General features: G+C 37.4%; 7 protein-coding genes, 1 long non-coding RNA gene and 1 pseudogene across 11 annotated transcripts in view; 4 read left to right on the top strand and 5 right to left on the bottom strand.

Annotated features, from left to right (window-relative positions):
- Positions 1-31,958: 31,958 nt before the first annotated feature.
- Positions 31,959-35,563, bottom strand: LOC148297836 (uncharacterized). 2 transcript variants are annotated; one of them, XR_015835671.1, is made up of 7 exons: positions 34,798-35,563; positions 34,404-34,491; positions 34,020-34,146; positions 33,816-33,915; positions 33,451-33,528; positions 33,249-33,310; positions 31,959-32,194 (listed from the first exon to the last, which is right to left on the bottom strand). It is a non-coding gene; the product is annotated as an uncharacterized LOC148297836 (long non-coding RNA). The 2 variants fall into 2 exon arrangements; XR_015835655.1 differs by having other exon boundaries at positions 33,816-34,146.
- A 5,950-nt stretch (positions 35,564-41,513) lies between these two features.
- Positions 41,514-43,642, top strand: LOC110751422 (uncharacterized; annotated as a pseudogene). The gene is made up of 4 exons (XR_015833706.1): positions 41,514-41,558; positions 41,643-42,085; positions 42,180-42,785; positions 42,891-43,642. The product of XR_015833706.1 is annotated as an uncharacterized LOC110751422 (transcript).
- LOC110751385 (protein IQ-DOMAIN 29) lies at positions 43,571-48,298 on the bottom strand. Its single transcript, XM_021951843.1, has 7 exons — positions 48,119-48,298; positions 47,482-47,609; positions 46,671-46,976; positions 46,321-46,509; positions 46,096-46,164; positions 44,426-45,608; positions 43,571-43,946 (listed from the first exon to the last, which is right to left on the bottom strand). Exons 2-7 carry the CDS (start codon positions 47,563-47,565, stop codon positions 43,915-43,917), a joined length of 1,863 nt encoding a protein of 620 aa, XP_021807535.1. The 5' UTR covers positions 47,566-47,609; positions 48,119-48,298; the 3' UTR covers positions 43,571-43,914.
- A 2,663-nt stretch (positions 48,299-50,961) lies between these two features.
- LOC110751379 (Leucine-rich repeat protein kinase family protein) lies at positions 50,962-54,493 on the top strand. Its single transcript, XM_021951836.2, has 7 exons — positions 50,962-52,771; positions 52,919-53,052; positions 53,166-53,409; positions 53,501-53,694; positions 53,782-53,843; positions 53,922-54,030; positions 54,143-54,493. Exons 1-7 carry the CDS (start codon positions 51,529-51,531, stop codon positions 54,374-54,376), a joined length of 2,220 nt encoding a protein of 739 aa, XP_021807528.1. The 5' UTR covers positions 50,962-51,528; the 3' UTR covers positions 54,377-54,493.
- Positions 54,494-54,851: 358 nt separating this feature from the next.
- LOC110751382 (ubiquitin-conjugating enzyme E2 2) lies at positions 54,852-58,257 on the bottom strand. 2 transcript variants are annotated; one of them, XM_021951841.2, is made up of 6 exons: positions 58,017-58,257; positions 57,123-57,286; positions 56,981-57,006; positions 56,793-56,882; positions 56,284-56,372; positions 54,852-55,194 (listed from the first exon to the last, which is right to left on the bottom strand). In XM_021951841.2, the coding sequence occupies exons 2-6, from the start codon at positions 57,245-57,247 to the stop codon at positions 55,066-55,068; spliced, it is 459 nt and encodes a 152-aa protein (XP_021807533.1). In that variant the 5' UTR covers positions 57,248-57,286; positions 58,017-58,257; the 3' UTR covers positions 54,852-55,065. The 2 variants fall into 2 exon arrangements, with proteins under 2 accessions (XP_021807533.1, XP_021807532.1); XM_021951840.2 differs by having other exon boundaries at positions 57,123-57,256; positions 58,017-58,256.
- A 2,236-nt stretch (positions 58,258-60,493) lies between these two features.
- On the top strand, positions 60,494-62,614 carry LOC110751380 (Pentatricopeptide repeat (PPR) superfamily protein). The gene has a single exon (XM_021951837.2). It carries the CDS (start codon positions 60,755-60,757, stop codon positions 62,612-62,614), a length of 1,860 nt encoding a protein of 619 aa, XP_021807529.1. The 5' UTR covers positions 60,494-60,754.
- Positions 62,553-64,861, bottom strand: LOC110751381 (SNF1-related protein kinase regulatory subunit gamma-1-like). Its single transcript, XM_021951839.2, has 5 exons — positions 64,684-64,861; positions 64,149-64,591; positions 63,625-63,891; positions 63,364-63,536; positions 62,553-63,003 (listed from the first exon to the last, which is right to left on the bottom strand). The coding sequence occupies exons 1-5, from the start codon at positions 64,859-64,861 to the stop codon at positions 62,724-62,726; spliced, it is 1,341 nt and encodes a 446-aa protein (XP_021807531.2). The 3' UTR covers positions 62,553-62,723.
- A 1,100-nt stretch (positions 64,862-65,961) lies between these two features.
- LOC110751437 (SNF1-related protein kinase regulatory subunit gamma-1-like) lies at positions 65,962-68,469 on the bottom strand. The gene is made up of 7 exons (XM_088247458.1): positions 68,385-68,469; positions 68,003-68,191; positions 67,575-67,919; positions 67,184-67,293; positions 66,849-67,115; positions 66,590-66,762; positions 65,962-66,361 (listed from the first exon to the last, which is right to left on the bottom strand). The coding sequence occupies exons 2-7, from the start codon at positions 68,178-68,180 to the stop codon at positions 66,088-66,090; spliced, it is 1,347 nt and encodes a 448-aa protein (XP_088103584.1). The 5' UTR covers positions 68,181-68,191; positions 68,385-68,469; the 3' UTR covers positions 65,962-66,087.
- A 1,555-nt stretch (positions 68,470-70,024) lies between these two features.
- LOC148297835 (F-box/FBD/LRR-repeat protein At5g22700-like) overlaps positions 70,025-70,521 on the top strand; it is a 1,930-nt gene continuing 1,433 nt past the window's right edge. Inside the window, exon 1 of the mRNA XM_088252540.1 lies at positions 70,025-70,521. This exon is cut by the window's right edge and continues 505 nt beyond it. Within this exon, the coding sequence (XP_088108666.1) occupies positions 70,040-70,521 (482 nt within the window). The 5' untranslated portion in view covers positions 70,025-70,039.

Genomic DNA, 70,521 nt, shown 5'->3' with positions numbered 1-70,521 from the left:
CAATCTGATAGATTTCCTTGAGAATAAGTGTGGGCCAGGTAATTAATTTCAACCCTTCTTTTATTTGTGCCTGTGTGATTGAGTGTATATACCAGAATCTAGTAAGTACTAGTGCTTGTGTATATGACTCATATAATATGAGTTGAAAACGCTGAAAAGGAAAGGCTTCTCTCATGGAGAAAAATGCATGTGAACAGAGGATAGAATGGCACATGACAACCACCTCAATATTATTCCTTTCTTCCATCTAGCCTCCAATGTCGTCTAGGTTCATTACTCAAAGATCGATTTCGTCCTCTGATTTTCTTCCTATTGAACAAGGACAAGGAAATAAGGAACAAGCAATGCAACATAAACACAACCAAATGCAAAGAGGGCCAGACACTATATATATAGCAGAGGTAGTTGCAACTCATAACCAACAAACCAAAACAAGCTTTGAAAGTAGTAGAAAGAAAGAAGTAGGAACTTTGTTAGGTGTCACCTAGAGTTCCCTTGACCACTTCATTGGGAAATAGTCTTCTTGTCACTATACATCCTACTGAAGTGTTTGGGGGAACTTCAGGTGGCATTTGATTTTACAAAGAATAATGAAGGGGCCTATCTGTCACAATGTACTTATCATGGTAGCTCTAACAAAGGACGAATGTTGTCAGGTGTCACCGAGAGTTCCCTTACTCACTTCATTGGGAAACAATTATTTCTGATCAATTATATATCCTACTGAAGTGTTTGGGGGAACTCCTGGTGGCATTTGATTTTACAAAGAACAAAAGGGCTTATTCGTTGCAATGTACTTATTGTAGAAGCTGTGATGAAGAAAGAGGAAATATTGTCAGGTGTCACCGAGAGTTCCCTCGACCACTTCATTGGGAAATAATTTGTTCTAATCAAATATATATCCCACTGAAGTGTTTGGGGGAACTCCTGGCGGCATTTGATTTTACAAAGAAGAACAAAGCACTTACAAGCCTTCCACATTTCCACCACCATGGATTTCGAGTTTTAGTCCCCCATCGAAATGTACTTGGTGTTTGAAGCTCTGGTAATGATCTAGTTTGCTACATTTCTCTTTTTGCAGCTAATCTTAAACTGTATGCACACACACTTTTTTTTTCTTCATGAATTGATCAGCATGGAATAACATTGGACAGTTTTGCGACAACAGTAGCAGCGGTAGCACAATAAGGAGTTATTCTCAGCAATGTCATACAATAACTGGTTCTTATATTTTCTTCAGTTTTGCCTTTCTTTTCAAAAACTCCAATAATCATTTGCTTTTTCAATTTTGTTTTGTTTGCCACAAGATATCAACAACAGGACAAAACCAAATCAAGATAGACAGTTGCAGGCAGAGCAGTGCAAGAATGGACGAACCTGTCAAAGCGAAGTTTGTGCCTTAAACCTGGGACTGAGGACCATAGGACTTATTGGCCGCCTTTGTATTGCCCACTAGGCCATTAAATCTATGGCCAAGTACTTGGTTGGATCCAATTCCATAAAACCTTGATACTATTGGAATCTCACATCGGTGGGGTGAAAGACAAATGGGTTTAAATAGAATTACCACACTCTAACTAATATCGAGGCCTTTTGTGGTAAAACCCCACACCTGAAGGATTGGGCAGGTGGTAAAGTGGGGACAGTATCGATATTATTGGAGTGGGACCCATCGGGCAGATCCAAAAACTTCAACATGGTATCAGAGCTAAGGCCCGTACAAGCTAACGAAGCTTGTCACCGAGAAGGAGAAACAAGTCGGACTCTTAAAAATTTTAAAATAAAATAATAAAAAAATAAAAAATAAAATAGAAATTAAAAAAAAGCCCAACGAATAGTAGAAGCAAAAGTGGAAATGGAAATGTCAGCCAGCTACAGAATCGTAGAAGCAAAAGTGGAAATGTCAGCCACTAGATTTACAGACAACAAAGCAAATTAAGGAAAACAAGTTATATTATGTTTAAGTTTCAATGTTTCATGTTGTCTACTACATATCATACAAGACAGAGCTATTAGCTATTTTCATGCCTTGTCTGGGCGATCAAATAGAGAAATTGAGGGAGTAACTTTGAGTTTAAAGTTCGCAGTTAAAGATCCAATTTTTTCCCCAATTCCTCCAAAGCCAAAGTATAAATTAGGGTGTCATGATGGAGAGAGAGGAAAGAGAAAGAACCATACCACCCCATTTAGAGAGTTGATTGACAAAATGAATGGGCCCAATGTTAAGATTTAACATCCAAAAGCACTATGGCCCCAACAGAAAAAATATCCAAATGAAGCTGTTCCAGTTGAAATGATATGGGCCCCGGAGGTGGTGGTCCAAAACAAAACACTTTCACGCAATCACCCAAAATAATCAGAGCTCTATTATGTTATTTTGTTTTTAAAAAATACTAGTCATACAACATTGTTTATTATCTCTCTAATAGAGATGGGCCCCATTATATTGGTGGGCTCCACCAGGTATGCCTAGCATTGCTCTTTATTGTTTTTCGTCAAAGAGAGCTGTTATGCTATTGGAACCTAAAATCGTGATTTTACCCTTAAAAGAAATGGGTGTTGTTAAACGAACCCTAAAATTAACTGAGTACACCCTATGATCTAAGTACACGCTAATATTTAAATCAAAATGTAAAACTAAGTAAGTACACCCTATTTAACTACCAAAAATACCCCCGGTATAATACACTATCACACAACACCAAATACGTTCGAGAGCTGGCTGCCGAACACTATCAAACCACCAAACATGAGCAATTGAATGCAATTTGGATCTTGGATTCTTCCAAAGTGCAATATCGAACTTGTTAATGGACTGGAAGCCGATTATGGAAGTATAACTTTACTGAACATCTACCAAATTTATATAATAAATAAATCATATACATCAGAATTTATGGAATCCATGTTGTATGCGATGCTTCAGGTTTTTCAGCATAAGACATTCAGTTACAAAGCATAAGGAGCTTCGATGTGAACCCTGCCCATTCCAGGTACGGTGTTTTTAAGGTGCCTCTCTCTTTATCTCATCTTCCCCTTCTCTACTACTAGAAATGGCGGACTACTATTCGGGAGATGAAGCTGAAGTGGATGAAGTTCTATATATCTTCTTTGAAGACAAAGTGGAGCTGGATGAAACAATTGAGGAAAAAATTGCCCTGGTAGGTTTGCTGGTAGCTGACCAGGAGCCACCTTTGGCCACGGTGAAGGAGATCTTACGAGTTCTTTGGACCAATATGGGGGTGGTCAAGATATGTAAAGCAAAAGACAATGTTTACTCTATCACGGTAGGTGATGAAACTGTTGCTCGTAGGCTGCTGGATGGAAACCGTTGGCTTATCAAGGGTACGTGTTCACAGTCAAGCCCTTACCGTTATACCATTCCAATGATGATATTCAGTCGGACCGAGCCATCTTTTGGGTCCAGGCGCATGGAATCCCAAGGAACCAACGCACAGCCAAGAATGCCCGCATGCTGGGACCGAGGATTGGTGCAGTGATGGAAGTTGAGGAGAGTGAAGAGATTGGTTTTAGAGGCTTTATGCGAATCCGTGTGGATCTGGACTCCTCCAAACCCTTGCCTGCGGGATTTATCATGCCGTGTCCTATTCAAGGCAAAAGAACAATCCGCCTTCGATACGAGGGTCTACGTGATTTCTGTTTTGCTTGTGGCTGCCTTGGTCACTCGAGGGGTTGTAGTGCCAATACCAACCAGAGGCTTCTTGCCCTGAACTTGCGATATGATGAATCACTCCGAGCTCCACCAACCTCTTGAGCCTCCACTCGCCTTTTTCCGGCAAGCGGTGGAGCTCGCCCTGATAAGTCCTGCTGGTGGAAAAGAAAGCCGGACACTGCTGATTCCAGTGGTCGGGGAGGGTATGGTGGGAATTTCCCACTAGTCAAACGACAGACCATTCATACAGACAATACCGCTGCGGCCCTATCTGCACCTCTGCAACAACCTGCAATGCTGCAAAGTAAGACAAAGGGGGTTGCTCAGTCTGTTTCGCTATTGCATCCTGCCACGTTGCAACATGGGACTGATGCCGCATGTCCCTCGAGACGTATGCCTATCATTGCATACTATGATAAGCAGTGGGATCCTGAGAGCTATGGGACCCAGTTTTATAATGGCACTTTGTCGGTAGCTATCAGTGGCCTCTCGTTGGATAAGAACTGGTGCGACCCTCTTCGTGTACCTCCTTGGGCCCTGGCAAAAGTTAATGGGCCAATGAGGTTCACATACAGAGAGAATACCACGGATTTGGGCCTCACACATGAAGGCCGGGAGAGCGATTTACCCCATTCAGTTCCAGTTGGTAATGCAGGTTCGGGACTCTTAAATTCGATTCAAAATGAGGCCTTATCAAGGGATGGGCTTGATTCGGATAGCAGGCTAAGTATTGAGGAAATTCTTTTGACCCCATCCCCTGCTGCTGAGGCCCAAGGCAAGAGGAAACTTGTTGATGCAGGGCCTGCTAAATGTGAGAAGCTGCCCAACCCTTTTGCCCAACCATCGAAGAAGACTAGGGCCTCTTTTAGCCCCACTCCTGGTTGTTCCCTTCGACTGTCTAACAGAGGCGGTAGGGGAATGCGAGGTCGTAACAGAGGAGTTTGGGGCCGTCATGCTGGGACCAGACCTGGTGCCACAGTTCAAATGGTTTCTATCTCTGAGGGGCATAGTTCTGAATTATGTGAAGTCCAAGTTAGCCCCTCAAAGGAATTGGCAGCATGGGAAGCCAAGAGGAAAGTTAAGGGAAAGGTGGAAATGCTCCCCCTCCAGGGTGGTGGCGGCTGGCCCAAAATAGCCGCACGCCAGTTATGATACAACTCTCTTGGAACTGTCAAGGGTTGGGGAACCCCTTGACAGTTCTGTATCTGAAAGAGCTCATTAGCTCTAAAAAACCCACTGTGGTGTTTCTTATGGAGGCAAAACAGAACCACCATAGAATCAATGCTTTGCGTCGTCAATGTGGGTTCTATAAGGGCTTCTCGGTGGGTCCTGATGGACTGGCAGGAGGCTTGAGTGTTTGGTGGAAACCAAATATTGAGGTTAATATCCTCGATTCCTCAAAATACTGGATCGATGCTATAATTCGTGTGGAGGCTGAAAATTTGTCAGCAAGATTTACGTGGCTATACAGAACCCCTTACAGTAGTGAAAAATCTGCCTTTTGGGATAATCTGCATACCTTTGGTGACATGGGTAACCTACCATGGGTCATTATTGGTGATCTAAATGAAATCTGCTGGGAATCAGAAAAAGAAGGGGGGAGTGGTTGGAATGTAAATCGCAGACGTTACTTACGGGATTTCATGGACCATCTTGGGCTTGTGGACCTTGGCTTTGTTGGCCAAGCCTTTACATGGGTACGCAGAATTGGCAATGTTACCCATCTTAGGGAACGGTTAGATAGGGGTCTGTTTAATCTTCAGTGGCTGGAAAGGTGGCCTAACTCTTGTGTCTCCCACTGCGCTCGATTTGGCTCTGATCACTGCCCAATTCTCCTTGATAATAGTCCGAATTTTACCAAAGGTAAGAAACTCTTTAAATTCAAAGCTCAATGGGCTAAGGACTCTTCTTGCTTGGAGGTTATATCAAATTGTTGGAGGAGTGACCTAAACGGCTCTCCTTTAAGTCGATGGACCCGGAATCTGGCCTATTGTAAAAGGGGACTTATCCAATGGAGCAAGGATCGCCACCCTAACAATAAAGTTCATATTCAGCAGCTTCTTGGGTCTCTTGAAGTTGATCAAATTGCTCACCCTCTTGGTGAACCTAATGTGACCAATGACTCTATTCAAAGGGAGATGGCCCAACTTTGGAAAAATGAAGCTCTTTATTGGAGTCAAAGGTCTAGGCTGAAATGGCTAAAAGTGGGCGATTCAAACTCTAAGTTCTTCCACATTTCAACCATCCAACGTCGTCAGCAAAATCGGGTGCTCAAAATTAAAAATGTCCATGGCGACTGGTTAAATGGAGAGAAGCATGTTCGTGTCGAGTTTCATAACTACTTTACCAGTCTTTTTACCTCAAGTGGCCCTAGAGACTGGGGAAATATTTTGGATACCATCCCTCAGCTGGTAAGCCCTGAGATGAACACTGCTCTTGTGGCCCCTTTTTCGGAAGTGGAGATTCGGGAGGCAGCCAACCAACTTGGAGCCCTTAAAGCTCCTGGACCGGATGGGTTTCCAGCCTTATTTTATCAATGGTACTAGCAAATTGCCAAATCCATTATTCTTGATACTGCTGATGAGTTTGCTGGAGGGAATCTCTCTCTCCAGAAAATCAATGGTACTCATTTAGCCCTGATTCCCAAGGTGCAGTTGCCTGAGTACACCTCCCAGTTCAGGCCTATCAGCTTGTGCAATACTTCCTATAAAATCCTTTCCAAGGTTCTTGCCAATAGGATGAAGGTTCTCATGCCGATGTTGGTTTCTGACCATCAAAATGCCTTTCTTGAAGAGCGACAAATACAGGATAACATTATTATAGCCCATGAGGCTTTCCATTACTTGAAGCTAAAGAAAACCGGCAACAAATTTGAAGTGGGTTTAAAGGTGGACATGAACAAGGCCTATGACAGAGTTGAGTGGGACTTTTTGGAAGCCATCTTGGTAAAAATGGGGTTCTGTAATGGCTGGGTTCGTCTTGTCATGACCTGTGTGAACTCTGTCTCTTTTGCTATCTTGTTAAATGGAAAACCTGGGCCTTCCTTCAAGCCAACCAGGGGCCTGAGGCAGGGTGACCCCATGTCCCCGTATCTGTTCCTTTTGGTGTGTGAGGTCCTTTCACGCAATCTATCCAAGCATGTGATGAATGGATACATTCAAGGGATTAAGCTCTCTCGCCGAAGCCCCATGTTGTCCCACCTGTTCTTTGCAGATGACTCGTTATTTTTTGCTAAGGCAGACGTAACAAATTGTGGGAAGCTTAAAGAGGTCCTTGAGAAGTATTGCTTTGCTTCGGGTCAGCTAATCAATTTTGAAAAGTCTAGCTTGGTCTTCAGTGCTAATACCCCCGAGATGACTAGAGCGGCTATCGGCTCCCTTTTCTCCGTTTAGTGCTCGATCGACCATGGTTCTTATCTTGGTCTACCTTCTGCGTGGGGGAGATCTAAAAAGAGCGCTATGAGCTTTATCCGTGATAGAGTTAAAAAAAAGGGTAGCAGGCTGGAAAAATGGTGTCTTGTCTCAAGCAGGTAAAGAAGTGCTCATCAAGGCGGTTGCTATGGCTGTCCCAGCTTATCCTATGATGTGCTTCAAACTTCCCCTGTCCTCATGCAAGGAAATCAATGGGGATATAGCCCGGTTTTGGTGGAGCAATCCTGATAGGGATTCTCAGATCCATTGGAAGTCTTGGAACGCTCTGTGCCTTGCTAAAACGGATGGTGGGCTTGGTTTCAGGGATCTTGCTGATTTTAATCTAGCCTTGCTTGCCAAGCAAAGCTGGAGGATTCTTCTGAACCCCAACTCTTTGTGGGTCAAAATTCTGAAAGGGCGCTATTTTCCCGATTGCGGTTTCTTACACGTAGAGTTGGGTTCTCGACCCTCTTGGATCTGGTCGAGCTTGTTGGAGGGCAGAAATTCCATCCTTTGTCATGCCCGTAAGCAGGTGCTATCTGGTGATCAGACCAGTATTTGGAGGGATAACTGGATTCAAGATATTGGTGTAATTCGGCCCATTGCTCCCATTGCGCCCACTGCCCCACAGTTGGTTCGTGATATAGTGGACTCTGAGAACAATTCTTGGAGAGTGGACTCTATCTGAGATTTTATTGATTGGAAGACCGCTAGAGCGATCCTTGCTATGCCTATCGGGAGTTCTATCCTTCCTGATAAGTTCATCTGGCAGTGGACTTCCAACGGGATCTATTCGGTTAAGTCTGGGTATCACTGTCTCCACTCTGTTAATCGGTGGAGCCTTACTGGAAGCTCTCACTCCTCTGTTTCCACTCCTGGTCCAATTTGGAAAGCCTTGTGGAAAATCCGTACCCTCCCAAAAATTAAAAACTTCCTTTGGCGGGTTGTGCCCAATGCTATTCCAACCAGACTTAACCTTTACAGAAGGAAAATTGTCTATGACCCTCGCTGTCCCCTCTGTGAGAGCTATGAAGAATCTATTGAGCACACTCTCTTTCTGTGCCCCTGGACTAAGTTGGTGTGGTTTGCCTCTCCCCTCACCTATAAGGTTGATCTTCAGAGGTTTACTATTGTTGCCTGCTGGTTAAATGAGTTGTTTGGCTATCAAGGATGGAGCAAAGTCAACAGGAACTGGGCTCTTACTTTGGTCAGTTTCATTACTTGGGAGATCTGGAAAGCCCGATGCAATGCGGTCTTCGAAGGAGGTGCTCTTCAACCCCTTGCTATTTTGGCAAAAGCTGATCGGGCAGCCAAAGAGTTTTTGGAAGCTATTGCTCCCCCCCCTTCCAATCATCCCAGGCCTCCCCCTCTGGGACTGGATCCTCGGTGGCTCCCCCCCCATCAGGGGTATGTAAAAGTAAACACTGATGGTTCTTGGAAACCAGGCTCTACAAAGGCAGGTTTGGAGGTTGTAATTCGGAATGCGAGCGGCCTCTTCTGTGCTGGTTTGGCCTGTCCCTACTGGAGTAATTCTGCTCTTCAAGCTGAAGCGGCGGCTGTGATTAAGGGCCTTCGCCTTGCATCCCAAGGCAGATATCTAGATATCGAGATGGAAACTGACTCTAAAGTCCTTGTGGATGGTATTAATGGTCGTGCAAGCAACCAGGTCTGGAGCATTCTGCCCCTTTTGGAAGATATTCAAAGTCTTTGCCAATCCTTCCGCGAAGTCCGTTGGAGGTGGGTCGCTAGGATCGCAAATTGTGCTGCCCACAAGGCAGCGTCGATAGGTTTCGGGTCTGTGGAACTGGAAAGTTGGGCCTATCGGCCACCGCAATCCCTGGTGCATGTCTTGGTCTCGGATGGGCTGCCTTGCCCTCCTAGTAACTCTTTGTAAGGTCTCAGACTGAGTAGGGAAAAGCTTTATGCTGGTCTCTTTTGAGTCTTGTCTTGTTTTTCCTTTTTCAATCTGTGTTATGTGTAGCTTAGCCTTGCTTTTGTACTGGTGGTCTATTCTTGGATTCCTGTTTCAATGAAATTACCACCTTTTCGACCAAAAAAAAAACACAATGAAGAATATGGTCGGAAGTAAATAAAAACTTATGAATTTAAATCATGTAAAATTCATAGTCTAAACAATCTTCTAAGAAGAGTTCCAGCATGAAATTGCTTCAATACATTAACTGTGCGAATGTGTAGTTAATCAAGCCATGTCTTCATCATCATAGTCCAAGCGGTCTGCAAACACACATTAGCTATCAAAATCAAAAACCAGAACAGAAAACCAACAAGTGTTAGACTTATAACATATATGTTAAAAAGTAATGCATCATCTATGGTTTAAATTTAGAAAATAAAATTATCAGTTGTATCTTTTTCTACATGTTTCTTATGAAGAGTTGTATCTCTTGACTATATGAGAAGTTATATCTTTTAGATGAGATTTTCTATTTAAACCCCACACTTCTCTTAGTTCACCCCATGTTCTAAGTTCACTCCATCTTTTAATTTAAATTTTCACAATTTCTAAGAAAACCCCACTATTTTCCCAAACTAACCTTAAATACACCCCAAACTGAAAAAATAAGAAATAAAAGAGATTTTCTATTTAAATCCCACAATTTTCTTTGTTCCCAACAGAAAAAAAAAACACAAACAAATAGAACCCTAAACCCGAAATTTAATACTTTCTATAGAAAGAGAACAACTTTACCTCTCTCCAAGAACTGTAACTGGAATTCCAACACTTGGGTATTGTTGAGTTGATAATCAACAAGCTTTTCCATCAACTCCCACGCATATTTAAAGAGGTAGGCTCATCAATTTTCTATGTCTTTCAAAGAGAAGAGTAATCTGGCAATAGGATGTAGAGAAGTTTGTATTTTTCTAAAACTTGATATCAAGAGTGGTGGGGTGTGTGGGGTGTGGGGTGTGGGGTGTGTGTATAGATGTACTAGGGTTAATTATTAAGTTGGATGACCTTTTTTGTCTTTTTACACAATAATAAAACTTACAACTTAATGATTTAAGTATTGGGGTGAACAAAGAGAAGTGCGGGGTTTAAATAGAACATCTCTATCAAAAATTGTATCTGTATCTCTTAGAATTAATTCACGAGTCGTGTCTTATTATGTAAAGGTGTAAATGCAATTATAAATAGCCAATGTTATATAGGCTGTTGTTGTATCGAAGAAAGTTAATAAAATCAGTTTGTCTAATTCTCTGTTTTACAAACACTCTCTGCCTTACTTTATATTTATATCATATTCTTCAGTTTTGTGATCATTCCCCCCAACAAATTTGGTACCAAAGCAATATTTGATCTTATTGCTACCACTGTTATTAGCAATGACATCAAGTTCAAATTCATCAACCATTGGGAATATCCATAATCTAATGCTTATTTTTAATGGTGAGAATTATGAGTATTGGAGTGTTCAAAAGAAGACTCTATTTATCTCTCACGATCTTTAGGATATTGTAGAAGATGGGTATGCGGAACACGAAACATCAAAAGCAGGAAAGGAAACACAAGAAAGGCAGCATACTTATAAGGAAAATAAGAAAAAAGATGCCAACGCGTTGTTCCTAATTCAACAAGTAAGCAGAAATCTCTTTCCAAGATTACTTTCAGCAACAACATCAAAGAAGGCTTGGGAATTCTCAAAATTGAGTTCAAAGGTTCAAAAAAAGTGATATCCATCAAACTGCAATCCTTACGGTGGGAATTTGATAACTTACTTATGAAAGACAATGAATCCATTCAAGCATTCTTCACAAATGTTTCTAGGATTGTGAACCAAATCATATGTTATGGGGATACAATTCCAGACAAGAAAATCATAGAGAAAACTTTACGAAGTCTACTGCCAAAATATGATCATGTCGCTGCCGCAATAGAAGAATCAAAAGATTTATCTACACTTTCTTTACATGAACTAATTGGTTCATTGGAAGCGTACATGAAAAAATAATCAGCAGATCCACAAAACAATCAGTGGAGCAAGCTTTCCAGTCCAAGGTGAATTCGAAGAAGAAAGAAGACAAACAAAAAGGAGGACAATTCCAGAAATCTCAAAATGGGAGAACCAAAAAATTTGGGCGTAGAAATTCCAACAAAGGAGGCAACAGTTTCAATAATCAACAAGGAAGCAGTAGTCCCAATCATCAACACGGAAGCAACATTTCCAATAATCAACAAGGAAGAAAAAATTCAAATAATCAAAACGGAAGATCATCCCTTCAATGCTATGTTTGCAACAAATATGGGCATAAAAGTGCAAATTGCTAATACAAATGTACCCGGTGCAGGATACCCAACCATTCACAAAGAAACTGGAGATATCATAAAAACAATGAAGCGAATTTTACAAAGAACAATGACTCTCAAGAGCAATTATTTTATATATGTTTCAGTTCTCATCAAGATTCACAAGATGTTTGGTACGTGGATAGTGGATGCAGTAATCATATGAAAGGAAATAAGCAATGCTTTGTCAAGTTAGAAGAAAAAGTGAACTCACAAGTCAAGCTTAGTGATGGAAAACTACACAACGTGGAAGGCAATGGTATCATTTCAAAGCAAACAAAAGGAGGTACTTCAAAACTTATCCATGATGTGTTGTATGTTCCTAAGTGTGGCTCAAAATTTACTAAGTGTGGGACAACTTTTGCAAAGAGGATTCTTGGTGAAATTTGAAGATGATTGTTGTGTTATTTCTAATAAAAAGAATAACACTCTGATAGCAAAGATAAAAATGACAACAAGCAAAGTTTTTCCGTTGTTCATGACATCAAAAGAAAACTATGCTTTGGAAGCAGAGAAAGTTGATGGTTTGTTATTATGGCATCTAAGATATGGACATTTGAATCAAAGAAACATGCAACTATTACACCCAAAAAATATGGTGGTTGGACTTTCGTCTATTCACTATGAAAAGGAGATATGTTAAGGTTGTATTTTTGCGGACCAACTCGTACACCATACTTCAATAACAAAAGGTACTTCATTCTATTCGTAGATGATTTCTCCAGGATGATGTGGGTATATTTCTTAGAACAAAAGTCATAAGCATTTTCTATTTTCAAGCAATTCAAAGCTTTTGGAGAAAATCAGAGTGGTCACAATCTAAAGGTGTTAAGAACAAATCGTGGTGGAGAGTTTACATCAAATGAAATTTTTGAATATTGCAAAAACAATGGTATTAAAAGAGAGTTGACAACTGTGAGAATATGAAGGAAAAGAGTCTCACATTGGAAAGTTGAGAAACCTAGCAAGGGCTTATAAGGAGTTGGGCTACTCCCCCCATTGCCAATTGGTTTTGGGGTGGAACTTCAACTTCCTTCATGGTATCAGAGCGGGTTAGCCCACGTGTGAAAGCCCAACAGCCACACGTGCTTCACGTCACCCAATATGTGTTGTCCACGTGTTAGGCTTGAAAATTCGTCACACGTGCCGGGGCGTGTGAGAATGTGAAGGAAAAGAGTCCCACATTGGAGGCAAAAGGTCTGCCGAATGCATTTTGGGTTGAAGCAATTCATACAGCTGTGTTTATTCTTAATCGGTCTCCAACCAAGGCAGGCAAAGATAAGACTCCTTTTGAAGCATGGCATCATTTTAAACCAAAGGTGGATTTCTTCAAGATTTTTGGTTGCATTGCATATACACATATCCCTTCTCAAAAGAGAGAAAAATTTGATGAGAAAGGTGAGAAATACATTTTTGCGGGATATAGTGATCAGTCCAAAGCATATAGATTAATTGATCCAAGAACCAATAGTCTGGTAATTTCTAGAGATGTTATTTTTTATGAACTCAAGGCTTGCAAATGGGAGAATGATGATACTGAAGTGCCAAGATTTTTTAGGAACCAAATTCATCACATTCAGAAGAAACTAAGATGCTTCAAAGTCCAATATCAAGTACAAGAACACGTTCATCCAGTTCTAGTTCCTCTAAAAGAACATCACTTTCAAGCGCAAGGATAATTGAGAAAATACGTTTAATGGAGGATATATATGAGTCCACTGATGAAGTTGTTTTGAGTGTTATTGAACCTCAAAAATTCGAAGATGTTGTAAAAGAAAATATTTGGCAAGATGCAATGGATGAGGAAACAAGAATTATCAAGAAAAATAGAACATGGGAACTTGTTGATTGACCCAAATCAAAAGATATCATTGGACTTAAATGGGTCTACAAGACAAAGTTTAATGAAGATGGCTCAATCCAAAACTATAAGGTTCGCTTGGTTGCAAAAGGATATTCTCAACAACCATGAATTGATTTTAATGAGACGTTTGCTCCGGTAGTTTGAATGGAGCCTATAAGGACTGTTTTGGCTTTGGTTGCACAACTGAAGACAAAGGTTGTCAAATCTGCATTTTTAAATGGAGAACTTGAAGAAGAGGTTTATGTGGAGCAACCTCAAGGTTATGTTGAGAAAGGGTGGGAAGATAAAGTTTATCACCTCCGTAAAGCCTTATATGGCTTAAAGCAAGCGCCAAGAGCCTGGAACAATAAAATTGATCACTATTTTCAGCAAGCTAGATTTACAAGAAGCTTAAGTGAGCCATCACTTTATCTCAAGAAAGAAGGTACACATGATTTTCTGATTTTGTGCATTTATGTTGACGATTTGATATACAAGCACAAATCCAAGGTTGGCAAAAGTTTTCGAGAACATGATGAAGGAATATGAAATGACATATATGGGCACTATGAGATATTTTCTTAGTATATGGGTTCAACAATCAGATGAGGGGATATTTATTTCTCAAGAGAAGTATGCTGAAAATTTGTTGAAAAAATTCAATATGTTGAAGAGCAAACCAATGGATACTCCAATGGCAATTAATCTGAAGCTTACAAGTAACGATGGAGCACCTAAGGTTGATGCATCCATATATAAAAGTGTGGTTGGTTCATTAATTTGTCTTACAAATACAAGGCCAAATATTGTTCATGCCATAAGTGTGGTATCTAGATTCATGAGTGACCCAAGTAATCACCATTTTGCTATAGTAAAAAGAATACCCGGGTATATACAAGGAATCAAGGGATATGGAATTAGATATACACAAGAGAAGGAAGCACAGTTGGTTGGCTACACAGACAATGACTGGGCAAGTGCAATTGATGATAGAAAGAGCACCTCTGGACATGTGTTTTTCTTAGGAAACAAAGCTTTATCATGGTCATCAAAGAAGCAAAGTATTGTGACACTATCATCAACTATTTGATATGTTGCTTTGCTAACTAATAATTTCTCAGTTTGTTCGTAATTAACTATCCAAACTCTCATACATGCTGAAAATGTGACTTTTTCTCTCTAACCCTAGCCCCTCCTTTGAAAACACTTGCAGCGTCGCTTTGGGGGAGGAAGCCTTAGCTCCTCCTCCCTTCTCCTCTCCTCCTTCCCACTTCCTCCTTCCCACTTCTTCCTTCTCCTATTTCTCTCTCTCTCTCTCTCTCTCTCTCTCTCTCTCTCTCTCTCTCTCTCTCTCTCTCTCTCTCTCTCTCTCTCTCTCTCTCTCTCTCCTTTTTGAGAGTCTTCTCTCTCCTCTGTGAGAGTTCTTCCTCTCCTCTATGAGAGTTTAAGTTACTTTCTATTTGTTTGTTTTTGCTCCTCATCTCTCTGAATCTCCTCTCCAACTCCTTCACATCCTTCTGATCTCCCTCATCTCTGACTCATTGTGTCTCCAAACTCCCCCATCTATCTATTACATGTCCCTCAAGTTCTCCTCTTCCCCTTTCCCTATGTTTGACTTTCTCTACTATTTTCTCTTCACCCTCACCTTAAATTTCCCTAAATCATGCCCAAATCTGGAAAACCCACATCTGCACTTCCACTCACCTCTTTCTTCCCCACCCATAAATTTTGTTCTTCAATCTACACTTCTCACCTCTACATCCCTTGCCCCTTCTCTGTTATGGTGTCGTCCACACATTCCCTCCGACTATGTCCTGACCCGAGATCTCAACCACCAGCCACTGCTCCTCGGCTCCATGGATGAGGATGCTTCAAAAGTGCTCTTTGCACTTGCTTCTAGGATTATGGTAGCGCTCTTTGTGTGGGTGGTTTGTCCACCACCATTCTCCGTTCTAAGCAATGGTTTGTATGGTTACTGGTTACCCATCTCTAGCGATTGTGGATTTGCGACAGCGGCGTGACAAGGGGAAAGTGGCGGTTGTAGCTTCTCAAATTTAGGGTTCTCTCTTTGTGTTTGTATTGGGCTAGACGTTTGTTTTAGGGTTTTCCTTTATGTGGCCTTTTTTATTTCTGTTGGGCTGAGGCCTTGTATTTATCAGTGTTGGGCTGGGTATTATTTTTGCATTTTCTGACTATGTAATCCTTTTCATCTTTATGAAATGAATTACCTTGACCCAAAAAAAAAAAAAAACTATCCAAACTCACTAAATTAAGACTCGACTAACTTGGGCAAAATCAAAGTTATTGGGAATGCCATGTACAGTGTATGTATGCATTTGCTCAAAGTCCAGATCTTCTGTCCCCAAACTCCATGTCCCCTCCCTATTACTTACTTCTGTCCACGAACTTAACGGAAGACAAACTCTGTTAATACTCTTGGTCCTTTCATCTTCTTCTCATCACTACTGCAATTTCATTGATTTATCTATTGTCAGTAAACAGTGGACAAAAACCCACAATTTCATCCATCTTGTTTTTCTAAATTTTTTTCCTATCCATTTTTCCCCTTAGCAAAAAGAAATCCCAACTTCGAAGCTCCTTCCTGACTTCTGAATCCTAACTTCTAGCAATTGCCCTTTTTAGAAATTTCACTTAACCCATAAGCCCATCTAACATTATCAGCATGTTGGAATTTTTTGGTAATACAAGTAGCAAATCACTCAAGAGATTATGCAAAGATAAGAGAAAAAGAATTTTGGAATTGGAACTCATAGGTCTAGCTTCAAATAGAAGTCTAGACTTGTTTCTCTTTTCTTTTCTTTTTTTTTCTTATCAATCGATTCATAATGAGAGCAACTCACTCTACAAAATATCTATTACAAGCTTAATTGCCCACTTGGTGGTTAGCTTACCTACCAAAATGAAAGGCTAGAAATAGCCAATTCACATACCACATATGGGGCCTCCTAATAGCCATACAAACAAAAACATCAATATTAAAGTTTCTCGCAAAATTGACTCAAACTGTTTTTTCAGAGAATTACCACTAGAGTTTCCCACAAACATGGCTCAATCTTTTTTCTTTTTTTTTTCAAAGAATTACAACAAGAGTATTACTCAAGTTTAACACTCCCCGTTAATGCCTTCTTGTTGAACTCCTATCGAAGCTCTCAAGTATTGAAACTTGTCCTTTGGTAATGCCTTGGTGAAGATGTCAGCAACTTGGTCCTCTGTCCTGCAGTAGACAACATCAACATCCTTCTCTTCAATAGCATCTCTGATGAAGTGATGCTTGATTGCAATGTGCTTGGTTCTTCCATGGAAGACTGGATTCTTGGCCATTGCAATTGCTGATTTACTGTCACAAAGAATAGGAGTTGGCCCTCTTGCTTCTCACCAAGATCTTCTAAAATCTTCCTCAGCCATATAGCTTGAGAAGTTGCCAAAGCCGCTGATACATATTCAGCTTCTGCAATAGATTGAGCAACAGTTTGTTGCTTCTTGGATGCCTATGAAAATACAACATAACCCAAAGAATATGCATATCCCGATGTGCTCTTCATGTCATCTATGCTGCCACCCCAATCACTATCACAAAATCCAAATAGCTTTGGCTCAATCTTCCTTACATACATAATGCCAAAATCTAATGAACCTTGTATGTACCTCATAATTCTCTTAGCATTCCCCAGATGAATCTGAGTTGGTTTGTTCATAAACCTCGATAGCAAGGAAGTAGCATACATAATATCTGGCCTTGTAGCCGTCAAATACATCAAGCTCCCAACAATGCTTCTAAAATTTGAGGCATCTACCTCATCACTTCCATCTTTTTTTTTGTAGCTTTTCATTAGCCACTAGAGGTGTAGCAACAAACTTACATCCTCTCATTCCAAACTTCTCAATGAGACCTTTAGCATACTTTTCTTCAGACATAAAAATGCTGTCATTACGTTGACGCACACGAATCCCCAAAAAATGATGCAACAATCCTAAATCACTCATTGCATAATTTTTCATCATATCTCCCTTGAATTCAGAAATCATTTTTTCACAACACAACTTCCAGTAAACACCAAATCATCAACATAAATGGAGACAAGAAGGATTTTTGAATTAACTTCAGTCCTGGTGTACAAAGTAGCCTCACTCTTGCTTCTTTGAAAACCATTGTTGATGAAGTAAGCATCTATCTTCCCATACCATGCACGAGGTACTTGCTTCAACCCATAAAGTGCTTTCTTTGACTTGTACACTTTCATTTCTTCTTCATTCAAAACCCCATTTAGAAATGCTGACTTCACATCAAGTTGGTGCAAAAACCAACACTTCTAAGCCGCCAATGTAATCACAATTAAAATTGTGTCAACTCTTGCCATTGGTGCAAAGGTTTCATGAAAAATCTACCCCTGGTTTTTTTTAGTAGCCTTTTGCAACTAGCCTTGCCTTGTTCTTTTGGATAGAACCATACAAATTCAACTTTTTCTTGTAAATCCACTTCACACCAATGACGTCTTTGTCACTAGGTTTATCCACCAATTCCCAAGTGGAATTCTTCTTTATCATAGTAATTTCTTCCTCCATAGCTTTGTTCCAAGCTACATCATTCACAGCTTCTTCAAAACTCTCTGGTTCAATAACACAGAAGTTACACCTAGCAAACACACCACTGAGATTCCTTCCTTATCTTCATTGGAATTGAACTAGGCGAAGAAGTTCGTGATGTTGAAGAACTTGCTACTTGATGAGATTGAGGTGTTGATGGACTTGAAACTTATGGAGATTATGGTGGAGTGTGCAGTCCTTCCTCTTCATTCTGTTCTACTTCAATGTCATTATTAACATGAAGTGGAAAACGTTGGACTGATTTGTTCTTCTAATCCCAGCATGCTTCTTCATTGAAGATAACATCTCTAGAAATGATCACTTTCTTTTTCTTCAAGAAATAGAGCCTATAGCCCTTTGTATGACTACTGTACACCACAAAGATACACTTCTCACTATTTTCTTCAAGTTTGTGTCACACCCCAAATCCGAGGGTCAAAGGAAACCCCACACCTGGTGAGCAAGAAAATAAAAAGTAAAATAAAATAAAAAGAAAGCCGAAACATAAAATAAACTTTTCTTATAAAAATAGCTCCCAAAATCTTACAACTTTACAATTAATAAATAAAGCTCTATCACTCTCATCTAATTCAGCCTCAATTAGTTTAGTCCTTGTTTTGCCCACTAATTCATCTGAAAAATTAAACAGGTTGAGGGGTGAGCAACCACCGCTCAGTAGGGACATGAGACCTTACCACAGTAGATTGATATAACTAAATTAAGTGACATGCAATCACACAGCCAAATATCACATTAATAATATTAATGCATGAATGTTCTTCATCTACTCCCATTAATTCATATAACTGGACAAACAGATCTGCACGTCCCATACCATGCTTATACCACTTGGTCCCAAGTGCCCATTTATATGAACTAACACCCATTTCAATCATTCCATAATTCTACTTTTGTTAGTCATCTTGTCTAACTCCCTGTCACCAGTCCTGAATCACCCAATAAAAACCATGTGCCCTGTGAGATCCCTGAGACCTGGTACTTGCCAAGAGTTAGACTCAACTACACAAAAGATCATTCCCATTACCCTCTTTTCCACCATTATTTTCTCAACCCAAGAACTCCAAATAATTTCCATGACATGATATATAGTTCTTCTTTTCACGTATCTCATAAAAACAATGTTATCATTTAAATATCACAAATGTACATATAATCATGCCAACATTAATTAAATAATTAACAACACGTAAACACCCAATATCAAGCACATTATAATATCAAGAACATCCATCAAATTATAATATCACGCATAATATAGTACTCACAAAATTTAATTAAATCAATCCTCGTAAAGGGCCCCCAAGAAATCTCTACCTCAATTCCAAAGCATTGCTCCAAGTTAAGAAAATACAAGCTAAGCCCGATATCTCTTCCAAGAATTTCATCATATATATATATATCTCTCTCTCTCTCTCTCTCTCACGTTGCATGCTATCTCTTCCTTTCATTAACACTCCTATTTATAGGTGGTGAGATGGCAGTAACAATGGAGAGGATAATAACAAAGGCCATTAACTTATCTATATAAAAAGATAACTTGGTTGCCACTCTTTTATATAAGCTGCTATGTGTCAATGCCAGGAGATTTATTTTCAAAGGCTGTGACACCTATTGAACTTACACTACTACAAAAAGGGCAAAAGACGACCAGAAAAAGACGACGGAAGAACAAAACACCGTCGTTGTTTTTAAAAAGACGACGGTAACAAAAAACCGTCGTGGATAAGTGACTTAAACAACTAAAAAATGGAGATACTGTTGAGAATTTTTTTATAACGACGCACACAAATAAAAAAGCGTCGTCTTATTAAAAAGCTTTTCTTCATAGTTAAAATCTGACCAAAAAACAACGACAGCAGGTATGACAAGCGTCGTCTTTTAAAAATCAAGTGTCCTTTTTTTGGTAAAGACATGGTTGTTTTGAAAGAACTGCCGTCTATTATATGTAAAGACGACGGTTTTTTTTATAAAAGGGTCGTCTATTATATGTAAAGACGACCCTTTTTATGAAAAGGGTCGTCTATTATATGTAAAGACGACGGTTTTTTTTATAAAAGGGTCGTCTATTATATGTAAAGACGACGGTTTTTTTATGAAAGGGTCGTCTATTATATGTAAAGACGACGGTTTTTTTTATAAAAAGGGTCGTCTATTATATGTAAAGACGACGGTTTTTTTTATAATAGGGTCGTCTATTATATGTAAATACGACGGTTTTTTTATAAAAAGGGTCGTCTATTATTAAGTAAAGACGACGGTTTTTTTATAAAAGGGTCGTCTATTATATGTAAAGACGACGGTTTTTTTATAAAAAGGGTCGTCTATTATTAAGTAAAGACGACCCTTGTTATATGAAAATGGTCGTCTATTATGAATTAAAGACGACCCTTTTCATATAAAAAGGGTTGTCTATTATGTAAAGACGACAGTTTTTTTATAAAAAGGGTCGTCTATTATTAAGTAAAGACGACACTTTTTATATGAAAAGGGTCGTCTATTATGAAGTAAATACGACACTTTTCATATAAAAGGGTCGTCTATTATATGTAAAGACGACGGTTTTTTATAAAAAAAGGTCGTCTATTATTAAGTAAAGACGACCCTTTTTATATGAAAAGGGTCGTCTATTATGAAGTAAAGATGACGGTTTTTTAAAAAAGGGTCGTCTATTATATGTAAAGATGACGGTTTGTTTTTAAAAAGGGTCATCTATTGTGAAGTAAAGATAACGGTTTTTTAAAAACAAGATTTAACGGTTATTTCAACTCTGATTTCGATCGTCAATTTAAAATATTTACACTAGTGGATACCACAAAATCTTATGTTATGTTTAATGAAAGTATAAATAAACTCTTAATTGTTAGTGAATATATTGTTTTGATGGCATACGCATTCTATGAAACTAGTTTCAATGATCCAACCGTCAAACTTGTTTGTTTACACATCGTGATCATATACGCTAAAAATCGGGAAAAAAAATAAATCAAAGATCAAGTAACGGGACAAAACATTTCGACGGTTATAAACGAAAAATCAAGATTTAACGGTTATTTCAATTCTGATTTTGATAATTTTTTACAGCTACACTCCTTGACCCTATATGAATACAATGACTGCATTCGATCATCAATTTAAAATATTTACACTAGTGGATACCACAAAATCTTATGTTATATTTAATGAAAGTATAAATAAACTCTTAATTGTTAGTGAATATATTGTTTTGATGGCATACGCATTCTATGAAACTAGTTTCAACGATCCAACCGTTAAACTTGTTTGTTTACACATTGTGATCATATACGCCAAAAATCGGGAAAGAAAATAAATCAGAGATCAAGTAATGGGACAAAACATTTCGACGGTTATAAACGAAAAATCAATATTTATCGGTTATTTTAACTCCGATTTTGATGATTTTTTACAGCTACACTCCTTGACCCTATATGAATACAATGACTCAATTTGATCTTCAATTTAAAATATTTACACTAGTGGATACCACAAAATCTTATGTTGTATTTAATGAAAGTATAAATAAAAAGGGTCGTCTATTATATGTAAAGACGACGGTTTTTTTATAAAAGGGTCGTCTATTATATGTAAAGACGACGGTTTTTTTATGAAAGGGTCGTCTATTATATGTAAAGACGACGGTTTTTTATGAAAGGGTCGTCTATTATATGTAAAGACGACGGTTTTTTTATAAAAGGGTCGTCTATTATATGTAAAGACGACGGTTTTTTTATAAAAAGGGTCGTCTATTATTAAGTAAAGACGACGATTTTTGATAAAAAGGGTCGTCTTTTAAAACACGCGAAAAAATGGCCGCTTAAGTGAATTCGCGCTTGACAAATTTTCAAATTTTCACCCGTCTTTGAAAACCTTATCTCTCATTAACAAGCGTCGTCTTTTAAAACACGCTAAAAAAAGGCTACTTAAGTGAATTCGCGCTCGACAAATTTTTAGATTTTCCCCCGTCTCTGAAAACCTTATCTCTCCCTCCTTGAAACCCTCCTGCACTCTCTAAAACACCCTCATGAAACTCTCTACAAAATCATCAAAAAATCGATATCAATGAAGGAGTTGAGAGATTGAGGTCTTCGCAAATCCATAAGATGTAGAGGGAGGTTCTGTATTTGAGAATCAAAGCTGGTTGAAAGGTTTGATTTGAAAGATCTCGACCTTCACTTTCTTCAAAGAAGATCTCGCTCTCAGGCACTCAACTCGCTCATCAAACTCAGCAACTAGATCTAGAAAGACTTATGGAAATCGGTCTATATATATATATATATATATATATATGTTTGTTCATGTATTGTGCTAATTTCGTGGGATTTAAGTGAGTTTCTCATTTGGGTTTTTTATAAATATGCACAGCCGTCCCACAAGGCCTTCGTAATCAAGAAGAAGCTGACGAAGAAGATGAGGCAAAACATACCCATCCCTCACTAGATCCGTTTGTTTTTGGACCGACAACATCATCAGGTCCAAAATACTTTTTGTTTTTGTTGTTTACTTTAATTATTTTGGAATTTCATTGTTAATTTTCTGAATCTCTGATTTTTCATTTGTTATGGTGCCACCACAAGAACAGGTACTTTGCCAATTATGCCAATTGTGTTCTGTTGTCATTCTAGAGCTGCATAGATCTTTTTGCTAAGGTTAGGTTACTGCTAAACAAGTTTATGTTTAAGAGTATTGGGGTCTCTTTCGTGCAGGTCTTTCCTTTTCCGACACCAACAACTTGGAAAATGTGCAAGAAGGCAGAGCTAAGTCAACCCAAGAACAAATTGATGAAGTTAAAATCAAATTAGTAGAATTTGTGAGCTCCGTTATTTCTAATTATAGGTAGGAAGTATGTATGTAATAGAATAAAGATTGGTTGACTATGTAATAACTATTGACTCTTCAAAAAACTAAAGATAATAAAACGATGGTTTTATTGGAAAAACCGTCATCTGTATATATTATCAATGACCTCTTTTAACACCATAACGTCTTTTTATATACAATCAACGACGGTTTTACTAAAAAATCGTTGTTTTAGAGTTAATAGACAACAATATTTCAAGAAATCGTCGTCTTCACATTTAATAGATGATGGCTTTTTAACAAAACCGACGTCTTTTGATATAATAAAACATAGTTCTTTACTTAATAATAGACGACCCTTTTTATAAAAAACCATCGTCTTTACATATAATAGACGACCCTTTTTATATGAAAAGGGTCGTCTTTAATTCATAATATACGACCATTTTCATATAAAAAGGGTCGTCTTTACATATAATAGACGACCCTTTTTATAAAAAAACCGTCGTCTTTACATATAATAGACGACCCCTTTTATAAAAAAAAACCGTCGTCTTTACATATAATAGACGACCCCTTTTATAAAAAAACCGTCGTCTTTATATATTATAGACGACCCTTTTTATAAAAAAACCGTCGTCTTTACATATAATAGACGACCCTTTTTATAAAAAAAACCGTCGTCTTTACATATAATAGACGACCCCTTTTATAAAAAAAAAACCGTCGTCTTTACATATAATAGACGACCCTTTTTATAAAAAAACCGTCGTCTTTACATATAATAGACGACCCCTTTTATAAAAAAACCGCCGTCTTTATATATTATAGACGACCCTTTTTATAAAAAACCGTCATCTTTACTTAATAATAGATTACCCTTTTTATTAAAAAACCGTCGTCTTTAAAAATAATAGACGACGGGGATTTACCGTCGTGGTTTTATGCATGAAAAGACGTCGCTCGATTTTACGACGGTTGAAAAACCGAATACACGACGGTGGATTACCGTCGTCTATTTCGATTTTTGTAGTAGTGTTATAAACTCCTCCTCGAGCTAAGATAAAGCCTAGTCACCAAATTGTAAGCATGAGTTGTCCAAATGCATGTGGTAATGCATCAACTAATTTAATGGAAAAAGCCACCTCTAGCATCCAAATTAAGATAAGAGAGAACAGTGGCGGATCTAGGAATTTTTCAGGGAAGGGGCAATGTTAAAAGGCTAAAACATCAGAAAAAAAATAATAATAACCAAATAACCTTACAATTTAAACAATACTAATATTATTCATAATTAAAATAAATAAGAGTTTTACGTCTAAGCCTAATCGACTATAGTCTATTTTCTATACAAATTAAATGCACAAAATTCATGTTACACAATTATTTACCAAAATTAATATCAAATATGAACAAAATGCATGTCAATTACACAATTAGTCTATCAAAATTCATATGAAATCATCCATTAATCTAACCAAAATCAATACCAATTAATCTAACCCAAAGTACATGTGATTTGGAGGTCACAAGATAAAAGTAGATGTGATTATGAGTTTGGGGTATTTTTCGGTGAATTTTTTGGAGCACATATGAATTTTTAATGAATTTCTAAATTTGGTCTAATTAAAATTTGACACATGGCGCCCTGATAGTGGACCACATTAAAAAGGAATGCAAGTTGAGAAGCACAGGATTCTAACTACAAACAAGAGTCATCTTCTTCTTCGACTGGTTGTGTCTGCAACTTAAGTGAAATTTTTTCAAAATCTTCTAAAATCTAAAACTTTGGTTGTGGAGGTCCAATTGACGAACCGTTTTCTCCTACGTGATCGTGAGATCGAGCTCAACAATCTAAGGTAAATATTCAGGATTTCACACAGCCGCAACAAAACAGCCTCTTTGAGGCTTTTAATCGAACACTTGGTGGGCACAAGCAAAGGGGCAATTCCTGCATCTCCAATGCATTTTCCGGCGAGAGGAGGTGCACCTGCACCTCCTTGCGCCTCTGTGGGTCCGCCACTGAGAGAGAACAACCTTTCTCTCCAAGAAAACAATGTAAGGATGCCACGTCTAACCTCTTAATCCATGTTATTAATATATATATATATAGCACTCAATAACCATCTAATGGCATCCCAAGAAATAATGAACAATTATATAATTTAACCCTTTTTATTCAAAAGAACACATGTATATATAAATATTTAATGAAATAATATACATATAACTATTGAAATGGTATTATAAACGTAAAACAATTATAAATATACATTTCCTTCTTACCAAGATAATTACTTAAGAATATATAATAACATTTATTTTTCTTTAATTAACATTTAAGAAACGAACTCTCACAGTTTGTGCCTGAGGTTCTTGGGAACATGAACATAACATATTGATCCAAACACCCTCAAATGACTCATAGATGGTTTTCTACCACCGTATGCATCAAATGGTGTCAAATCCTTCACAGCTTTAGTAGGACAACGATTCAATAAATACACAGCTGTATAAGCTGCTTCTCCCCAAAACACATAGGGTAGTCCCTTCTCATGTAACACATAGGCTATTCTCTTCTTCCTCTCTGCTACTCCATTTTGTTATGAAGTATAAGCTGGAGTTAGTTGCCTCTCAAGTATTCTCACAAAAATTTCTAAACTCATTTGAAGTGTGCACACCACCTCTATCACTCAGAGTTTTGATTTTCAAACCTCTTTGATTCTCCACCATCGCCTTAAACTTCTTGAAAACGGAGAACACCTCTGATTTTTGCCTTAGGAAATATATCCATGTCATTCTTGAAAAATCATCTACAAAAATCAAAAGTATCTATTACCTCCATGGGTGGCGGTCTTCATTGGTCCACACACATCCGAGTGGATGAGCTCCAAAGGCTTAGATGCTCTCCATGCTCCTTCACTTGGAAATGAGTCTTGATGTTGGTTCCCCTTCGCACACCCTTCACATGCTTCTTTTGCTTCTTGGATTGAGGGTAAACCAATCACCATATCGTGTTGCTGAAGAATTTTCAGACTTTGGAAAGTGAGATGCCCCATCCTTTTATGCCTCAATCAAGATGGTTCAACTGCATCCACCTTCATTGCAACCTAATTAGAATAATTCATTTGAAGTCGAAAGCTTCTATTTCCTTTCCTTCCAACCCTTGCAATAACCTGACTTTTGTCCTCTTTATCAAATATGTCACAGAAGTCGTCTCGAAAGTACACATGAGATGACCATTCTCATTCAGTTGGCCAATACTTAGCAAATTTTGATCAAGATCCGGAACAAGCATCACATCCCTGATGAATCTTCTTCATTCCCTTCTTTGTTTCAATTGCTACCGTGCCCATTCCAATCACATCTACCCACAATTCAACTCCCGTCTTCTTTTACTCATCAAAGTCAAAACACAGGTTCTTGTTGCTTGTCACGTAATTACTACAACCATTATAAAAAAAAACCACACATTATCTTCTTTCTTCTCAATTGTAGCTGTCTGGCACGCATAGAAAAGGTTGCCTTCATTGCTTTTCTTTTCAAAAACTCCATTAATCATTTCCTTTTTCGATTTTGTTTTATTTGCAGCAAGATATCAACAACAGGACAAAACCAAATCAAGATAGACAGTTGCAGGCAGAGCAATGCAAGAACGGACGAACCTGTCAAAGCGAAGTTTGTGCCTTAAACCAGGGACTAAGGACCATAGGACTTATTGGCCGCCTTTGTATTGTCCACTAGGCCATTAAATCTATGGCCAAGACCTTGGTTGGATCCAATTCCATAAAACCTTGAATGCTACAGAATAGTAGAAGCAAAAGTGGAAATGTCAGCCAGTGGATTTACAGAAAACAAAGCAAATTAAGGAAAACAAGTTATATTATGTTTAAGTTTCAATGTTTCATGTTGTCTACTAAATATCATACAATACAGAGCTATTAGCTATTTTCATGCCTTGTCTGGGCGATCAAATAGAGAAATTGAGGGAGTACCTTTGAGTTTAAAGTTCACAATTAAAGATCTAATTTTTGCCTCAATTCCTCCAAAGCCAAAGCATAAATTAGGGTTCCATGCTGGAGAGAGAGGACAGAGAAAGAATCATATGACCTCGTTTAAGGAGTTGATTGACAAAAGGAATGGGCCCAATGTTAAGATTTAACATCCAAGCACTATGGCCCCAATAGAAAAAAGGGCTATTCTCTGGTGGGAACTTCTTTTTGCAAACTTCTTCTTGAGAACACCGTTGGATCAAATCTAACGGCTGCTCAAAAGCAATTGTAACTGAACATGTCTAAAACTGTTCCACTAGAACGCGCCCTCCTCCCTCCAAAACAGATGTATTGTGCTCTTGAAGACCACAATATCTCCCTCCAAAAAAAGTTTGTTCTCTTTGTCTGTTTGTGTCTCTCTTCGTCACTCTGTCAAAGAACCTGGTTTTCTTCTTTTTTCTGGTTTGATATTCTATTTCTGGAAAAACAGTGAACACATCTACCCCTCCAAAACAGCTGTTCATTTTTCTGGTTTGGTCATTCAAAGCATACAAAGCAAGGTATTATCTTGAAGAGCACATGTAGCACTGTATTTCTTATTTCTGTTTTTATTTTTCTGGTTTGATGATTGTGTTCTGCACTCTTGTGAAGCCTTGAGGACCCATCTAGTTACCAAAAAACTAGTGAGCGTGACACCTTGTTAGAATCGTTGAGCACAGTCGAAACTGGCGTTGACTTCGAATACTTGAGGATTTGAGACCCTCTGGTTCTAGAGTTGTCGGTTTAAAGTGTTGGAGCAAACGGGAAACTAGAGTTGAGTTTGAATCGTTGAGGAGAGGAAGGTTGAATTTTTTGGGGTAGATGTTTCGCTCTAAATGGACGACATTATTATATTTGTTGAAATTTCAAAACTCAAAATCAGTTACAAGGTAAGCGATATCCTGTGTTTGTTAATTTCAATATACTTGAAAAAATGTTTTGACCAAGTATATTGTCATAATTTACGCTAGTTTAGATATAGGTTGTTTAAGGTTTCACTAAAGACTCCAAACGACCTCGTAGGTGTAGCATTTATATTCACTAATGGGTTCATAGATTATTTTGTTGCAGACTCCATTATTTAATAATGTTGCATAGTCTATTTGATATTTGTGGAAAGTTTGAAGATCAAAATCACTTATAAGGTAATTAATATCTTGTAATTGTTAATTTCAGTATCCTAGAGGAATTGTTTTTACCAAATATATTTGCATAATTTACGTTATTTTGGATGTCGGTTGTTTAATATTTCACTAGAAACTCCAAAAGGCTTCGTAGATATAGCACTTGTATTCACTAATGGTTCATAGCTTATTTCGTTTTAGACTTCATTATTAACTAATGTTTGATAGTCTATTTGATATTTGGTGAAAATTTGAAGATCAAAATCACTTACGAGGTAACTGATATCCAGTAATTGTTAATTTGAGTATATGGACATAATTTACGCTAGTTTGGATGTAGGTTGTTTAAGGTTTCACTAGTGACTCCAAACAGCTTCGTAGGTGAAGCACGTGCATGCACTAATGGTTCATAGCTTATTTCGTTTCAGACTCGATTATTTACTAATGTTTGATAGTCTATTTGATATTTGTTGAAATTTTGATATTTCTGTGTTTATAGTATTGTGGTTAATATACATTTGAATTCTCTTTAAACGCATGTGGCAATATTATTATGATGATGATATGATTTTCAAGGTTAAATTGCAAGAATTGTGAAATGGAGTCTGAAGCAGAGGTGAAACAGGAAGTTAGTGTGGAGTTCAAACCAAAACTAGGACTTGAATTTGATTCCCTTGAGGATGCGTTGAAGCTGTATGATCTGTATGCACTAAAAGCAGGATAATATTCACTCAGAAACTCTTTTGTATCATGGCATCATTGTGTATCATGCTTGTTGCATATTTCAGGCTGTCTATGGGGATTATGTATCATTATGGTTATCGTTATGCACCCTACAACACATATTCAACATCACTGTATCAAAACATTGTTTAGAAGATTGGATTTTCCGAAGAGCAAAGAAGAAGGCGGAGAAGATGAGGAGTTGGAGAGATTTGTGTGGGGTTTTAGGGATATATCTGGCACATGCCCCACCCTAAAAAATGTCAAAATAGTATCAGGAGAGTATCACAAAGGTATCATAAGAAAGGTTTCTGGTTTCGACAGAATAAGTGAGAAATGTCGAGAATGAGAACAGCACAAAGATGTTTTCTGGTTTTCTTTCTTGTTATTACTTTCTATTTCTCATGATACATTTATACAAGTGTTGCCTGACATTAATTACACAACTTCTACCTGGGATTCCTCCATGAAACAAGGTCTCCATTAGACAAGGAGAGAAAGTCTTCCATGAAACAAGTATTCCATGAGACAAGGAGAAAAGGTGTAGGGAAAGTGTCCTCCATGAATTAAGGAGGGAAAGGTTTGGTCAAGTGTAGGGACTTACGTTTGGGAAAAGGTGTAGGGAAAGTGTCCTCCATGAATTAAGGAGGGAAAGGTTTGGTCAAGTGTAGGGACTTACGTTTGGTCTTGGTGTTTCACATGATGACAACTCACATGATGACAACTCATAAGTCATAGGATTCTTCATATGCTAACAAAAAAAAGGGAATTATGAATTTTATGAAAACAAATATAATCATAATCATATTACACGTGGCACAACAAGAGATTAAAATCAAATCATATCAGTGTTTGTGACATTATATGTACATTAAAATTCCAAAACATGATAAACTGTTGATAATCTTTTGAGTCATTTATGACACTTTACATTTTTACTAAGGAGAATCTAGGGAGAAAATTAAGTAAAATTACATTTATGACACTCTACACTTTCCAAAACATGATTATCTTCAAATAATACTCGAAAATATAGGGAGAAATTTTACTGTGTTTTTTTAAATCATTTTTTGTGAATTTTGTCAGTTAAACAAAAAAAAAGAACATATGATGACATGTGGTGCTGCAAGAGGAAGAAAATTGAAACTTTGATAAACTATTTGAATTTTTTTATGTGTAAAAATTATATTTTAAAGCTTAAAAGATAAAGAAAATGTCATAATGAGTTTGTGAGAATTTATGGTGACTGTGATTTTTGAAACTTAAACTATGAGGTGTGAAAACAAGATTTTGACTTTGGGAAATTTGAAGTAATAATTAGAGGAATAGTTGTTGTAAAGTAGTGATCAATACTTTGTAAAACACTTTTTGGACTTGGGATACGAAGTATTGATGTTGAGAAATATGTATGTAATTTTTTTTTTGGTAAATTTTCCATTTATTTTAATATTTTAAACAATTTTACAACAAAATATGATTAAAATATAACAAACGTAACACATGTCAGCACAAGGAGAGCCTAGCATCCCATCCATTTCCATGTGTCGGCAAGGTAAACCGCCACCTGGCATCTCATCCAATTAACTATTTCTTTTTACTTCAAAATTGATTTAAAAATCGTTTATAATTCAAAAAATTCCCAAAATATAATGTCGGGATTGGTATGACATTTTCTTCGAGCACGTACGTCAAATTTCGCCAGTGCATTCAAATTTTGATCTGATCCTTATGTGATCAAACAAACAATAGCTTAGGGTTTACAAAATGTAGTTATGTTTTTATTTGCATCATTCACATTTAGGGATGACCCCCAAATTTTAATTTTAAAACAATTGTAAACCACTTTTTGGACTTGGGATACAAGTATTGGTGCTGAGAAATATGTATGTATTTTTTTTGTATTTTTTTCATTTATTTTTATATTTTAAACAATTTTACAACAAAATATGATTAAAATATAACAAATATGACATGTGTCAGCAAAAGGTGATCCCAACATCCCATCCACTTCCACGTGTCAGCAAGGGACGCCGCCACCTGGCATCTCATGCAATTAACTATTTCTTTTTACTTTAAAATTGATTTAAAATGGTAGAGTTTAGTGGTTAGGGGTTAGGGTTTGGGGTTTAGGGTTAGAGTTTGTGGGTAAAGAGTATTATGGAAAGCGTTTTCATATGACAAACTTTTCATGCTATATATATGTGTGTGTTTTTATGCTATCAAAACATAATAACTTGGGATGGGTATTAAATAATATTCTGAATGTTTGTTGTAATTTTCTAATTTTTAATTTATTTATTGTGAATTTTAGAAGTTAAATCATATAAAAAGAGTGTATGTGATAGAATGTTTTGATTTGTCTGTGAACAAAGTTGAGTTTTTATCATTGTGCTTGTATTTTTATAATTCAAAATTAGAATTTTGGAGCTTTAAGGAGAAGAGAATATATGAATTTTCGGTGTATTTTTATGATTTTTAATTTTTTATTATGAATTTTAGAGCACCCTGTGAGTATTTCTCATGTGTGGCCTTATAAGATGATAACACGTGTCATGTTTTTGTAATTTATTGTGTTTTATCTTAAACAATTCTTAAAAAATTATATAAAAATCAGAAAAATATACTAAAAATTGCTACAAATTTCTTATGACACAACATTCGATGGAGATCTAAAATTATGATTTCATATATTTAAATGAATGAGAATCATTTGATCAAAGAAACAAGAGTGTATGTGAAAGAATGTTTTGATTTATATCTATGAACAAAGTTGAGTTCTTATTATTGATTTGTATTTTTATAATTTAGAATTAGCATTTTGGAGCTTTAAGGAGAAGAGAATATCACAAGATGTTCATAGGAATTTTCTGTGTTTTAAAAAAAAAAAAATTATCTATGAACATAATGGTTGTTGCATCCAAGTTTTTCCATGAACCAAGAACACATGCATGAATGCAAGATAAGGGTTTTGTAGCATGAAAACAACTTGTGAGAGCACATTGTTTAATATGGAGCACAGCGTGATTCCCAACTATTGCTTTAGGTGTGAATTCCCAACTTAGCACGGAATGAATGTCTCCATCCGCTTTGGGTGTCTCCATTTTTTGAGCATCGTATTACACTATTAGAAATGCATTTTCGTTTTTTTCTACAAGCTTAAAAATGGAGGCAAATCCTCCACCACATGTACATCAACTGTTAGATCCAAATTTTCATAACCAAGATTGGAGCTTAATGAAGCATAATGGAACAACTGACTGACACAGCAGAATGCCGGTTGATACTCTATTGACTGCGTTCGACTTCAAAAAATGGTTTCAGCTTCTCAAATTACTTTGGAGCATGTTTGAGTGTGTTTATTTGTTTCCCAATGGATTCACTATGGCTTCAACACAAGTACAGGCTAGTTTATGTCAATTTTAGATTAACCTTCAGTATCAGATATGAACATACATAAGTCTCACAAACGATTCAGACCCAAAAAAAAAAGTCTCACAAACGATTGATTAAAACTCAACAATCATGTGAAAATGTAACGATAACTACTCAAATGCAGGGTCCGTGCAGTAAATCAAAGTAATACGTTCACTATTCTGCGTCTTCTACGTAGGGTGCATATTCTCAGCAACTGAAGCAGCCACATCTGTTTCAAAAGATGATGAGCTACAACAACGACACAATATGTATAAACAATAAAGTCAAATCGTTAAAATCCTATGAATTCCTTGTGGCATTTTGTTATCTTTTAAGTTGAAAATATAATTTTTAAATATAAAAAATTCAAATAATTTCTGAAAGTTCTATACTAACAATAATACTATGTTGAACATCATTACTCTCCCTTACAACAACTCTTTCTCCAATTATTACTTCAAATTTCCCAACTTCAAAATTTTATTTTCACACATCATAGTCGAAGATAATGTGCCATGGTGATGGCTTCCCTTACTAGTAAAGGAACTGGAAGGGAGGTGCTATCAGTACTGCTCTCGTTATCATTGGCAGATATCAATAAGTTTCTATAAATTTTTGGTGCATTTTTCTGATTTTTCATCATTTTTTTGTGTGAATTTTTGAAGTTTAAGATACAAAATTGAACCTGTGATGACACGTATTGCTACATGATACTGACACATGTCAAAAACTCTGATGATGCACCAATCTGACGCTGCCATGTGTCATTCTCTTTAATTTATTAGTATTTTCCAATGCTTTAACTTCCAAAAATCATAATAAATTCATACAAAATTAGACACATTCACCAAAAAATCCTACAAACTTCTAATCACATTTCCTTCATCTTTTAAGCCTTAAAATATAATTTTGACATATAAATTTCAAATAATTTCTCAAAGTCAAGTTTATTTCTATACTACCAATACTACTATGTTGACCACCATTACTCTCCCTTACAACAACTCTTCCTCCAATTATTACTTCAAATTTCCCAAAGTTAAAATTTTATTTTCACACATCATAGTTGAAGCTACCTTTTAGGATACTTATGAATGCCAAGAAGCCATCAATAATTTGTCAACAACAGGTGAATAGATTATCACTCTAGTCTATTTTATCAGTAATAACACGTGCATAATTTGTCAATATTGTATCAGTAACCCATCAATAGTGCATCAGAAACCATTAGATTTATTAATCCAACTCCAACTGTACTAAAGGCTATAATGGAGCACGCTAACCATTTTGAGCTCAAAGTGAAGGACCAAAAGAAGGAGAGTTTGCAGTAGGAGGGCCTTGACCTCTGTGACAATACAAATAAAAGAAACGTAGGATCAACTGTTAACCTTATATCCAAAATCACCAGTATCCACAAACATACATGTACCCAAAAAAATTAGCATAAAATTTATGAAAAAACAATCAATAAGGAGAGGGACATACATTGCAGCAAAGGAATCAGCCGATTTGAGAAAAGATGTGCCAAAGTCTCTGTTCTATTTTTTTAAGAAAACAGAAAACCTGTACACATCACAGTTTTAGATTGAGGCTTAAACTAGAAATAGAAAAACTCAAACACTATCCAAACATGAACAATATATCAAAATTACATAACAAACTGAATTAACAATTAGAAAACTAAAGGGATATGGTGGTGGTGGAGACAGCTTAGGTGGTCAAACCTGTTAAAACTTAAAACTGAATACAGATACAAAGTCATCAAATTGATGGAGAAACAAAACGTAAAAATGGCATAATTCACATTTTGCCAATACTTTTGTGCTAAGTTAGAGATAGTGTTTTCTCACCTTACAGCCATGTTTCTTAAGCTTTGAATTATCAGCAAAATATTGCATATTTATCTCATAATACTGCCCCATATCAACAAAATGCCCTTATTCATCTCATCTGTTGCCCAAGTCACATCGATAGTGAATAATTAAATGCATTTCCTGGCAGATACAAAGGAAACGGAGAAAAAGCAAAAAAGAAATATTGGTTCAGAAACTTACACAGAGCATTCTCTTTGTTGCCAAGTTTCAATCAAATGGGTTTCTGTAATTTCCATTAACATAATACAGTTGGTAGGAAGTTGGAAGGTAAAGTCATCACAAACACCAAGAGATCTGATTCTCATCTCTTGTTACAACAACAAATCACAAACAACAGGACATCTGATTTAGAATCTCATAAACAATTGAGGAACAAACGCATATCCACATATAATCACTAATATTTCTATGTAAATCGAAAATATATAGAAAAAGATAATGATTTCGCATATAATTTACAATTAAATACACAAATATTTTAACCCTAAATCAAATTAGGGATATATAAATTGATTTTTCAAAAATTATAGAAATAATTCTAGGAGGACGAAGGACATTTGTTACCTATGGAATAGAGGAAGGTTTGACGGAGAGAGAGACCAGTCGAAAGAGAGAGCCGGCGAGAGAGAGATGGAGAGACAGTCAGTGTTTCCTAAATGTGAATGATGAAATTGCACGGGTAAAACTCAGTGTAGGTTCGCATTAAAAAACCAACAACTGAACTGAAAAGTGCCTAATTTGATCAAAAAAATGGAACTTCAAGGGAATTTGACAGTCATAATTTACAGATAATTATACAATTAAATACCGAAAATATATACAAAAAAATAATGATTTTCACAGATAATTTACAATTAAATACCCAAACATTTTAACCCTAAATCAAATTAGGGGCATAGAAATTGAATTTTCAAAAAACATAGAAAATAATAATAAGAGAAGGAAGGACAGTTGTTACCTATGGATCCATGGAGGAAGGGAGGCTCCCATGGAGAGAGAGCGCGAGACCGAGCGAACCAGAGAGAGAGAGAGAGAGAGAGAGAGAGAGAGAGACATCAAGAAAGAGAGCGCCGGCGAGAAAGAGAGCCGTCGAGGCCAAAACTAGTCTACGGAAAAACATCTTACGATCCCAAACAACAACAAAAGCTCACTGAAACAGCAAAATAGAGTAACAGATCCAAGTAACAGGGAAACAGGCCCAAGACAGAGCCAAGGCCCCTCACTTTACCTCCTACACTGGCGGGCAAGGAAGGCAGTCGTGAGAGAGAATGAACACAAAAAATTAAAATTAGGATTTTATGAAATATATTTGAAGGTTAGAATTCTAAAAACTTAAAGATTTTCTTGGGATTCATAGATGTCTGAGGGAGGCGATGTCGGTGTATGGGTACTATGTGCGTGGAGGAGGTGAAGGAGATGGGAAAAACGTGAACAGTAACTGTTATCAACCCTAACCTAATCGCCACTCACAGAGAGAATAAACAGGTGAGAGAGAGAGGAGAATTTGTCTGAGAGGAAAAAGAGGGAGTCCGAAAAAAATAGGCGCGATTGGATGGAAAAAGGCGGGATTTGAAAAGGCGTGCCAGGATACGTGCCTTAAGGGGAATTGCAGCGTACCCATTTCTATTGTAAGCTCTCTTTTTCTTTCCAGCCGTTGAGATTACTTTGATGGCTGAGATGAAGCAGCAAATAGGGGTTCGCAAAAAGGAGTTCCCACCTGAGCCGCGGCGATAGAAAAAATATCCAAACAAAGTTGTTCTAGTAGAAATGATATGGGCCTTGGAGGAGGTGGTCCAAAACAAAACACTTTCACGCAATCACCCAAAATAATCAAAGAGCTATTATATTATTTTATTTTTCAAAAATGCTAGTCATACAACATTGTATATCACCTATCTAACAGAGACGAGCCCCACTATATTGGTGGGCTCCACATGATATTCCGAGCATTGCTTTTTATTGTTTTTCGTCAAAGAGAGCAGTTATGTTATTGGAACCTAAAATCATGATTTTACCCTTAAAAGAAATAGGTGTTGTTAAACGGGCCCTAAAATTAACTGAGTACACCCTATGATCTAAGTACACGCTAATATTTAAATCAAAATGTAAAATTAACAAAAGTATACCCTATTTAACTACCAAAATTCCCCAGGTACACCCTAATACACTATTACACAACACCAAATCCGTTTGAGAGCTGGCTGCCGAACACTATCAGACCACCAAACATGAGCAATTGAATGAAATTTGGATCTTGGATTCTTCCAAAGTGCAATATCGAACTTATTAATGAACTGGAAGCCGACTATGGAAGTATAACTCTACTAATCATCTACCAAATTTATATCATAAATAAATCATATACATCCGAATTTATGGAATCCATGTTGTATGCGATGCTTCAGGTTTTTCAGTATGAATCACTTATCAACAATTTCATAGGCTTAGAATAGAAAACAAATGATGTACTCATATACTAATGGTCAATATGCAGTTGAAAACAAATTGTGTGCTGGAAGCGGATGGTCTTACGGTGCCTCGCATCTAATGTTTTAATTTTTAGTCCTTTGCCAGTCTCTCTACTTTGCTATCTGTGGCGTTGTGTGTACTGGCTAAGTTTAGTTTGCTTTGTTTATGTGGGTTTGTATGCCCTTGTCCTTGTTCAATAAAGCTATCAGGGCTCGTTTGGTACACAGGATTGGCTTGGACTGGCTTGGACTAAATTTAGTACCATGTTTGTTTTATCTAATCCTAGTCTTAGATGTGATTGCTAATACCGGGCCCACCAAAAACACCTCCTTAGGAGGGGACTACTAATCCCATGTGGAAAGGGAGGATTAGCTAGTCCTAATGGTGACCAATGTATAAAATGCATATATTATATTGTAAAATTAATAACATATATTATTATTATTAAACTTACTTACACATATACTATAATGTACATATATACATGTATATACACATAAATATATCATATATGTATATATGTATATATATACATACACATATATACATATATAATATATATATAATATACATATACATATATACATGTATATTATTATTATAATATACCCATATACACATATACATATTAATATTATAATAATAGCATACGTGTATATATGTAATATATATTATAATATAATATACATATATTATACATATATTATATATATAATATAGCATACGTGTATATATATAATATATATATATATGTATATTATATATATTTATATACATGTATATACATACATGGGTATATATACATGTATATATGTATATTACAATATATAATATATTATAAAATACATATATATATATATTATAAAATACATATATATATATATATATATGTATGTATTATACCCATGTATATATTATAATATACATATATACACCTATATACACATATATTATATATATATATATATATATATATATATATATATATATATATATGTATGTATTTTATAATATAATATATATATACATGTATATACATGTATGTGTACATATATATATATATACATACATATGTTTATATTATTTATAATATACATATATACATGTATATACACATACATGTCACATATATTATAAAATACATATGTACACATACATAATATATGTATTTATACATATATACATATACATAGATAGTTTTGAAATAAAAAATAAAAAATCTAGTCCTAGTCTAAGCGTACACCAAACGCAGGATAAGTGTTATCCAACTTAGACCAAGCCAAGCCAAGCCAAGACAGTCCCTAAGCATAGTCCATGTCAAGACAGTCCCGTGTACCAAACGAGCCCTCAGTGGTTTGCAAATCCATAGAGATTGATCATCACTTGTACGAATTTGGGTCTGTGTGTGGAATACCATATCTAAGTAAGTCTATTTTTGTCATTTTATATGAGGGTAAATTAATAATTCAATAAATAATTTGATAGAAGAGTATATTCAGTTAATTTTAGTGTTCGTTTAACAGCACCCAAAAAAATTTGAAATCATAAATGACTAAGATTTCAAGTATATTGACCCATATTGACCCCAAATTTTTTTATATACAATTGATAATCTAAATTAATTTGCAAGGAGGGGTTTTGAATTTATGTGCAAGGGGATGGACTCACTCTCATGACCAATTGACCTAATCCACATATGCCCTATTGTCATTGGGGTTAAATATTGACTCAGGTAGGAGCTAACATTACAAAACATCTATAGAGAAAAATGTCCATAAATTACTTGTTCTTCTTTTTCTTTATTTAAATTTTGATTGAGAAACATGCAAATTGATGAGAGGAAGGTTACTTCCACTCCATAAGACATTCAGTCACAAACACAATGAAGAATATGGTCGGAGTAAATAAAAACTGATGAATTTAAATCATGTAAAATTCATTGTCTAAGCAATCTTCTAAGAAGAGTACCAGCATGAAATTGCTTCGATACCTATCAAAATCAAAATGAGAAAACCAACAAGTGTTAAGACTTATAATATATATGCATGAGAAAGTGGCTGGGAATTATCACATTACTGTAGAAAGCTATTTTAAAAAAATTGCAGAATTTGTAATTGCATGCATAAGACTCTTTACATTTATCCCTATGATCTTTGATCTTGAATCTTGATGATATATAATATCAAATGACACCAGGAGTTCCCCCAAACACTTCAGTAGAAGCTTTTATCTCGAAGAAATAATTTATCGGAAAAGATCGTTTATCGGTCCATCACCCAATGAAGTGGTCAAGGGAACTCTAGGGGTCATCTGACTTGACATTTGCTTTCTTTTTTGTTCATATTCTTGCTTGATATATAATAGATAATGTCAACTCCATGGATCTATGTTATTTATAGTGTTTGCTAGATGCCTTTAGTTGTACTATTTTGGGTTGGAATTCAATTGGAATAAAAATATGTGGGGATAAAGTTGTAGGTGGTGAACCTAGACTGTTATGTGGGCTACATAAACTAGTAGGGAATAAAATGTTGCATGAAATGAAAGCGAGTGCTCACAACTCCCCCATGCTAGCTAGCTATATACCTTTTCCATTTTCATTCATTCCCAATCCCAATCAATCTATCCATTTCCATTCCCACAGCCACAGCCTTTTTTTTTTCAATTCTGATATGAAGCGATCATAATCCATCTAGATTTTCTGATATATAAATGACCCCGTCGATGATATCAGTCACACAAAAATAAATATATTCTTACGGAGTTGCAGCAGGTTCTAGTGATCAAAAGCTGGCATGGTCAACTTGAGTGCCAATCTGATAAAAGTACCTGGCCCCACACCAGTCAAAATATGCCACATTTTAATCCCAAGTTAGTTTTAGTTTATATTAATTAAGAGAGCTGATTTTCCCACTCTCATTTTCTCCATTTACACTCCATTTTGCTTTTTAATATTTTTAATCAGTCTTTCTCTTTTTTATTCTTCCTCTTTCTTATTCTACCTTTATCATACATTAATTTCTTTTTACTTCACTTTTATATTATTTCTTTGGCTTTAATATCAAAATGGTCCTTGTGTTTTATCACCTTGGCAAATTTAGTCCATATTTTTTTAATTTGGCCAATTTGATCCATGTCTTTACCACCATTAATCAATTTGGTATGTTCTGTTAAAGTTGCCGTTAAATGAACATGATAATCTTTTTCATTTTATTTTGAAAACCTATAAAGCTTTTTGAAGTTAATAAAAAGTTGTATTAATTTTAAAATACATTAAAAGTTCAATTAAACTAAAATATATCATTAGAAAAAATAAATAAAAACTTGAAAAGAAAAAGAAAAAAAAGGCGTAGTCTAGTCGAGAAGGGGAGGAACTGCTCAGCGGGTGGAGAAGTGGGAAGGACCGTTGCGGAGTGCTAAGACTGCATGGGCTTTTATTATATATATTAGAGGTGGGTGCATTGGAGTTGGGGAGGTAAGTGTGGCTTGGAGAGTTGGGGCCTTTGGGTGTCGGTGGGGAAAATGGTTGGGGATAGAGATTGACATGGTTGTTGGGTTGCTCTTGCTCCCATTTCTACAATCGATGTGCAGCTCCTCCCCTCCCCGACTATGCCCTTCTTTTCTTTTTTCTAATGTTTAATTCAACTTGTTCTTAACTTCATTAAGCATTATAGGTCTTCTAAAAATAAAATAAAAATATTATCATGTTCATTTAACGGCATAAAGAAAAAGAAATAATATAAAAGTATAAAGAAAAAGAAAATGGAATTAATGCAAGTTGGAAAATTAAGTATAAAGAAAAAGAAATAATATAAAAGTGAAGTAAAAAAAAATTAATGTAGTATAGGGGTAGAATAGGAAAGAAAAAGAATAAAAAAGAACAAAAATAATTAAAAAGTATTAAAAGGACAAAAGGGAGTGTAAGTAGAGAAAATGGGAGTGGGAAAATCAGCTCCCTTAATTAAATGCAATTTTTATAACTAAGTATCCCTACATTACATTGATACCTTAGAGCATAAATATCTTAGAATAAAGTCAATGCATATCTGGCTTGGATTAATTTGTGTTTTATACATAGCTCTCTCAATGAGAATATATATACAATGACCCCCCCTCAAATATATATATCTTTCTTCAAACCCTTCGTCTGAATCTGATTCTGACCCACAATTGCGACCAGGTTCACTTGCGGCCCAAAATCTTACTTCTGCGAATTTATCTGTCTCCAATGGTTCTCCTAGACACCTAAAAATCTAATCTAAGAATCATGAAAAGTGAGAACTCATGAGAGCCTTAGGTTATAAATATGGGGTGCATATATTTGCTCACCAAGAAACCAAATTGAACAAGAGAAAAGGAGATCAAAGGGAATGAAAGTCAGTTGTCCCCTAGAGTTTCCCTGACCACTTCACTGGGATCAAGCTTTCCAAAACCCTTCAACTGAGGGTGAAATTCCATGCATGCCATCCCACTGAAGTGTTTGGGGGAACTCTGGTTGCCACCTGACCAGCTGATTATACCAAAGTGGTTAATCTAATTGTGATCAGTTCGGTTTTTAATTAACATTCTTTATTTCTCTGCAGATCATCATGCTTCTGAATTGTGTGTTCTTTCATGCTCAATATACAATAACCATGTTTTCATTAACTTGCCTGCTTGTTTTCTCAAAAGCCCGGATGACATGAGAATATTGAAGCTTGTGAAAGAAATTATATGATGACATCATGGAGTGAAGGCAGCTTCCTCAATACAGTAAGCTTTTTTGACCAAAATTCTGTAACTTATAACTCTTTTTGCCCGGTAAGCAGCTGAAACTCACTCACTTTAACCAGCTCTTTTTTAACTTAATTATAGCTTGTTTAGAGTGGGGCTACTTAAACCCGACTTCTTTCTTAATTAAGTTTACCCTAATGTACAATGACAAGAAAAGGTCTACTAAAAGAACTGGTTTGGGTCTTAACGGGGGTATTTTCTGGAATATTTAGATTTCCAGTGGCAAGTTGGGTGTAAATAGATGGGAGGGGTTGGCATACTTAGGAAAAAGTTGGGTTTAAGTAGAGCCGGTACCCAATGATTTCATGGTTCCCAAAGTAGCAAGCACGTAAACTTATATCATCCATAGCCAGAGAGAAGAGAACCATTTCACCAGCCTTGGCTTGTATAAAAAATATGATGAAATGCCATCATACCATTAAAATAGTCGTCATGGTGTTATGTTTGCTTACACTTCTTGATGCCACATACGCCATTGTAAGTACCAATTAATTAATTAATTAAGCTTAATTTTTGCAATGTGATGTATTGTTTTGCTCTAATTTTGATATATGTTTTCAGTGGACAAATCACGGGAGTGACATTACCAACAGAAGGAAAGCTGTTGGGGAAGTGCTAATCAAGCCAAGTACAGTGTTAAACATGAGGTTAAAATGGTCATTTTTCGCCGGTAAAGACATATCTGCGACGCCGGCCGTAGCTGACGGAAGGGTCTATTTTCCTTCATGGAATGGATATTTGTATGCTGTGAATGCGTTCACTGGTCGTTTAATATGACAGCAGAACCTTGGTGCCGTAACTGGACTCAATGGAACAGGAGTTGTTGTGAACGTCACCGTTTCAAGATCAACCCCAACGATAGCCGGTAACCTCTTGATCGTGGGAATTTATGGACCTGCTGTTGTGATTGCTGTTGATCGATCAAATGGGAGGCTTGTGTGGTCAACTCAACTTGACCCACGTCCAAGAGTTCTTATCACCATGTCCGGAACCGTACACTTAGGGTTAGTAGTACACTAGTCAAGCACTCAAATATTTCAACTTTCACATATTGTTCTGCGTTTTTTAGGCTTGTCAAGGTATTTTTCAATTTTGCAGTGCATTTTATGTTGGGGTGTCGTCTTTGCAAGAAGGGTTACCAGCGGGGCACAATGTTGCAATTTCCGGGGTAGCGTTGCGAAGCTCGACCTTAGAACCGGGGTAATCTTATTGCGGACTTATATGCTACCGGACAACAGTGGTAGATTGGGAGGTTACTCAGGAGCTGCAGTGTGGGGAAGCAGCCCCGCCATTGATATATCCAGGAGACATGTATATGTGGCTACTGGGAACCTCTACACAGCTCCACCTGAGGTGACCAAATGTCAAGAGAGGCAGAATAACCAGAGAGGAAAACCTACCCATCTTGATCAGTGCATTGGTCCAGATATCAACTTCAATTCAATTCTGGCGTTGGATTTGGATTCTGGGAGGATTGTATGGTCCAGGCAACTTGGCGGATATGATGTTTTCTATTTTGCTTGTTTGGTACCAAACAACCCTGACTGCCCACCGGGACCTAATGTGGATGCCGACTTCGGAGAGGCACCCATGCTGCTCACCATACACCCTAACCGAACAAGGCGTGATGTCGTAGTGGCCGTGCAGAAAAGCGGGTTTGCGTGGGCACTAGACCGTGACAATGGAACGATAGTCTGGTTTAAGGTAAAATGAGTTGCTAAAGGAGTTGGGTTTTGTGTTTAAATTACTTGCTTAAGATAAAATCAGTGTGGAATACTCGGAGGCTAATAAATTTGCTGGACTTTGTAGTTGGCGGGTCCGGGTGCCAGCGAAGGAGGAGGCATATGGGGTGCAGCCACAGATGGGAGAAGAGTGTATACAAACATTGCCAATGGCGACCGACAAAACTTCACTCTTGCACCTTCAAGCCAGACAACAACAGCTGGCGCATGGGTGGCTCTTGATGCAGATTCAGGGGAGATTTTGTGGACAACTGCAAACCCTAGCAATGACACTGCACAAGCACCTGTCACAGTTGCTAATGTCGTTGTTTTTGCTGGGTCTGTAGCTTCGAATGGTCCCATTTATGCTATGAATGCACTGGAAGAATTTTGTGGTCGTATAATACTGGTGCCACAGTATACGGGGGTATTTCAGCAAGCTACGGGTGTATTTACATCGGAAGTGGGTATTCAGTTGGCCTAGCCAAGTTTCACCCTACTTGGACAGCTGGGACTTCACTCTATGCTTTCTGCGTTATATGAGGGAAACCTCTTTGTGAAGACATCTTAGAGATGTGGCTTCAGATTGAGGTTAGACTATTTGAGGTGTAAAATATTGCACTTCAACCTCTAAGAAAAAGATATTAAGAATAAGAAAATCATTGCATAAGCAATGTACTTTCTGGTAAATAATGTCACTGTGGCCTTATAACAGTAATCTATGAGCATTGCAGTTGATAGTATATTGAGATCATAAACACATGCCTCTGGCATCAAAATATCAATTTCCAATAGAAAACCCCGAGTGTTTAACATGCAAAAGAAAACCAGAAACTTAAAGGCTTCAAGCTCTCACATTTGTACATAATTTGATGACACGGAAAATCACAAAGGATCAAGGCTAACACAAATTATCCAAACACCAAGACCTATCAAATCAACCCCTAATGCTATGTAAGAGAACAAACTAGGCACTTAAAAACACTGATTACACAACAAATCAATCTTGGTCTCAACTATACCTTGGTGACAACATCAATAAACCCAGAAACTGGAAATGAGTTGATATTTTTCTCTTGAAATATTTCCATGGAGCAATACCTCGTCCGAATTCACCTCCTCCACTCAGGTTGGATTACTTTATCTGAAATTGGCATTACCCACAATAAAAGGACAATTAGAATGCATACCATAAATTTCAAATGGTCCAATGACACCAAGCAATTTATTAGAGTGATATTTTTTTCCCTAATAAAAACAAGATAAGAAACTTTATACAGCAGATGACCAAGACAAGTGATCCATAAGCAAGCAAAAATTTAGTACACGATTTTATTATATAAACTATACAAAAATTGATATGTCCTGCTTAAATTCAACAGTCTTCTCTGACCCTGAGACCAAAGGGTCAATGTGCATCCTGAAAATACCCCAACTTACACTAGCATGAGCAAATAAATGCTTTAACAGATAGGTGTCATGTATAGAAGGGCAAACACATGTGCAAGAGAGCTTTGAAATTTGTTGGGGGCATGGGGGAATGGAAATTAAGACGAAAAAGAAGTGTCAACAAGACATGGAACTGAAAAGCACATGGTGCAACTCCTCGAGTTCACAACTTACCTAAACCATCCCTCGAAGACGATAAAGATCTGTCACTTCTGATCACTCCTTTGCCAGCTGCTTGAACCAGTACCTGTGCTCGTGGAGAAAGGGAACTTAACTTGGTGTTGGTGGAAGCAGACAGAGAATGCCGCCTGGTTATAACATTCTTCTCAACCATATCTCGGTCAAACCTGGGGGAGCCCTGTCCTCTCAACCTAGCTTTTGCTGATGCAGTTGGTGCCATATAACTTGGGACTCTTGGTGTGTTATGAACACCATTCTCCTGATGATCAAACTTCACAGGGAAAGAAGCCCTTCTTTGGCTTGTTTTCTTATCCTCATTGCTAATAATGTGGTCCCTAGAGTTTGGCACCTCATTTATTGCTTGAACTTCTTCATTTCTGACATTTTTCTCCATGAGTTGCATCTCAGCAGAGGGATGGTCTTCATTTCTGACATTGTTCTCTGTGGGTTGCATCTCAGCAGAAGGATGGTCTTCATTTCTGACATTGTTCTCCATGGGTTGCATCTCAGCAGAAGGATGGTCTTCATTTCTGACATTGTTCTCCATGGGCAGCACGTCAACAGAAGGATGGTCATCTAACTTTTCCATTGGTTCTTCTGCTGACGGCAGATCCACACTTCCTTCTAGATCGGAGTGTTTTGACACTGCAACCACCATATGTTTCATTTTCTCGGAAAACTCACTAGTACCCTGCTCTGAATCATCAGGAGCAGCAGAAGCCAAACTCTTCAGCGTACTGTGCTTTGATCTCTCATCACCAACTACTGACGGATCAGAAACCCCCTTCTTGGGATCAGAAGATTTTCTTACATTACTCTTAACCTTCTCAACTTCATTTTGTTGATGTTCCGGAACTGAGCTTGCTGGATGCCTAGAGAATTTCCTCAAATTACGTTTAGTCTTTTCAGAATCTGGAGTGACACGATTTGACCCATTTTCAACATTTGTATTGGACAACCTCCTGACACTTCTTTTTGGCCTGGCTTTTTCAGTTTCTATTGTTTGACCCTTCTCATGCTTCCTACGAGACCTTGAATCGAGATTTTTCTTTGGTTGTAAAACAGGTTCCCAAAAGCATGACCTGGTCCAGCGCTCAAGCCACACCCAGGTCGAATTAGGTTCCTCTGGACCATATTGGAGACGTAGAGGACTAGTAGTAGGCAAGGAAACCAGAAGCTGAAAGCGAAAATTTAAAATCAAATGCCCATTTTCTTTTTTTCTGGCAATCAAATGGCCAATACAGACCAGCAGTAAAAGTGACAAACAGGTGCAGGCATAGCTTGTGCATCATGCTCCTAATTTTAAGATCAAAGCCTAAATGGAAGTGGCATTACTTAGTTTTGGAACTGGTGTTTGGAGCCATAAGTTACATGAATCTCTTTATTAGGCTGAGGACACAATTGTTATTTCCCTACATGATAATCTAAATTGGCAGAACATCATTAAAAGTAATACAAGCATATATGATACCAGACTATTCCCAAATAGAGTGAAACAAGAGCACAGTGCTGACAATAGTGAGAAGGAAAATCCCTGTGTCATAGATTGTGTTACTCTATAAAACAAAGTTAATTTCAGTATATTTCCCGTAATGAAGAACCAAAGAAATGAATATCAAATAAGCAAAATAACCGTATCTTGGGCAATACTAATGTAATCTCACCTTTTGAACGAAAGAAATTTTTGACAGCCTCTCCACATGGGAAGATGCACTTACTTCAGATAAATCACCCTGATTCACACATTACAAAAATCATATTGGCATATTCATTTCAACAAAAAACTATGAATAAAAGAACACAAGGGCAGGCTTTTGCTCTGGTCAAAAAGCATGAATCACTAAGCTCCAGTCAATGCATGAGCCAATTGAAAAGTAACCAGAAATTACCAGATGAGTTTTATTCATTTCAACCCCAATATCAGAATGTCTAGCAAGTTGACCACGAATCAGAGCCTGCAACTTGACAATCCCCTGGACACAGAATAATGTGGATACAGCTTGTCTTCTAACCAAGTGACCACGAATAAGTGCTTGCAGCCTTATGATGCCCTTAAGGGTTCGATATGCACGGCGAGCCTTCAAAGATAATAGAAAGCATTAGTGGTTGGAAGGTTGCCAAAAATAAATTCATCAGTTACTTAAATCATCTCACAGAAGTACAACAGAAAATGTGAAAAAAATAATAATAATGATAATAATTGTCAAGCAAAAGCAGAACATCTATGGGAGGAAAGTACCACATAACCCCTATAAGCACTTTGTGCCTTTGTGGCGGCTTGCTCTTGCTTGATTATTTCATGATCTTCCTGAGAAGTCGAACTAAAGATAGCTTGTGTTTGGCCATCTTGCTTCACAGACGAAAGAATAATCCCATCATTTGGCAATTTGGCAGCTACACCGATCTCTGAGTCTACTGCATTGCTAGCACCAGTCCCAACCACTGGTGGTGAAACTAATGGTGGTGATATTAGGGGAGCACTCACAGTTAACTCGGACACAGATAACTTTGAAGAGACAATTTCCTTCCCTTTATTTGTGGATTTCTGTGCACAATAATCAGATTTGCAAATTAGAACTTAAAGACCAGCAACAACTATACAAATAACAAACTACATAATTATTTAAGAGTTGAAATTTAAAACTATAGTGTAATATGAAATTTGAACTTCCAGGGTCAACATTCTTTATGTTTTTGCTTAATATCAAGATATAACATGACAATTCACTTGCCAAAGAAAATAGACATAACATACTAACTCAAACGGTCACTCTCAAGAGTTTGTTATCCATTCACCAAATTATTGAGGGAAAAAAACAAGCGCAATCAATAAATTACTTTAACAACCAGCCATGGTATAGACCACAATGACATAAATTTCGGGTCTGCTCTGCTCTCATCAGGCTCATATAGAACAATTTCAATTGACAGGCTTTCCTTTTTTCCTAGGTTTACTCGACATGAAATTACAACTTTGTATCCTTTTCAACTTAGTGCTGTTTAATCAGAATACTAATTGATTTGCAAAGCAATGTGCAGCTTAGCAATACCTCTCTTCCTTTGGACAAACTATACTTGGATGATTTCTTCCCAAGAAGCAAATTCTTGATCCATTTTCCGGGTGTTTTTCCCATTGCGAAAAGTCAAAGACAGCCGGCAAAACTTAATTCGTAGAAACCTGCATGTATATACACAAGTTGAGCCATGATAGTAGCTAATGATCAATTGATCTTCTTAAGATGAATAAAAAGCTAAAACGCAACATCCATTTAGGAACAAAAATTTGGGTCCTAAACAACATGGTATCTTCAACTAGTTAAGCTAAACTGAAATTTTACAATAAATATGAATAATGAATATACCACAAGGGCGCAAAATTGAAAGCTTTTCTAGCTAAAATATAAACCCTCAACTTGAAATAGAAAAAACAAGTTTTGAACAAAAACATATACAAATATACTGAAATAACGTTAAACATAAAAATACTGGAAGAAAACACAAAATGCAATAAACGGAAAAGATGGTATGATTTGAAAAACAAATATGAAGAGGGAAAAGAAAATTTAAAGCAAATGAAATACCAAATCCATTCGATCTAAGCATTCCCCAAAAATGCAGTACTTGGAAACCCTAAAGCCTCCCACCACTACCGAACAAAGAAAAATGAGAAACGAAAATAAGAAGTACCAGGAAACGAAGAAGGAGACGAAGAAGAAGAAGAAGAAGAAGAGGGTCTATGAGTATTGTGCTTCAGTCACAGAGTCATTTGGCTCTCTGCTCTGCTCTACTAACGACTGTGAGCTGAGCTCTGCTTTCGCTGTTGAAATCACCTGAAATTTTTGCTAAATTGGACAGTTTGCAAATCTGACGCGGAAATGGAAAGATATCCACGAAACTAGAGGGAACACAACGACGACGTTTAGGTGGGTTCACTTTATTTCTTCGTAGGGAGGCCAAATTTGAGTTGACCCAAAACCAAACAAACCACTAGCCCAATACCAGAGCCCAATTCTAGGCAAGAATTCTATAGTGAGTGCCTTATATATGGTTCTTACATAAGGCCCTATTTCTTAATCATTAGATCAAATTGATTAGTTATTAGATTAAATTAGTTAGCTTGATCCAACATTTAAGAGATAGGACCTCACCTAGGAGCCATATATAAGGCTCTCACTATAAAATGACTCCAATTTTAGGTAGGTTTACTTTACTGTGATGTAGAATTCTATCGTAAGGGCTTTATCTGAGTTCCTATCTCTTAACCATTGGATCAAATTGGTTAGGACCTCATCTAAGAGCCTTATAAGGCCCTCATTATACAATGACTCGTGATGTGATTAGTTTTGCAATTAGTTAAGAATATTATTTGGTCGCTTTTGTAATTCAAATAGTAAAGGAATATTCATTATGCATTTAGTGTTCGATTTTTTCTTCCTATTAATAGAAACATAATATTATTTGTTGGAGCAAAAATTCTTATAATAAGAATATCTTCCACGAGTTTTCGGTTTTACTCCGCACTCAAGATAAGTAAATCTCCAAGCGACGCTCCTTCGAAATCAAATGAGAGAGGGTGGGGTACCTACAAAAGGTACTTCGACACTCAAGTCAATTTTTATGTATTTGAGTGCACTACTTAACTTGAAATCGCATACCTTCATTTGGCTCTGAAACTTCACATTTATACTTGGTGACAGCCTTGCGATGCAAGCTCCACTTTGCACGTCATATGCCCACTTTCGCCATTTTCAGATCATTGAGAGTCGTGCAGAATCAACCCTTAACCATATTTGTCTTGTCCCGCAATTCATGCGGATATGGAGGTATGAATGTTTGAATATACCTATGAATCCAAGTTGGGTTGTTCGTGTATGAGCCCATATGGGGTAGTGCACACGTGAACCCACGTTGAGTGACGCACATCAAAACCCATGTTGGGTGGTGCACATCAAAACTCGCATTGGGTTATTACACATCTGAACCCGCATTGAGTTAATGCACATTCAAACCCGCATTGAGTTAACGAACATCCAAATCCGCATTGAGTTAATGCACATTCAAACCTGCATTGAGTTAACGAACATCCGAACTTGCATTTGGTTACACCTAAATCCAATCTTGTAATGAATCGGGTTGCTCCTAAATCCAAATTTATTTTCTCCCACATTATTTGATAATCACATCACTACAAGAAATTGAAGACAAAGGTCTCTCTCATATATGAATGATTGAAGGAATAGTTGTTGCATTTAAGTGGACAATAAGTTGGAAAACGAGCATAAGTTGAAGCTAATTCCAATAATTGCATATTTGGGTTCACGGAGGATAAGTATTTTTAATTCCTCATGCAACTTTCTTTGTTTGGCAACGCATGCACACTAAACCTTGAACCACAACAATCCAGAATCTTTTACTTTAATGGAATCTTTCACCAAAAAAAGAAAAAGAAATATGAAAATATTGTAACACCAAGTTGTATAAAACATTAACACATAAATATTCATTGATGCTTCATTGAATTCAAGGCTTTCTTTTTCTTTTTCTTTTTCTTGTATGTACATATTTGAAGATGCTAACAAGTCGTCGTTTTGCAAATTGCAAACAAAGCTTGTTTCCATGAGAAAGAACAAAACACGTAACACACAGATAGATAAAAACAAGTGTCAGGCTGGCTGGAAGGAGCACCACCCGCATCCCAGTGAGTTAATCTAATTTTATAAACCCAAAAAAAAAGGATTAGGTTGAGCTAACACCTATTATATGTCTTAATCAAAGTATCCAATTCTCTCCCCTTTTTCTTTTTCTTTTTTTCTTTTTTTCTTTTTTCCTTTAATCTTATTCGTAGACCGACACAACTTCATCAACACAAAACGACATATACATATTTGTCACTCCACTTTTTATCTGGATGACTCATATTTTCGATTGACATTGACGCAGAGGTATTCAACTGTACATTAATCAACAGATATTTTTTAGCAGTTATTTGAAACAATTTGTCAATTAATTGCCGCTACAAAAAATTACTTGAGGGCGGTCTTTTGTCTTCTTCATTCAGAAAATAACAAAAGTTGAACTCTCTCACTTGAAAAGGATCACTCATAGTCGGTGGTGGGATGGGATGCCCCTTACTACTATAACCCGAAGGCATAGGGGACCTCACATACTAAATAGCGGTAAAGAGATTAGACTCTTGCCGACTTAATGTAGGTTTCATCACAAAACAACCACTTTAATGCTCGGCATGTGTTCACGCTACAAGATTCGACCAAAAGAATTTGAATTTAACGTAACAATGGACTATTTTACCTCGTAACTTCGATGATGATGATGAACAATTTTACGTGAACAAGAATATCTCGTGATTTCATCATGAGCTCAAATAAATACAAGGAGGCTGGCCATCACGAACCGCACGTGCCTATGGAGCGTAAGTTTTGAGATACTACTCGCAAGTTTACCATAATAAACGTGGTCAACATCGAGGCTCTCGCAAATGAATCAGAGCCCAAGTTGACTTGAGGCCAAACAAAACAAGGGGCAGTAGAAAGTTTGAAACTTTGAGAAAGATAAACTAGTTTGCAGCTTAAAATAATGGTTTGCGTAGCGCAGGATCAGGATGGGCTGGTTTGGGTTGGCTGGCTTGCATTGTCCCTTTCTACTTTGAACTTGACTGACTCTCACTTGCACTGTCTCCTGCTTCAGCTTGCTTCACTTAAAATTCTGAAATTTCAGTCTTTTCAGATCCTTCATTCTCTGCACAATAATTGGTTCTCTTCCTTTTGTTGAAATTTGAGTGCTTTTGCTTTCATCACCCACAAGAATTTTTCTCTCTTGCTTTCTCGGTAAAATCTTTTCTTGTTATCTTTGTACACCAACCCAAGATCTTGATCCTCCATACCTGCTACCTTCTTATTCTATTCATTTCTTAAAGCTTTTGCTGTTCTAAACAAAACCCAGAACTTAAATTCTGCTTTTTCTATCAACTTTATATAGATAGAATTGTGGTTGCAGTTCTGCGTTCTCTGTTTTTGAATTTCTTAATCTCATTTGTATGACTCCAACCTTTCTTTCATGTGCATTTAGCTTTCTGAATAATGAAGAATTTCTTGGTTTCTTTCTGTTTGTTGTTTCTCATTCTAGCCATTTTCACTCCAATTTCGATTGCTCAGTTAACTCCAAGTGAGAGCCGAATTCTTTTCCAAGTTCAGAAGCTTCTTGAATACCCTGGAGCTCTTCAAGGATGGACAAATTGGACCAACTTCTGTTACCTCCCTCCCACACCTTCTCTCAAGGTTGTCTGTACAAATAATCGTGTAACAGAATTAACTGTCATTGGAAACAAAAGCTCCCCTTCTCACAGCCCAAAACCAGTTTCAGGGAATTTTGTGATTTCTCAGCAGACCCTGTCCAAAAGCTTTTCCATTGATTCTTTCTTCACACTTCTCACAAAGCTTTCCAACTTGAAAGTGCTTTCCTTGGTGTCACTGGGTTTGTGGGGTCCATTGCCAGCCAAGATCAACAGGTTCTGGTCACTTGAGGAGCTCAACATTAGCTCAAATTTCATTTATGGGGAGATTCCTACATCCCTCAGTTCAATGAAGAATCTTAGAAGCATAGTTTTGGCTGACAATTTGTTCAATGGGAGTGTGCCAGATCTTAAAAGCTTAGCTGCTCTTGAAGAACTCAATTTGGGTAACAACCACCTAGGACCTGGATTTCCTTCATTGGGAAATAGTCTTGTAAGTATCATTCTAAGAAACAATTCCATGAGATCTGAGATTCCTCCAACATTGAGGAACTTTGGTCTGCTTCAGAAATTAGACATCTCTTCCAACAAATTTGTGGGGCCAATCCCTGCTTTCGTGTTCTCTCTGCCTTCAATTCAGTACCTCATTCTGGCTCAAAACCAACTAAGTGGTGCTCTCTCAAACAACGCAACCTGCAATGGGAAGCTCCAAGTTGTTGATATTTCTCAAAACCTTTTGATAGGGAAACTACCATCTTGCATTGGATCAAAGTCTTTGAACAGAACTGTTCTTGATTCATGGAACTGTTTGTCTGGTGGGAAGTCAAAGTATCAGCATCCATATTCATTTTGCCACAAGGAAGCACTGGCTGTTAAGCCTCCAGCTAAAACTCAAGAGCAGGAGTCAAAAATAAAGCTAGGCCTTTTACTTGGTGTCATTGGTGGTGTTGTGTGTGCTGCTGCAGTCATTGGGTTGCTGATTTTGGTCATTATCAAAAGGGCAGGGAAGAGGAACAGAGAAGATAAATTTGACAGATCCATGGTTGAGAAAATTTCTGTTCGAAGCACCCCAAAGCCGAACATCGATGCAAGTAAGGCCCTCTTTGTTTCCTTAATTCCTTTGAAAGTCTCTGACTTTAATGACTGAAAAAAAAAAAAACACAAAACAAAGATGCATGCTTTATGGTTTTTAGTTCATGAAGCATTGAAGCTGATTAATATTGATTTGGATTTTCCAGGGCGTGTGCCCCAGATGATGAGGTTACCAACACTTGGGCTCCCACCATATCGTGTCTTTACATTGGAAGAAATTGATGATGCAACAGACAATTTCGATGCCGCGAATTTGATGGGAGAAGGATCTCAGGGACAGGTTTTAACATTGAATTTGTGCTGTTTGTTGGCTTTGGATGCATTATTTGATGGAGCCAACATTATTGTTCATCAACTTGATGGCATTATTTATGTGCAATATTTACATTACAGGTCTACAAAGGCTGGCTCAGAGATGGTTTACTGGTACAAGTGAAATGTGTGAAATTAAAGCAGAAGCAGTTGCCCCAAAACTTGAACCAGAGCATGGAAGCCTTGTCAAAGCTGAGGCATAGGCATTTGGTCAGCCTTCTTGGACACTGCACTGTCACTTATCAGGACCATCCAACTGCAGCTAGCACTGTATTTATTGTTCTTGAGAACATCGCAAATGGTTCTTTGGTGGACCATCTCACTGGTAAAGCTCAAACTAAAAGCAATTATCAGATCATCAAGAAAAGAGTTAATTAAAATACTAAAAGCAATTCTAATACACTTTGGTTTGGCAGATTGGAGAAAGAAGGAGTGGCTGAAATGGCCACAGAGAATGGCTGTTTCCATTGGCATTGCAAGGGGGGTCCAGTTCTTGCACACAGGGGTTGCACCTGGCATCTTTGGAAATAATTTGAAGATAGAGAACATATTGTTGGATGAGAGTGTTTCTGCTAAAATCAGTAACTATAATCTTCCATTGCCATTTCAGGTGAGAATATGTTACAGTATATATATGCTTGTCAAATTTGAAAGGAAACTTTTGTAGCCGCTAACGATTGCATTTTCTAATTTCCAGATTGGTTCAGAGAGCCCTCTTAATGGACAGGGTATTAGCAGCAGTAAACCTCATCTAAACAGGTATTACTTTTCTCTTCTTGTTCCTCTCCTTTTCTACTGCAGCATCCAAATTTATCTTAACGAGCCGTAAATACGCAGTGCCGAAGCTGAGAAGGAAGATATTTATCAGCTGGGGATTATTCTAGTTCAAGTTCTTACTGGTAGATTGATCAAATCAGCTAGTGAATTGGATGAGCTAAAGATTCAGGTAAACCATATATAAAAACTAAAAACAAAAAAACCCCATTTTATTGTTTTTGCTCTTTTGGGTTCTTGCAACACCTAATTCAATGGCATTCTTTGCATCTTTCAATGAACAGTTAGAAAAAGGCTTAATAGAAGGACCATCAAAACTAAGAGGAGTCATAGATCCGTCGATGCAGGGAAGTTTCGCGTATCAGTCATTGAAGACCGCCGTCGAAATCACCATCAATTGTCTGAGCAGAGATCCAAGCAAGCGTCCTTCCATAGATAACGTTCTCTGGAACTTGCAGTATTCAATTCAAGTTCAAGAGGGATGGACCAGCAGCGGCAACCTCAGCGCTCAGATGTAGTAGCAACACAACACGCTTTCATTTTAAGTGCATGTAATTCAACTCTCTTCCTTGTTAGGCACAGTGTCTATATGAATAAAATGCAAATACAGCTCGTGTTTACTGTTTTACCTTAAACAGTTTTTAGCACGTCTCAAGTTTTCACCATTCTTTGGTCCAATGAATTCTTACTAACTCTTTCATCAACACAAAATTATTACAATCCAGCTAGAGTTCTTTTCATGTTCAAACGGTGACAAATCAAACATGCCATATGCATCTTTGCCGTCAACTTTAAAACTCAAATACATGATTAATATTTTGGTTCAAGTTTCCAGAGCGAGTAATAATCATGTTTTTGCTCAGCCGCATGAAAAAATCTTGCATACAATTGAGACCACCCCCCGCATGATGGTAACGTATCCAGATATTGTGAGAGGGTAATTGTACACAACAGTTGCATACAAGAATTTCTCCAACCACAGGCTCGAATAGCTTAAAGCAAAATTAAATGCATCAGGTAGAAGAAAACTCCAAGGCAAGTGGTCCAACATATAGATATACGAGGCCTAGTGCCACTGAATTAAAGCCCGAGCAAACATTTCACAAGACCAGAAGTCAAGTTCTTCACATCACAATGGTTTTCAAGTTTCAAAGTAATTTAAACAGGGTGTTCAACTGATTTTCCAAAGATCTCCATCAGGAGTACGCTAATCAGCAGTCCAACTCTGCTCAACAATCTCACGGACTCTCCTATTGTATTCACGCTTGTTCTCGCTAAACATCCGTGCAGCTTCTGAATTTGCTGGAGAGTTTGGGTTTGGGTCACAGAGCAATGACTGCAATAAGAAAATATTATGACTTAACATCTCAAACAACGGACACTTAAAAAAGTGAACTTCCTCCATAATCTTATATTTGATTTATTTAAAATTGATCAAATGTCATTTATCCACAAGCATGCATGCACAAATGTTTGCGTGTGTGTGTGTGAGAGAGAGAGAGAGAGAGAGAGTAGCTAAAAAGTTTTGTGTTAAAACAATATCCATGCATATACATATGCCATACAATGGAAAATGGAAGTGTGGTTAGATGGTTACTAAGTCTATGCAACATGAAGTGGTAACCAAGAGTAATTTTTTGGCCAGGCCTCAACCATGAGTCAAAGAGAGGCGAAATAAGAAATTTTTTATTATCTACAAGTTTTTAGGATTCTCTCTTTGGAATGAGAGATGCAGCAGATAGGGATATGTATGCAAACTTTGTGAAAAGAAGTAATAGACATAATTAGGCCTGAAGGTGCAGTTGAATGCATTGGTAAGATGGTTGATAGAAAACAGATAACACGGAATATTTTCTGAGGAGGAATAGAAATTAGTACAATCAATGATGCCTTGCTCCAGTAGTGCTCAAATAGAAGCTACAGAGTTTACTTATATATTGGAATGACAAGATGGGACAGTCAGAATTTCAAAGACCACAATTGTGTGACTCAAAGATAGTGAAATATGATTTCATACATGGTGTCAGTGGTGGATCTAGTAAGGAGCCAGTGAAGGCACTAGCCCCCACTCAGCCTTGTTGTACACCTATGAAAGTGTCAAATTCTCATAATATTTTTTGTCAAATGGGGGCAAACTGTTTGATAAAATGCCTCAAAGAAGCTAAGGCAGTACAAGGGGGCAAAGGAATGGCTAAGACTTGAGCGGCATTAGGTAAGAGTTTACAGGTTATTGATAGGCTCCATTAGCCACTTCATGCTAAGCCAAATTTTACAAATTCTTGCCCCTAAGAAGGAAAATTACTGGATCCGCCAGTGCATGGTGTCTTAACCAATTACAAGCTTATCCCATGACACACTTAACAAGAGTCATGATTAATTAAAGCACTCGAAATCACCAAGCAACGAATAGAATATAACCAAATACCTGGATGGAGGTAAGTATAGCTGCTACATCATAGATAGGACTCCACTGATTCTGTAGGATGTCCAAGCAAATGCTTCCATCCGCATAAACTGAAAAGGGACACACACAAAAAAGGCAGAACTTAAAACTTGAAACATCTGAAATATTTCCAAGTAATTGCATTCCAGTTAATTTCTTAAAATATATTAACAAATATAAACATTAAATGACACAGCCAAAGCAACAAGCTATAAAGGCCAGCAACAAGTTGTGAAAGTGAAGATGATTTGTGATTCAATACTCAATTAACAAATGCTTGGGAGCTTAAAAACAAATACCAAATATATCCCTTGCTCAGCTCCTTTTTCACCCATTAGAAGCTAGTTTGGCTAAGTAAATGGATGTAAAATGATTCAATACTCAATGAACATACACATGTTTCTGTTCGTATGTGCACACATATGTACCAATACATGTACAAACGTAATATGTGCATACATGTGTGTGTGCAGTTTCTGTTTCAAACTTACTATTTGGATGAAACATCCGAGAAACAAAACGCACTGTTGGTGGCTTATTTGGATAATCCTCTGTGAATTGAAGTGTCAACTTAAACGTACCTGGAAAACACAAAAATATCATACAAGATATAGCTTAAAATTAGATGTGAAAGAAGAAAAATTCAATTGCAATATGATATGAGGTTCTTAGTTTTTACCTCCATCCCATGGGGTGTCATCAGGCCTGCAATTCAAACAATGAAGTACATAAATAAAATTGTACGGGATTTCAAGAAAAAACCATCAAAATGAAGAAAAACTGAGATAGGCAACAAAGTATAATCTCCTTCCGAGACATACCCAAATATAACAGCATTCCAAAGCATAATATTATTGTCTTGAGGAGCACCACTTATACCGGCAGGGGGATCCTGTTGCAACCTCTTGAAATCCCTCATCAGTCTCTTCCTTGCAGGAGTCGACATCCTCACCGCCTATATATTAGGCCAACCAAAAAATAAAACCTAGTGATAGTCAAATACATTTGTGAACAAACGAAAACATGCAGGCACCGTTTAAAGAAAAATGAAATTGATAACTTTCATCAACACAGAGGTCCAGGAAGTACCACTACCAACAAAGCAGCATGTATAGGCATCCAAGCAACATAATTGAGATTCACCAAAAGTTAACTAAAGATTAAACCTATAAATGAACAAAGATTCACAGACTTGATTCTGAAAAGCTCGTGTAACCTCTACAATCTAAACCGATATTAGAGCAAAAATAACTGCACTTATGGACCTCAAAGCCCAAATCGTGCCATTTCCAAGATACCTTGAACACATGCACTGAGCCTAACTAAACCATTCAATTAACTCCTTAAAAACACATATTCTATGGTAGACTGAATTCAAGAGTAACTGGATCCAAAAGTTACAGTATTAGACCCCAAAACTATAGTCAAACTGGTTGCTACAAGTTCAAGCTACAAAAAAAGAAAAACGAAAAAAACACAAGTTCATATCAAAACCCGAGATCCAATCCTAATATGCAAATCGGAAGAAGCTAATATGATGTACAATTTGAAAAAACAAAACAAAACAAAAGTTAGGGTTCATTTTCTTGTATTGCAATTAAGAAACTAGATCTTCTTCGAAATCAGTTTCCATACAGACCACAAATCGGAGCACAATTCAATTAAAATATGCGTAATATAATAGAGGGAAAAATTAAGCTAAAAATGAAAAACACCTGTTGGCTGACGGCGAGAGAATTTGGTTCTCAGAGACAGATGTCCAGAATCGCGGGAATCAAAAGGGAAAACTTGGCAGCTCAGGAATTGCCGCGAAACAAACAGATAGATATATAAAGATAGAGAAACGGTGTCAGAGATGGATTTTCAGGGTGACGGGAGATCAAGAAAGAAGGAGAGAAAAGGAGAGGGGTAGAGAGAGAGAGATGGAGAGATTATTTTTAGGTTAAAAGTTATTTAAGTTGGAATGATTTGATTTATATTTAGGCACAGGGAAAAAAAAAATATTGCTATTGGAAGTCTCTCCAGTCAGCGCTCTTTCTTTATCTCTCCTACTGTACTGGCCTGTCTTCTGCTCTTTGCCAGCATGCCAATGAGGATGCCACACATCATCACCATATCAATTTCATGTCTAGTATTCGGCTTGTATTATGCGTGTCATACATTATTTACTATAAAATAAAGTCTCGTCTTGCCCCGTGAACTATTACGCTAATTTTAGCTTATTTCATCTAATTAATTACACTCTCCGTCTATCTTCCCACCTCAGTTCTGCCCTAATAACATACCCTCTCTCATTCTCTGTGTTTATTTCGCTATACCCTTTAACGCTCCCCCTCCACTGAACACCCATATTTGCCATCTCCGATGTTCACTTGTCTTAGCTACCCCTTCTCTGAGCGGGAGAATAACCCCTATCTTTAACGCTTCTTTCTGCATCGTAATAAAAAATGACATATTTGACTTTATAATTGGAGGCAAATTGGACGAATTTCTAAAGTCCTAAACTGACTAACTTTAAATAGTTTAAGTCCTAAATTGACTAAAATAATAATCGGAAGGTAACTTCAAACATTCTTGATTGTTTAGAAAATAAACCGGTACTTTACCTTTTATTATACTACATACTATAAATCTCATCACGCAATTAAATAAAAATTTATGCAATTCACATTCTCATACTAATTTATCAAATTAGTAAGAAATATTCATTTTGCTTCTATTTTTGCATTTGTTGTTGGAACTTTGGCTGCTTGAAAGATCAACTCTGGCTCAAATCAACCTAAGCTCAATTAGTAAAATAAATCAAGGTGAAATTTTGTATTGTATAAAATGATGTGTTACTACATTTTTCATGCACTATATTGTATTTCTTTTATTGAAGAAAAAAAAAGAGAAAAATTTACCATACTCCGATGCGATCAATTGAGCCCTAATTTATAAATTGAATGTCATATACTATATTAGAATGTGAGTATATTTAAACTATTAATGCAAAACTTACATCTATGATACATGTCATGATACTCTTAACATTAACATTGTTTCATTATCACTGTGAGAAGCTACAGAATCATATATGATTCAATCATGATCAAAGTCTCAAAGAATATGAACTTCGATTTTCCGTAAAAGTAATTTTCCAAGTCGTTATCATTGAGAAATTGACTACATTTGGAAAATTGTTGCCGAAAGTGAATTGGCAAAATAAATAAATGTATGAAAAATTGGACTAAAATGATGCACCCACCGTAATAATGATAATTTCTAAAAGAAGTCAAATGTGGTAATCAGAAATCCAAAATAGATTATATACATGCACAGATTATTTCGTAATTTCCATCAAATAGGACCAACAAGTCACTTTATAAAAGTCAAATGTGGTAATCACAAATCCAAATTCAATCATTGGTTAACTTGCGTAAATATTATTTTTTAAACCCAAAAAATAATTGATAGTTGGAACTTAATTAAAAGCAACTTAACTACTTGGTCAACACTTATAATTATTACTAGACTGGTACTATGGTATGTGATATGATATGTAACGAATAAATTAGCGAATCTGCTTGATGTTGATTCCTCGCCAAGTTGTGATCGATTTCAAGGGAGACAGCAGAGGGAAATGCTTCTGTCATAAAACGATAAGAAAATAGTGGATGGCTTTTTACAAAGAAAAGATTCTTGCACTAACATCTACATTGCAGAATATACAATTTTTTTTTTTTTGGGCTCATATTAAATACGTAAACATGACACGTTTATGAAATAAGCTCATTTTAATATAATATATTATATAAAGATCCATGTAGAACTTATTTATAGAGAAAAATTCAGAACTAATCACTTGTCATTTTTTAATTGGTTTTTAGAAAATGATAAGTGGCTATTTGGATTTTTCTCTCCAAATAAGCTTTCTAAGGATTTTTTTTCATTTTATAATATGCTATGTTAGAATAGATCAAAACAATTAATTAGCATATATGAATTAGGCCAATTAATCAAAATAATGAATATAACCTCTTGCATTGAAGTTCGAATACATTGTTGTTTCAATGAAGTTATCTCACTTTGATAAATAAAAAAAAAAAAAAAAAGTTCGAATATACAACCGTTCAATTATCATCATGGCTGTTTTAACATTTTTATAAACTGAATATGCCCAATTGACAAAAGTATCCGGAAAGTAGATATCAATCTTTGATTCTCTATATCCCCACACCACATGCTATACTATGCTTGTCGGCTGAGCCAACAAATCTTGCTGGGGATTGGGCCAAACTCAAAAGCCCATTTGTATGTTTACTTGATCATAGCCCAACCCATTCCAAATCCAATTTCTAAACGAAAAAGAAAAGAAAAAGAAAAGAAAAAAGAGAGAGGAAGAAATGGCAGCAGAGAAGTTAACCGAATTTGCATTTGGTGATGCGAGCCATTTTTGAAAACCAACCAACCCATGAAGCGCGAACTAGCTCGACTTGTCGCGGATGGGTTATACAGAGATGCCCTCTGCTTATACGCTCAGCTCCACTCTGCTTCTTTGCGTCCTCACAAATTCACATTCCCTCCTCTTCTAAAAGCCTGTGGCAAGCTTCAATCGGCCCTACAGGCCCAAATTCTGCATACCCATCTTATGAAAACCGGGTTTTCGGCTGATGTTTATTCAGCCACGGCTCTCACCGGTGCGTACATGAAGCTTCATCTTATCGACGACGCAGTGAAGGTGTTCGAAGAAATGCCTGAACGGAACTTCGCTTCGTTGAATGCGGTGATTACAGGGTTTCTGCAAAATGGGTACTGTAGAGAGGCTTTGCGGTTATTTACGAACGTAGGGCCTGGAGGGTTCAGGCCCAATTCAGTTACTATAGCTAGTATGTTATCTGCATGTGGAAATGTAGAGCATGGCATGGAAATGCACTGCTTGGCGGTAAAGCTGGGTGTTGAGAGTGATGTTTATGTTGCAACCTCGGTTCTGACTATGTATTCGAACTGCGGAGGGTTGTTTTCGGCTGCAAAGGTGTTTGAAGAAATGCCCATCAAGAATATAGTGAGCTATAATGCTTTTATTTCAGGGCTTTTGCAGAATGGGGTTCCTCATGTGGTGTTGGATATTTTTAAGAAAATGAGAGCATGTACAGGTGAAAATCCCAATTCAGTTACGTTGCTGTCTGTTCTTTCTGCCTGTGCTAGTCTTTTGTATCTCCGATTTGGCAAGCAGGTTCACGGGTTGATGATGAAAATTGAAGTGGAGCTTGATACTATGCTTGGAACAGCACTTGTGGACATGTATTCTAAGTGTGGTTGTTGGCAGCTGGCATATGGTACTTTCAAAGAACTAAATGAAAACAGGAATTTATTTACATGGAACGCCATGATTTCTGGAATGATGTTGAATGCGCAGAATGAGAATGCTGTTGAGCTATTTGAACAGTTGGAATCTGAAGGATTTAAACCGGATTCGGTTACTTGGAATTCCATGATCAGTGGGTTTTCACAACTAGGGAAGGCGATTGAAGCTTTTGTGTATTTTAGGAGAATGCAATCAGCTGGTGTCGTCCCAAGTTTAAAATCTATCACAAGTCTTCTACCAGCGTGTGCAGATTTATCTGCTCTGCAATGTGGAAAAGAGGTCCATGGGCTTGCAATTAGAACCTCTATTAGCAATGATCTGTTCATTTCCACTGCTCTTATTGACATGTACATGAAATGTGGGCAGTCTTCTTGGGCAAGGAGAATTTTTGATTGGTTTCAGATAAAACCTAATGATCCTGCATTTTGGAACGCAATCATATCTGGGTATGGAAGGAATGGAGATAATGAATCTGCATTTGGGATCTTTGACCAGATGTTGGAAGCAAAAGTACAACCTAATGCAGCAACTTTCACCAGTCTTCTATCTATGTGCAGTCACACTGGTTTAGTGGACAAAGGATGGCAAGTTTTTAGGATGATGAACAGAGATTTTGGTCTAAAACCAAATCCAGCTCATTTTGGTTGCATGATTGATCTTTTGGGTCGAACTGGCAGGTTGGATGAAGCCCGAGAGTTGATACAAGAATTGTCAGAGCCTTCTGGAGCAGTTTTTGCATCTTTGCTAGGTGCTTGTGAATCTCATTTAGATTCACAACTGGGGAAAGAAATGGCTATAAAACTTTCAGAATTAGAACCAGAGAACCCAACACCTTTCGTGATTCTGTCGAAGATATATGCTGCACTTGGCAGGTGGGAGGATGCAGAAAATATTAGAGGATTGATGAATGATAAAACACTGAGAAAGCTCCCTGGCTTTAGTTTATTAAGAATGCATCAAAAGTAGATACACGAAACAAAACAACTGCAACTCAATGTCAACTGTTTTATGGTCCCAAACGAAAATTTTGATACTGTCTCTGCATCTCCATATAAGTTTTCCACAAACAGAAGGCTCACTGGTTCAACATCTCCTTCACTGCAGACCCCATGTAGTCATCAAAGTGGTTTGGTGGTTCAAAAATAAAGCAAGAGATCACATCTCTGAGTGTAATGACACCAACAACTTCCCCTTCCTCCCCAGCAACCACATGGATCCTATGAACGGACTTGGAAGCAAGACTGTGAATCACATTACCAAGTGTCGACTCCAGCTTGCATGTAATTGGTTGGATGACTTTTCCAATTTCGTGGGTTGTTGTGATGGTGCTCACGAAGTCCCTAACAGTGAGCTTCCTGAAAGAAAGAGGCACACGGATTAATTAGTCCATCAAGACTGACTTGCAAGATGTCTATATAGAAAAGGAGCAGGTGATTGCCTCTGTTGAGGAATCAAAGCCATGGTTTTATTTATAATAGAAATCAGTGTAAGCAGATTAGTTCAAATTCACAACTACATGAGTTCAATTTCATTCGTAGGTATTTTAGATCCTTTCTCACTATCAAAATAAATGGCAGAGCATCCAATGGTGAATGTTTGGTCCGTGAAGTTGAGAGGATTAAAGCACTCTACAGTCCATAGTGTGGACCAAGTGCACAATGTAATTTCTGCAAAGGATGGGCGGGCTAAATGGTTCAAAGTTTGTCTTTGAATACCTGAAATTGGAGAAGAGATCGGGTTTGAGCAGCAAGTATCTGATATCTCTCATGCTGACATTACCAACGATCTTTCTCTTTGGCCCCTCTACTACTGGAAGACCACCTATTTGGTTATGTCTCATCTTCTTGAAAGCTTCCAGTATTAGATCATTGCTCCCAATGCTAATAACCTTGCGAAGAAAGCAAAGGAACAATAATATTCAGACTCCAAATTCCCTAGCCAGCGAGATGAATGTTTTGGTGACCAGGCAACCTTACCTCATCAGATGACATAAAAGGAAGTCCGAAATCAGAGATAGGCTTCGCAGCAATGCAGTCAAACCAGTCCCTTCCTTTGCATCTCTCAAGACCCTGAACAAGTCCCGATTGAGTAATGTAGTTCGTAATATTGGGTTGGCCTGGTTCTATTACAGGTACGTTCCTCAGCCTATATTTTGAAAGTAGTAGCATAACGCTCAACATAGAACTATCTGTTGCTACTGGAATGAAAGGTGCCCAGCGGAAGGATTTTAGTATTGACCTTACCTGAAACACACAAGTACATATCGCATATGGTCATTCGGTCAGATAACTTAAATGAGTACAAGAGCAACAGTCCCTATTAATGCAGTTGCTTCCAAATCACAAACAGGGTACTCTGCAATATAGATGCAGCAATATGCTCATCAATTTATTTTTTGAAGAGGTGGAACCAAGTGATTCAGAATTGACAGATATAGCTCTCTGTGTTCAAAAGGCAACCAATACTCTACATAGAATCTTCATGGTAGAGATAAGCTTACTGTGGTTGACTTGAATGGTTCATCTTGCAGTATAACTTTGTAAAAGTCTTTGCCCAATTCATCAGCAGCCGTGGGAGCATCTTTGCCCATTCCTTTGTCCGCAGCTGCACCACCAGCAACAGCAGCCCCAACTGCAGCAGCAGTTAAACCTGCGACTGCAGCAGGACCAGTCACACCCAATGCTAGTGCCCCCACAGCGCCCACTGCCCCTGCACCAACTCCAGCAGCTGTTGCCGAAGTCGCTGACAGAGCAACTGCAGCTAGTTCTGCACTCTCCAACACCCAAAGAATAATGGCAGAGTAATCTATGAGTCCTAGGTACCTCTCCCTCCAATCTGAACTTATTTCTGCTTCTGGGTTTGTCACAGGAGCTGACAAAATGTTGTGTTCGGAAAGAATCTTAACGGCATCACTGACAGATGCATCTGCTCCAATCTCAATTACTACAGATAATAATGTAATAGGGCACTGTTTTAGTTATCTCATTCAATTCCTATGTTGTCCACATAAATGAGAGACAGTGATGAATTGTTACCTTTGCCTCCAGGTACTCCCGGGAAAGATGAAACAGGAATTTTTGCAAATGCAGATGTTAAAACCTCTTGCAGGGAACGAGGCAGTTTTTTCCTGGACTGGATGGTCTCGAAGTAGGCATCGTAGCTTGAAATCTTACATCTTTCCTTGATCTCTTCTTGTGCTTGTGGTTGTGCCATATATGCGCTAGAGGCAGAAATTGGAAACTATTCAATGGCTTCATTCATATGAAGTCGAAGAATCAATGTACGTAGAATGCTAATTCCCTTTCAAAAACCATAATTCGTTTGATTTGTACGATTTATGGCTCGCCCTTCTGGGGTGAGATCAATATGCTCAAGAAAACAAATTTCAGGGTTCCAACCAAATGGTTTTTCAGCTTCTAAATTTTGATCATTTATGGTTAATTCGGCCTCAGATTATGCTGATTAACATAAGAGATCTTTCAGTTTAAAAAAACAAAACAAAAACAAAAACATAAGAGATCTTAATAAACAACTAAATAAATAAAATTTTGATCAAGAAACCATTGCAGAGTTCACTTGCATCCTTTGAGTTGCATATATAAATAAAATAATCCAAATTTATTGTAGTTAGCAGAGAAGACAGAAACGAAACAAAATAAAACTCTCAAGGATTGGTTTATATTGGATACCTCCACCAAATATGTCGTGCTTCTTCCAATGGATTCAGAAACTGGTATTGGTTTCTGTTCTGTGGAAACTTTGATGCTTCTCTTCTCCGAAACAGTTACCTTGGCTTCTGCTGCTGAATGCATGAAGCCTGCCTTTGCCATGTGGAGGAACCCAACACGTGTCGGGTCTTCAACTCACCACTTGTCATGGGACTGAGTTGGTTACTAAATCGTTAAGTTGGGCCTGGCCTGGCCCAGGAATCGTGAATCGCTTATGCAGATACACAAGAAGCTACTATCTATCTGCACTAAGCTCCCTACATTTGCTCTGTTTTTTGTGAAAACTTTGTCTTTTCTATTTATTTAGGGATCGGATTCCGTCGTTACAATTACAAAATTCGTATAATCTGTGGATTACCGGATTAAGAACAATATGGCCTAAATTAACTTACTTAATAAACAGGTTACACGCATTACGTCGTATTTAGTGAGAAGTTGGTGTTTAATTTTTGACATGTTTTATTAATGTTGGAATATCTTACTTGAAATGGTTTCAAATTAAGCTCAGTTCTATCATTCTATAAAATTCTACAAGCAACCTGTATTAGTTTTTACAATATAAAAATTATCAAGAGAGCTGCCAACCTCCCAGGCTTTAGTTTGAGAAGAGTAAATTTTGCTACTCAATAGTCAATTGTAACCTTTTTTTTTTAAAAAAAAAAAAAAAAACTATATCTGCATCTGCATATGAGTTTTTAAAAAACTGATGTCTCAATGCTTCATTATCTGCTTCACGGCAAAGCCCAGGTAGGCATCAAAGTGGTTGGGGGGCTCAGAAATGAAGCAAGAAATCACATCTCTGAGTGTAATGACACCAACAACTTGGCTTTCCTCCCCATCCACCACATAGATCCTATGCACAGACTTGGAAGCTAGGGTTTCAATCACATAACCAAGACTTGACTGGTGATTGCATGTAATTGGTGACATCGCTTTCCCCTGGTTTTTTGATATGGCGCTCATGAAGTCCTTAACACTCAGATTCCTGAAAGAGAGATAGGGATTGCTTTGTTATTTCTTTGACAGAAATCAGTTTATGCAGATTAGTGCTTCAAATTCATTGTGAATAATGTAACTTGTGAAACCTGCATCTGAGGTCCTAGGTTCGTTTTCCTCCATCCCCCAATATCGGTTGTATAAAAATAAAATAAAAAGAAGAATGTAACTTGTGAAAAGGGTAGGTGAAAATGGTCCAAAGCTTGCCTTTTAATACCTGAAATTGGAGAAGAGCTCTGGTTTGAGCAAAGAGTATCTGATATCGCTTATGCTGACATTACCAACTATCTTCTTCTTTGTCCCCTCCACAACTGGAAGACCACCAACTTCGTTCTCTCTCATTTTCATGAAAGCTTCTAGTATTGGATCATTGATATTTGCACTAATAACCTGCCCAAGAGAACAGAGGAACATTATTAACATTCAAACTCCAAATTCCAAAGTAAGTAACCAGAGGCCTGCCTAGGCAACCTTACCTCATTAGAGACCATAAAAGGAAGCCCCAAATCAGAGATGGGCTTTGCAGCAATGCAGTCAAACCATTCCATTCCTTTGCACCCCTCAAGACCATGAACAACTGCTGATTGAGTAATGAAGTTCTTGATGTTGGGTTGGCCTGGTTCTATTACAGGTACATTTCTCATTCTGTATTTTGAGAGTAGCAGCATGACACTCAACATAGAACTGTCTGTCCCAACTGGAAGGAATGGCGCCCATCGGAACAATTTAAGTATTGACCTCACCTGAAACATTCAAGTAAATTTCATGTATGGTTCATTCAAGTGATTCTTCTTGTTAGAGATAAACTTACTGTGGTTGACTTGAAGTGTTCATCTTGTAGTATAATGCTGTCGAAATCTTCGGTCAAATTATCGGCACCTGTGGGAGAATCTTTGCCCTCCCCTTTCTCTGCAGCCGCACCTGTTAGAAAATATGGTTTTCCCCAATGACTTTTTTGGTTATCTTTGATGAGCCAAAACAGAAATAGAATCCACAAACTGCTTGTTGTGGATCCAATTTATAATGCATTCTCTCCGTGAGGAGAGAAAAGATTAACTATTCGATTGCGTAAAATTATAAACGAGTAACCATTTTTTCTAGTGACACTTAGTCTTCACTTTATATGTAGCACTTAGAGGAGGTGCACGAACATCCTTTTTTTTTAATCTTCTACTGTTTTCAAAATGTAGCAATGTTTTCACCTATTTTGCCGAGGGCAGTACCAGCCACAGCAGAACAAACTGCAGCAGCAGTGAGGCCTGCAACTGCAGCAGGACCAGTGACACCCAATGCAACAGCTCCAATGGCGCCCATAGCTCCTGCACCACCAATTCCAGCAGCAGTTGCTGAACAAACTGATGGAGAAAGTTCACAAGTCTCCAGCACCCAAAGAAGAATGGCTGAGTAATCTACGATCCCAAGGTACTTGTCACTCCAATCTGCATTTGCCTCCGCTTCTGGGTTCCTCACAGGAGCTGACAAAATGTGGTGTTGGGACAGAACCTTCACTGCATCAGCAATACATGTATCTGCACCAATCTCAATCACTGCAAATCATGAAAATTTTAGAGACTTTTAGAGGGCAATGTTTAATTTGAAGCAGCTAATTATTGGTATTATTGTTATTTACCTTTGCCTCCAGGAACTCCTTGGAAAGCTGAAACCGGAACTTTTGAAAATGCAAATGTCAAATTCTCTTGTAGGGGACCTGGTAATTTCTTCCTGGACTGGACTGTTTCGAAGTAGGCGTCGTAGGCGGAGATTTTAGGACTCTTGACCTCTTGTTCTTGGGGTTGTGGATGTGCCATATGTACACTGACTAGAGGCACAAAAGAAATTTGCAATATCCCCTTAAATCACAATCGATTGATTTGTCTGATTAATTTATGGCTCAATAAGCAATTATACTATACTCAAAAATACAATTCTCAACAAAAAAAACCATGAAATTGTTTAACAGCTAAAGAAAGATCAAGAAAATTAATGCTAGAGGATCGGTTGGTATTTGGTACCTCAACGTTTGTGCTTCCAATGGCTTTCAGAATTTGGTTTTTGGGTTCTCAGATCATTCTCCTCCCAGAACCAGTTAGTTACCTGCTTCTCTGTTTCTGCATGCATGAAGCCGGCTTTGCCATCTGTAAGTGGATACGCGTTGGGCTTTCAAGTTTACTAGTTTCATAATTGGGTTGGTCAATTAAGTAGTTACTTGGGCCTACTGGGTTTATTGGGCTTGGCCCAGAAAATATGCTCGTAGTCCTAACATTAATCCCCAAAACCGACCCCAAATATAATTCCCGATTTTGGTCGGAAATCCAATACCTATATCTGATTCTCCATCTTACCTCTTTCAAAATAAAATAAAAATATAATCTTTTAAGTCATCGTCGCTGCCACTCCATCAGTACCCTAGCCGCGGTGATATCTACATCAAGATTAGTAAGAGGGAACTCCCAGACGAATTTCACGAAGAAAAGATGAAAAGAGTTCCCCCAACTTTTCCATCTCTCCAATTCAAGGTACTTCACCCGTGTTTACAGTTTTTTTTATTTTTTGATTCAGCGTGTTTACAGTTAAAAGTTCCAAATCGTGGTCTAGAGTACTTCCTTCCGCGCCTTGGTTAGCCGAAGAGAAGTGTGCATGAAATGGTGGAGCTCCTATGGGTCAACACAAGTTGCGTAGACTTCAGACCCACTTTGCTTTCACGATTTTACCTTGGCATTCCATCAATGAATTCATCTTCCGCTTTGCACTGGCCCCATTCCTAAACCATGAATCAAAGTCTAACTAAAGCAGAAAGAGGATAAAAGGGAGCCTGTCAATCCTAAGAATGTGGTCTCAATCCTTGCGTTCCGGGCAAGCTGAAGTTTTGTAACAAGCCCCCTGATCCGCATGTGTTAAGCATATAGTCTCAGTTTAGACTTCTTTCTCGATAGAGCGGAACTAGGACTCTAAAAAGAACAGATTGTACTACAGGCTGAGACCTCGTGAGGTGGAATGAGAATCTACCCCACATTTCCATTTTATATAAGACAGACTGCGGGATAGGGCAATGGAGAGAGATGTGATATCAAGGACTTCGGCAAGGAGACATATAGCTTAGCTTACTTAGGAGGAAAGAATGACAAAATTCGGAATGGAAAAAGGGTGGATGCAATAGAATCCACTCTCATTAGCAGGAATTCTCTTAAAAAAAATAAGAAGACTCGCTTTCTGTACTAAAAAGACTCTTTGATTCGTTTTATATTGACTATCTAACGGAAAAGACGGTTAATAGGATTATTGTACTGAACTAAATATGTCTTTTTACCGCATATCCAATTGGTTTGGAAGTTGTATCTGTTTTCCCAGATGTCAAACTTTTATAATTTTTTTTAATTATAGAATATTCCCAGATATGATTTAACTGGTTTTGAAAGCTGCATCTCTTCTATTTCCCACATATTAACTATGTACAAATTTGCACACTTATTTCAAACGACAAAAATAAAATATTCAAGGTACTTCACTCGTGTTTACGGTTAAAAGTTCCACAGTTTGCATATTTTTCCCGCATATCCAATTGGTTTGGAAGTTGTACCCTGTAACGAATATGATAACACTGCAAGTTCTCATTCCTTTCGTGTTTTGTTTTTGGGGCCAATTCATGTATTAGAAGTACGCGCTCTACATGGGAATGAAACACAGGCAAAGAAAAAACAACTTGGGAAAGAAAAGGAAACATAAGGACGAGTACAACTTGGTGGACCGACTCACTGAGTCGCCAGATGACGTTCTTGTTAGTATATTGTCTCTCTTGTCCCTAAAGGAAGCAGCTACTACTAGTATCCTTTCCAGGCGATGGCGATATGTGTGGGCATCTACTATGGCTCTCGACTTTGATGCTAAATTTTTTGATGATGAAGTTTATAAAAAGTTCCGTCAACTCCAACCAGCACTAAGAGAACAGGAAAGCCTCAGATACGTCAATTGGGTAAATCATGTAGTGGAACAGCATAGAGGCCCATCCATCGAACGATTCAGGGTTTCCTTTGATATAGATAGTCATTTTACAAGTTCCATTGACAAATGGATTCAATTTGCAATGAATAAGAGAGTTCAAATACTCGAGTTAGAATTACATCTATGTGATTTCTCTACTCGTAGCGGTGC

Source organism: Prunus avium, chromosome 1, assembly GCF_965620075.1.
Source record: "Prunus avium chromosome 1, drPruAviu1.hap1.1, whole genome shotgun sequence".
NCBI classification, from domain to species: domain Eukaryota; kingdom Viridiplantae; phylum Streptophyta; class Magnoliopsida; order Rosales; family Rosaceae; genus Prunus; species Prunus avium.
This window is presented reverse-complemented; position numbering and strand designations above follow the sequence as displayed.

Bases quoted from the DNA above. Each gene is read 5' to 3' on its own strand.
- LOC110751381 (XM_021951839.2), bottom strand. From the start codon at position 64,861: ATGGCACAACCACAAGCACAAGAAGAGATCAAGGAAAGATGTAAGATT. The intron at 64,592-64,683 runs GTAACAATTCAT...TATTATCTGTAG, and splicing joins GGGAGTACCTGGAGGCAAAG to TAATTGAGATTGGAGCAGAT. The intron at 63,892-64,148 runs GTAAGCTTATCT...TGTGTGTTTCAG, and splicing joins AACCATTCAAGTCAACCACA to GTAAGGTCAATACTAAAATC.
- LOC110751437 (XM_088247458.1), bottom strand. From the start codon at position 68,180: ATGGCACATCCACAACCCCAAGAACAAGAGGTCAAGAGTCCTAAAATC. The intron at 67,116-67,183 runs GTAAGTTTATCT...TGAATGTTTCAG, and splicing joins AACACTTCAAGTCAACCACA to GTGAGGTCAATACTTAAATT. The intron at 66,362-66,589 runs GTATTAAAAGGC...TCTCTCTTTCAG, and splicing joins GAGCTCTTCTCCAATTTCAG to GAATCTGAGTGTTAAGGACT.
- LOC110751385 (XM_021951843.1), bottom strand. From the start codon at position 47,565: ATGGGAAAAACACCCGGAAAATGGATCAAGAATTTGCTTCTTGGGAAG. The intron at 46,977-47,481 runs GTATTGCTAAGC...TATTGTGCACAG, and splicing joins GTTTGTCCAAAGGAAGAGAG to AAATCCACAAATAAAGGGAA. The intron at 45,609-46,095 runs GTGAGATTACAT...TTTCGCTTTCAG, and splicing joins AAATTTCTTTCGTTCAAAAG to CTTCTGGTTTCCTTGCCTAC.
- LOC110751379 (XM_021951836.2), top strand. From the start codon at position 51,529: ATGAAGAATTTCTTGGTTTCTTTCTGTTTGTTGTTTCTCATTCTAGCC. The intron at 52,772-52,918 runs GTAAGGCCCTCT...TGGATTTTCCAG, and splicing joins AAAGCCGAACATCGATGCAA to GGCGTGTGCCCCAGATGATG. The intron at 53,844-53,921 runs GTATTACTTTTC...GTAAATACGCAG, and splicing joins AGTAAACCTCATCTAAACAG to TGCCGAAGCTGAGAAGGAAG.
- LOC110751382 (XM_021951841.2), bottom strand. From the start codon at position 57,247: ATGTCGACTCCTGCAAGGAAGAGACTGATGAGGGATTTCAAGAGGTTG. The intron at 56,373-56,792 runs GTAAGTTTGAAA...GTCCCTTTTCAG, and splicing joins TCGGATGTTTCATCCAAATA to TTTATGCGGATGGAAGCATT. The intron at 55,195-56,283 runs GTATTTGGTTAT...TTCTTATTGCAG, and splicing joins CTATACTTACCTCCATCCAG to TCATTGCTCTGTGACCCAAA.
- LOC110751380 (XM_021951837.2), top strand. From the start codon at position 60,755: ATGAAGCGCGAACTAGCTCGACTTGTCGCGGATGGGTTATACAGAGAT.